At 42.2% G+C, this 55,736-nt stretch overlaps 6 protein-coding genes across 8 annotated transcripts; 4 read left to right on the plus strand and 2 right to left on the minus strand.

Annotated features, from left to right (window-relative positions):
* The first annotated feature begins 995 nt into the window (after positions 1-995).
* cldc1 (C-type lectin domain containing 1) lies at positions 996-6,645 on the plus strand. The gene is given in 5 exon segments (XM_069656366.1): positions 996-1,014; positions 2,434-2,548; positions 4,673-4,743; positions 4,746-4,771; positions 6,502-6,645. Coding segments are annotated over 5 exon segments (375 nt in total).
* A 434-nt stretch (positions 6,646-7,079) lies between these two features.
* On the plus strand, positions 7,080-19,672 carry cops7a (COP9 constitutive photomorphogenic homolog subunit 7A). 2 transcript variants are annotated; one of them, XM_069656155.1, is made up of 8 exons: positions 7,080-7,146; positions 10,906-11,035; positions 13,651-13,726; positions 14,456-14,544; positions 16,434-16,636; positions 16,750-16,855; positions 17,605-17,774; positions 19,053-19,672. In XM_069656155.1, exons 2-8 carry the CDS (start codon positions 10,913-10,915, stop codon positions 19,090-19,092), a joined length of 807 nt encoding a protein of 268 aa, XP_069512256.1. In that variant the 5' UTR covers positions 7,080-7,146; positions 10,906-10,912; the 3' UTR covers positions 19,093-19,672. The 2 variants fall into 2 exon arrangements, with proteins under 2 accessions (XP_069512256.1, XP_069512257.1); XM_069656156.1 differs by having other exon boundaries at positions 7,090-7,146; positions 10,882-11,035.
* Positions 19,673-21,075: 1,403 nt separating this feature from the next.
* Positions 21,076-27,743, minus strand: pianp (PILR alpha associated neural protein). The gene is made up of 5 exons (XM_069656598.1): positions 27,690-27,743; positions 27,105-27,514; positions 26,648-26,726; positions 23,162-23,308; positions 21,076-22,537 (listed from the first exon to the last, which is right to left on the minus strand). The coding sequence occupies exons 1-5, from the start codon at positions 27,698-27,700 to the stop codon at positions 22,516-22,518; spliced, it is 669 nt and encodes a 222-aa protein (XP_069512699.1). The 5' UTR covers positions 27,701-27,743; the 3' UTR covers positions 21,076-22,515.
* A 1,065-nt stretch (positions 27,744-28,808) lies between these two features.
* LOC138584308 (uncharacterized) lies at positions 28,809-35,946 on the minus strand. The gene is made up of 13 exons (XM_069656504.1): positions 35,706-35,946; positions 33,759-33,877; positions 33,088-33,332; positions 32,649-32,772; positions 32,255-32,376; positions 31,632-31,718; positions 31,356-31,445; positions 30,980-31,068; positions 30,142-30,364; positions 29,885-30,007; positions 29,577-29,742; positions 29,266-29,354; positions 28,809-29,113 (listed from the first exon to the last, which is right to left on the minus strand). Exons 1-13 carry the CDS (start codon positions 35,793-35,795, stop codon positions 29,016-29,018), a joined length of 1,665 nt encoding a protein of 554 aa, XP_069512605.1. The 5' UTR covers positions 35,796-35,946; the 3' UTR covers positions 28,809-29,015.
* A 1,504-nt stretch (positions 35,947-37,450) lies between these two features.
* znf384b (zinc finger protein 384 b) lies at positions 37,451-46,069 on the plus strand. 2 transcript variants are annotated; one of them, XM_069656973.1, is made up of 11 exons: positions 37,451-37,636; positions 38,824-38,891; positions 39,038-39,260; positions 39,750-39,863; positions 41,706-41,860; positions 41,939-42,030; positions 42,742-42,966; positions 44,020-44,187; positions 44,315-44,393; positions 44,505-44,663; positions 44,801-46,069. In XM_069656973.1, exons 2-11 carry the CDS (start codon positions 38,826-38,828, stop codon positions 45,152-45,154), a joined length of 1,635 nt encoding a protein of 544 aa, XP_069513074.1. In that variant the 5' UTR covers positions 37,451-37,636; positions 38,824-38,825; the 3' UTR covers positions 45,155-46,069. The 2 variants fall into 2 exon arrangements, with proteins under 2 accessions (XP_069513074.1, XP_069513075.1); XM_069656974.1 differs by lacking the exon at positions 42,742-42,966.
* A 762-nt stretch (positions 46,070-46,831) lies between these two features.
* Positions 46,832-54,371, plus strand: gnl1 (guanine nucleotide binding protein-like 1). The gene is made up of 12 exons (XM_069657033.1): positions 46,832-47,024; positions 48,172-48,316; positions 48,867-49,003; positions 49,124-49,275; positions 50,644-50,715; positions 51,229-51,421; positions 51,608-51,706; positions 51,845-52,027; positions 52,275-52,453; positions 52,784-52,970; positions 53,740-53,880; positions 53,982-54,371. The coding sequence occupies exons 1-12, from the start codon at positions 46,952-46,954 to the stop codon at positions 54,242-54,244; spliced, it is 1,824 nt and encodes a 607-aa protein (XP_069513134.1). The 5' UTR covers positions 46,832-46,951; the 3' UTR covers positions 54,245-54,371.
* Positions 54,372-55,736: the final 1,365 nt, after the last annotated feature.

Genomic DNA, 55,736 nt, shown 5'->3' on the forward strand with positions numbered 1-55,736 from the left:
ATGTTTTTACTACACCTCTGTAGCACTGAAGAAATAAAGGCTTTGTAATAATTTAGACCTTTTCAATAACGTCAAGATGTTGCTTTGTGCTTTCGTTATAATGAAACACAACAAATAATGGTACTAAATAGCAGTAATGAGATTCCAACAAGGGTAATCTTGCTGCCAACTGAGTGCTTTTACTTTTGTCAATTATTGCAGAAACCTATTGTGAGGCTGTTTTTACCAATGCCTCTGTATGACCTACAAAATCAAAGAGACCATAGAGGATTGGCTATATCTCTATAGTTATTTATCACGGCAGTCACTGTGGCCACAGGGTCGCCCTCAGACAAATTGATTTCAGCGTCCAGACAGAAGGAACCTTGTTTTACATTTTCCCACAATTCCCCAGTGGCTGTGTCCGAAATTATTCACTCGTCCACTCCTCCCTACACACTATCCAGGGTGTTTTATATAAATGACAATACTGTGAGATGATTAGTGATGTTGCCTTACACCTAAAAGGTTCTTAGTTAAAATCCCAGTTTGGGCCTTTCTGTGCAGAGTATGCATGTTCTCCCTGTACATGCGTGGGTTCCCTCCTGGTACTCCAGCTTCCTCCCACAGTCGAAATGCATGCTCGTTAGGTGAATTGGTGACTCTAAATTGCCCGTAGGTGTGAATGTGAGAGTGACAGGTTGTCTGTCTATGTGTCAGCCCTGTGATTGACTGGCAATCAGTCCAGGGTGTACCCCGCCTCTCCCCACTGACAGCTGGGATAGGCTGAACAGGAGAAGTGGTATGGATAATGGATAGATGGACAATACTGTGAGCTCATCTGCAAAATGAAAAAAATACTTTCAGACACTAGTTGTTTTATTTTCTCTGTGCTGTTAATTACGTAATTACGTCTTTTTATCACAATGCATGATGGTAAATAGTCCAAGATGGATACCTGAGTACACTATATAAGGCATAATGATTCTCACTTAACATTCAGACAGCAATACAAAATGGCAAACTCTCAGTATGGTACTCTATAGTAGCATGATTTCAGACAGAGACAGTAAAGCCCCTTTCCCACTGGTCAAAAAACCCGCTAACACCCGGCTTTGTTGCTAAGTGGAAAAGGGTACAATCGGGATTCAGACCCGGGTCAAATGTCTGCAGTAGACCCGGGTAATTATCGCCTCTGCTCCGGCAATGATGGAAACGCATAACCCGGGTGGACACGCTAATCTCCGCCCCCTTCCCGGCGCGATGCTATGATGTGCATTGAAGCGCTCAAACATAACACCTAATCACTGTAACATCTTCACTGGCCTCCATGCTGCTTACCAAAGAGTATAATATAAGTTCTATGTGTGTACTATCGTTTACCAACCCTGTCTCCGGCACCTTTGTGACGTCAGACGATGACGCAGCAGAAAAGAGACCGAAAGGAGTATACTTCCCTGGCAGTGGGAAAAAAGATAATCTGCATTTATTAAGAGGGTCTTCCCAGGTCTGAAAAACCTGTGTCAACATGCAAATTTTGGTGGGAAAGGGGTATGAGTATAATGTTAGCCAGTTTAAAGGAGGCAGGAGATGTTACTTTAGAGAATACTGCACATGCACTTACCACTCTGTCCACAGAGGGCGCTACAATCGACACAAAATGAAAGTTTTTCAATGAAGATTTTGATTCTGAATGATACACGACTTTAACTTTTAATGGAGTATTTTTTACAGTGTGATGTCGCTACTTTTACCGAACTAAAGGATGCAAATACTTTGCCTACACGGTAAAAACAATTAGTCATGGTAACTTATAATTCATTGTCAGTATAACGACAAGTTAATTTCAATGCTGTGATAACTCAATAGTGAAAAGTTTTCCAACTTATAAAAGCATAAGCAGTTAATAGTTTCGGTCTTTGACTGTCGCCTCACAGCTAGAAGCTCCCTGGTTCACATCCGGGTTCGGCCATGAATGAAATTGAAAGACTGTGTTGACGAAAAGGAGAATAATATGGAAACTGAATTGCAATTAAAAGTTAAATTAACTTAAGGGTTTAAGCACGACTCCATTAATGTCTGGTTAATTTGACTTGGAAAGTTTATTTGTTTTGAATTAATACAAATTTATCTCAACTTATCTTCTCTAGTTCAGTCAACTTTTTGTTCAAAGAACCAGTTTTTTTTACAGTGTTGACTGAATCTGCCTCTATATGAAAGTGTTTGTGGGCATAAATGTCTGCAAACAAGACAATTATACAGAGTATCCACTTGTCCTAACTTCCAGCAGACTTTCAGTATCATCTTTGGGGAATGGTAAATGTTATAAAGCTGGTCAATTGGTTTTGCTCTATTATCTCCTTTTACTTAAAGTCTGAACACTCGGCTACACCAGAGGATTAAAAATGGTGAATTGACAACCTCCATGCTGTGGACTGTTTTGTGCCTAATCAGGCTCCCGGGGACTGAGGCGGGCCGTCTAGTGTTTGAGGAGTCAGACCGCCCTCCTGATGGTTATTGGCTTTTTGGCCTCCATCTGCGGCGGCACCGTACTCACCGCGCTCCAAGTGTAAACACTGTCTCCTCCCGTCCTCCAGTATGTACAGTACATCTGCCTGTCTGTCTCTCCGTCTGTAAGTCTCCCTCCTCACTCCGGCTGATTATTCTCTCTTTATTTCAGCTCAGTGTGCTTTCTGGCATCTGTAATTGGCAATAAAGAAGATTAACTGCTCTCTCCAGTCCAGTGAGGGTCATGTAATAGAAAAAGCACAAAAGTCCATAATTGTGAAATATTTGTCCTGCAGGGCCAGCAGGCTCCGGCAGCTCAGCCTGATAATGTGCTTGTGAGGACACTCTCTCATTTAGAACAAACACCACAGGGGCTGTACGGGCTTCATCCATTACCATCACACACAGAGGGAGAGAAAAGGAGAGAGACACACACACACAGACAGAGAAACTATTGAGCACAATTTTAGTACCTGGAAATGATTCATCTCTTCCAGCAAGTGAAGGAAATAAAAGGAAACATCTAACACTTTCCCTGACGTCTGGATCTGTAACATATTGCTTCGATAAAAAATAGATTTAATTCCACTTTATGAATATTACATCACACATTATGTTCTTCATCAAGATGAATTAAAAATACCCTTTGCTGTAAGCTATTGCTATTTTGGGTCAGTTACGCAGGTAGTATTTTCACTTTACTTCACTAGACCGCTCTTTATTGCTCTGTAATGGAACATTAGCTGCACAGTAAAACACAGCCATGTGAAAAATGTAGTCTTGACATTGTATTTCACAAATATGTATTGGTGTAATTTCAACATGTTGGCTTATGGGAAAGCTTAGTATTAACCACATTTGACCTCACCGCAGCACCTGCGTTTTAACATCAGCATAACTGCCGGGAAACAGTGCTATGTCATTAGTTTTTTTTAAGAAGAAGTTATTTTTCACAATAAATGCTTACTCAGATCGAATTAAGTTTCAGTTCCTCTGAACCTAACCAGTATCAAAACAAATCTCAGTTTGACTGTATCTTTAATGAAAGCTACATAGATGTGCATCTGTTACATTTATTTATGCATTATATAACATCATTGGCTCTTCTTAGAAAGCATTATTTCATAAGACATAAAGAACTAATAGGCAAAGGGGAGGTAGAGACCTACACTGAGGAAACACAAATGTGGAAAAATATCTGGTGATAAAACCGGGAAAAGTTATATCGTAAATGATAGTTCTTTACAGCCACAAGGGAGCTCATATAAAGTCAATTATTCCGGCTACAGCAGCAATAAAATCTCCCAGAGATCCCCAGCCTGTTCAGGGGAACATCGTATGTTTGCAGAGGGAGAACTTAGGGGTTAGTGGTGGAAGAGGAAACACAACAATATTAATATTACATCAGAATCGCTTAACGTCTGCTGCATGTATTACAGTGATGTTTCATATTCATTGCGAGTTATTCCTGGTCCCCAGAGGATGGATCCCTCAGACTTTGGTGAGCCCCTGACTTTTTCGTTTGGCTTTAAAATGTGTAGTTTTGACTGAAATGTCTGCTCATTTCATAAATAAATGTCCATAAACTTTGGTGTCAGACTTTCATGCTGCCCCATAGGTTGAACTGTTGTTCCTTTAGTGATTTGTTAGCATAAGCATCCTTATCAGGTCAAAAATGTAATATGTATGACTCAAGTTTATAACAAACTAGCTGCAAAAGACTAAATTTAATTAGCACTTAAAAATGTAGAGCTAATTAGCAAATGTTTGCATGCTAACACGCTAAGCTAAGATGGTAAACAACGCAAAACATTACACCTGAAAGTGCCTCAGAACGGTCTTGGTTAGCAAGTTAGCATGTTAGCTACTACACCAGGGTTATATATATGCTAACATTTGCAGCAATTGGTAAGGGCTATCTTTGAAGTTGAAATTACCAAAGAAAAAAAGGGAGCGTGATGTTTGACACGTTTGAAGACTACACCTCCCTGAGACAGATGCGTTCAAAGACAGGTGGCAGGATGTAGGTCAAACATGTGGCTGCTCTTCACTTCCTGCTATCTTTGGTTTTTACTGTTAACCTCATCATTTCATGTTGCCTTTTCTCTTATTACCAGTTCAGTGGTGCAGATTGTGTCCTGCAGGATGGGGCGAAGGTTTTAGAAGGCAACGATCAGTGTTAATGTTACTATTTCAGCAGTGACACGCTGTACCAGCTAAAGAGCAGAGACAGCTGTGCAGAGATAGGCAGCCATCTTTTATACTGCACACTATGAAACAGCGTGTGTGTGTGTGTTTGAGAGAGAGAGAGAGAGAGAGAGAGAGAGAGAGAGAGAGAGAGAGAGAGAGGAGTGTGTATGGGGCTGAACCGCACACAAATTATCCACCATCTTCATGGACAGGAAAGAACTCTCTTTCTGTGGAGCCCTGCTGACCGGCACAGGTGTTCCTCATTCCCCTTAATTGGGCCGGTTACTGTGAGCTGTCTGCAAGAAAAAAAAAACACATAAGGGTGTCTGCGTGTGTGTGAGTTTGTGTGTGTGTAAAGAGAGAAAACATAAAGACATCTAAGACAGGGAAGGTCACCCTTGCTAGGCTATATTTTTGCAAAGGCGAATTTTAAGCTATGAAGTTAAAGCCACAACAGGTCTTTTTTTTTTCACAGCAGACAATTTGACTCGTCATGGTCGGAGATGCAGAAGTTTTACTAATAACCTACTCCTCCTACTGTGATACAATAAATCACTTATACGAGTCTGGTTTTCTTTATATTTGTTTAACATCTCCTCACTGGCGTGTACCGTGCTGCGACGTACAAAATAATCTGTTAGTGGACGTGATTGTTAGCGAGGACGCTCGCTTACAATCTTTTCCACAACTAGCAAAGTTGTATTTGCAGAATATTGTGATATTTTTTTAGCTGTGAACAATTAAGTAAGGCTATATAAATGATTTAAGAAATTAATTAATACGTCTATATATTCTAATAGCAGTAGTAGCGCTTACTGTTACAAAAGTTGTCTAGCGGCACTTCTGCTTCTCTTGGTTGTGACAGTTAAATGGCTCTTTATGCTTAAAGATATAATCTCAAATTTTCATGTAAATAAATGTCTGTTAAGTCACTATCTATCGGCAAATGAGGTAACAAACTGGTGATTGAGCCTATGGCCCACTGATGAATTGCTGAAAGCCTTTGCATTTGCAGTATATAGTATTATTATGGATCGGGTGTTTTTGGCAACATTCACGGAAAAAATCACAAACGGCGCCCAGTTAGTGACGCGTTTTCCCCCAGCAGTGGTTGGTCTGCCAGAGAGGGTAGGTGGAGCTAAGCGGGTAATCTACTATGGCTGAACAAACAAAGAAAGGATCGATGACTACTGATCCAACTTCAAAAATAAGTGAAAATCCACAGAAAAAGAAACAAATTTAACGGGCAAACAGTCTAAAAAGGAAAGCGACCGTCAGCGAGGAAAATCAGGAGTTACAACAACGGACAAGGGAGCCAACTGGAGACGCCTGGTTATCTGGGATGTATGCACCCGCAATTGTCTTTTACTGCCATAAGGTGCCGCCAAAAAAAAATAAAACTGAGAACTTCAAGACTATCACTTTAATATTTGCTTTTAATCAAGGACATTTTCCTAAGAAAACGTAAAAACAATGCAAGAGTGTTATTTATTAATGTTTAATATTACAGTTGACCTTATAGTAACCTTATATTTTGGATGTATTCAATGATTTTCCAGTAAGAACCTAAACTTTGCAAAGCAAAATAAGCAGCCTGTTTTCAAAGGCCAATAGATGTGTGAATGGAAAATGTATAGTAAAGTAACATGCGCAACATCAAAAGAGATGTTACATTCATTTTCAGAAGAAAACACAACAATATCCATCCCTGTATCAAAACCTCAGATGAATCAGGGTTCAGAAGTTTCATCAATAAATCAAAGGCTTGGGTGAGTTGAGCCTGTTTTCCACATTTGTCAGAAAGTCCACAGATGTTATTTATAGCTCAGACTATCTATCCGCCTTTCCCGTCTCTCGCTCTGTCACAGATATTGGGATCAGTGGAGCTCAGAGCCAGATAACCACCAGTCAGGAGGGGGACATGAAGAGGACTGTGACACTATAGACGTGGTTAGATGTTCCTTGTGACAAGGAATTGTGACTGGGGGAGCTATAAGGGGCTGGATTTTTAATGGCAGGGGCTACATTTTTAGTTTATGTTCCTGAGTAATCATTTTGTCCTCTTTGATTGTTTAATCTGAGGTATTAAAGAGAATTTCACTTGAAAAGAAAATTGTTAGACAAGAGATAGAAGACAAAGTTCAGCTTTTATCATTTTGTGAAGCTCTGAGATTTATCTTAGGCTTTCTGACCAACCGGTTTACGCCTGCTGATGAACATATCGATCCTGAGCACAGACTGTATAAATAATCCTGATCCTGACTGTTCTCCGTGGTACAAATCACATCACCGCTAGATGACGCCCTTTTCTCTGAACCGCTGATAGAGACGCTGATCGACAGCTATACTTGTCCCGCCCACTTCCCTTCACCATCCAGTCATAGATTACGTTGCTTTGTTGTCGTACGTGAGCTGACAGCGGAACTGAACAATCTAGAGAGGCTATCTGCTAGAGATCAACACAACAAGGTAAATTTCAATGCACACTAATTAAGTTTCGTAATAACTTACACCTCCACGCGTTTATCTTATGTTCCGGTTAATTTTGCAGTATTTCGGTATAATTTAAACCAAAAGAAAGGCATAAAATGAACTGAGGCCTAACGTCAACGGCTAAGCGAAGCCTTGCGGTTGGTTAGCCGTTAGCAACTGAGCTAGCATGACACATTGGGCTTGAATTCTTGTGAAAACACATTTTAATTTGAACTGTTGGTCTACAAACGAACTGAAACGATATATATGCTTTGTACGTTAGGTATTTAAACTGTCATTCACATCAAAGTCTATTGACACTCGCCGTCATTAGCTTTAATGTTAGCCGGGTGACATTAACTAACCAGTGAAGTATCTTAAAAGCAACACCTTAGAATCTGGTTTAATTCACCTGTATACATCTAGCTGAACTCGTGAAACAGTAAAGATTGCCTGTCTGACACCAGGATGTAAGTATACTGTTTGAGGCTTAAAAGCAGCTAATATCCCAGTCACACTGCATGATGGAAATGGAGAACTCTTAAATACATGTGGCTATATGGCACTGAAGATGTGTGTATATTGTTTTTGTTTACTTTCTACTTGGCTCAGGTATAATCTTTGTATTTACAGTGTACTTCAACACACTTGCAGTAAAAAAAACAAAACTATTACACTCTTTATACTCCATTACCAGCTTATATATTTGGCATTTTCCCCTTTTTTTGTCCATAAACAGTATGCACTCAGTGATTAATCAAAAAAAAGTGAAAACAAATAAAAAGCCTATATAAAGTTGACAGTAAAATCAAGAATACATTGAATAGTTTCCTCATTCTTTAATATCTATACATTCCTAACACCTAAATCAGTGGTTCTCAACTGGTCCAGCCTTAGGACCCACCACTATCTTCTTAATGACGAATCGCAACACACATTTTTTAAACAGTCAAATTTAAATTAATATCTGTGCAGTTTGGACCTGAGATAGAATGAAACATCACAGTATGTCAACACCACATAACACAATCGTATAATACTCAGCCAAAATGACAAGCAGGGGGCAGTGCATATGAAGAACACATTCCCTCTACAATTCATTCAGTTAGCAGCCTTTTTTCCAACAAAAATAAACTAAAAAAGTGCAACTCCTGTAGGGCTCATCAAGTTTCAAGAATGTAAATGTAACTGTAGCTGGGATAACCCAATTAGTGAATACATGGAGTGTGAATAAACTACACTATTACTGCATGCACGTCAAAGGATACCCATGTTATTCAAAATAAAAGCGCAGTAAAGACTTTTGGCCACAACTTTTTGTTTTCTGTGACCCACTTTTGGGTCCAGACCCACCAGTTGAGAACCAGGGACCTAAATGATATAATTTGAACTCTGCTCAGCCCTCCATATCTCCTTTCTAAAAAAGAGAGAAATAAGGAGTTCTACCTAACTTTTTTTATATTGAAAATAACTGTGCATCACATGACTGAGACATTGCATTTTTCTTATCGACACTCCCCACATTCAGTTAATCCCTTTTACATAAAGTTTTACCATTTTGATTTCCCTTAAGAAGCTATAAGTAGATTATCTGAGAACGTTTGAGAGAAAATACTGTATTCTGTATCAGTTGTTTCAACTCATAATTTATGCTATGTGATGCTTACAGTGATTGATGTTACACTCTCTGATGTATGAAGAGAATTTGATCTTAAATTCTTCAGAGGATCATCTAAGGTTGACTTGCTCATCACCAAAACAGCACATATAGTTTGTGTCCAAATATCTATTGAAACATGGCTATATTCAAATTACTATATTTCACCAAGTTGCACTTTATTTCAGTAAAACATCAAGTCTCAGAAGTGGTTTGCAGTGATGTTAGTCCATTTTAGTTGAGGAGGGTTATAGGAAAGATAGATGAGCTCATTAGAGTTGAGAGTCTATTGAAGTGAGTGCTGCTTTAGTAAGTTAGGGGAATGACATACAACAGACTGTGGAAGCTTACAGCTGCCAATTCCAGTTTTAAGTTGCTTATTTTTTCTTGCAGAATCTTTTTACCTCTTTATTATTTCATGAAATGTTTGTTTCTCTTAGATTATCGAGGAGTCTCGATGGTTAATACGCATTATTTTGTTGCCATTGTGTGGGCATGATCCACAACATACGACAATAATAGGCTAAATGCATTAATAATGTAGCTAGTCATTATCCAAGGTCATAACAGCATGAAGAAATACTTTATCATACTGATCAACTATGTGTCCCTTTGCATTCTGGGATCCTTTGGAGTTCTAGTTTCAGCATTGTTTTCGAAATTGTAGTATATAGATTTATATCTCAGTGTTCATCTGGATACTATGTAACTGAACAGCTGCATCCTATGTATTTTGCCCCTCCACATATTCCTCTTGCAATTGCTCACAGATTTGCAGGCAGTTCTGTCCTCGTTATAAATTCAATAGAGGCACACAGATGGATCCAATCTAGCCCCACATTTACAGCTTGATTTGACTTTTAAAGATTTCTGAAATTATTACAGTCCCTGTTTCTGAAACAGCATAGGTTTATTTGTTTGGCTGCAACACAGGCCTGTTCATCTGTTTAGCTTACCAGAGAAGATGCTCCTTAGGCCTCCTTTATGGTGGTCCGGTGGGACAACATATGGAAGAAGATGTGCATGAGCGAATCTTAATGTATCAGTTTAAGGATTATACAATACATCAGCGCCATATGCTCTTACAGAACAAGTCAGGCTGGTCTTAGTTCAGCAGCGGGTATCAAGACTCTCTGTTGCATTAATTTTAAGAGAATGGCCTCAGGTAATTTAACCGATCTGATGCAACTGCAATAACTAAATCATGTATCTGTTAGACTAAACTTCCCTTGTTTCCTGAAATGTGTCTTCTGTCTTAAAATATCTCATCAAAGTCGAGAGGACATCTCCTCGTACTGTATACATTTTAGGCTCTTTTGAATTTGAAGGAACACAAAACAGAATCAGACTGACATCCTCTCTGTGCTATTTTTAAATGTGGGTACTTTTTACTGTGAAGCTTGTGGATTACAAAGCCACAGTCAGGCCAAAGTACAGACACACTGACATGAGGTTTTGCATAAGGAAGCGTTCATCATTTTGTTCTTTGTGATTCACTTTCTGCAGACTAAATATCAGCACAAGGCACAGGCAGATTTCTGTCACTATTTAGGTAATTATTCTGTCATTGCCATCAGCCCACAGTGCATTTGCATTGTGTTCCATGCAGGGAATGGCTTTTGATGAATAAACATGCCCTGCTTCGCATTCATTACACTTGTTGCCCGTGTTGCTGCTGCAGAGTGCAGCTGCTCTTTCACCATCTGAGTGGCTCTCCAGGTAATTTGAGGGTTAAGTGCTCTGGTCAAGAGTACTTGGCTGTTGGAAGTAAAATGAAAAGGACAGATTGTTCCTTAAATTCTATGTGCTTTCATCAGACTGCAAGTGCCTGGACTATGTTTTGAGGGGCATGACAAAGAGACCCATATGCTGTGAAGTCATAGTGTTCACTGATAGAGCTGTAGAGTATTTATGGAAGACTGTGACACGATGTCTCTAAACAGTGTTTTCGACACAGAGCCAAGACGGTAACAAAGATGTATCACTTCCTTGATTTTTATCATACCTGAACCTGCGACATAAATCTGCTGCTCTCATGTGTCTCTCTGTAGTACTATAGTCTAACCTGCTAACAGTGTTTCTGTCACCTGCGTCCCTAGGTATCAGATGGAGGTGGAGCAGCTCCTGTCTCTGTCAGGCTCGGCGCTGGCCCAGGCTGTCAGCTCTCTGCTGGAGACCCCAGGACTCTACGTCTTCTCTGACATCCTGGAGCTGCCAAATGTCAGAGAGGTAAACACACGCTCTCACACTTTGTCTTCCTCACCCTTTGTGTCTGTCGGGACCTTTTCAGAGCTGGAATGAGAAAAAAACTACCTTAACCACAACTTTGACAGTTAATCTCATAGGTGTTAATGTATCAGATGGAGAATCCGAACAACCAAACCACAGTTAGAGCTGTCGGTGAGGCATGTGACTACAGTTTTAGTGAATCATCAACCCAGAATATCTATAAACCACATTAAAGATACATTAATCATGTGTGCAAGTGGGAATGTGTATACATTAGTGCGCCAAAGAAGTCATCATAGATACGACTCACCTTCCAATTAACACATCTATATATAGAACTCCATGGTGTGATGCTGCTATCAATTTGTAAATGTACATCACCAGCATATAAAATTCGTTGTAAGTTAAACTTTCATGAGATTGAGCAGTCAACACCCTATTTTGAAAGGAAAATGCTGCTGTAAGAGTAGAGAAGGATTAAGTAAAAGCCCGACCACAGGGGATTTATTTTTTATTTTTTTTAAGGATTTGTGTCGCTTTAATGCACAATACAGTCAAATGTCTTTATATACTAAAAAAAACAACACAAAGGTTTTGTGAAGGTAAAATAGAAGACGCTTGGCACTGCTGATGAATGAGTAAAGGGGTTATTGTCTCTAAAATGTAACCTCTGGGGAAAAGCAGCTGTAAGATCGCAGCACTGTTTGATTAGATAAACACGGAGGGAGAAACAAACAGAGACACAGTGACAGAAATGTCCTAATGGTTCAGACAATGATAGTATTTCAGTCACCGCAGTGAAGAGTGTTAGAGCAAATTAAAGATTTACATGATAAAGTAACCTTAGAAAAATGTGCGACAGTGCAACAGCAACTGTTTTTATAAGACAAATCTTTAAATGGAAAGGTTTCCCTCCGTTGTTTTCTGCTTTAATAGCTATTTGTTTAATGGCTCAAAGCAGGTTCAGTGCAGGATTTGAATGAAGCTGCCAGTAACACTTTCTAAGTAGGTTTCTTATATTATATTTATCTCTTTACAGCAATTATGTAGTCAGAGGACTTTTAAAGTTTTATCAAAAGTCTCTCACAACACTGAGCTATTTATAATATTTCCTCGCATACAGCCTTCCTCCCAGGGGATGAATAAACGCTTGCTTTTCCAAGTGTTTTCTTGTCAAACAATATTTGTGGCTCAACAGCAGAGTAACACTTTCCTTGCTCTTCAATGCTTTCAAGACTCGTGCGCCTTCTCGTCAGGTCTGAGCAGCATTTTTAGAAATAAAATGAACTGTTGTTGGGCTCATTTGCATCTTAATGGGAGTGCTGTGTTGACGCAATATTTTACACCTGCATGTGGTAAGTTTTGCTAAACTAAGTAGTTATCTACACAGGTAATAGATGAAGCAGTTTGGACGAAAAATCCATATGGTAGAACAGTATAAAATCTTAAGAAATTTCATGAGCTGATGGCAACGATAAGGAAACTCTGTGGAAGTGACTCACTCTGTCATTTAAATATTCAGCAGGGAAGGCTGATCAAAGAGGAAACTAGACACAGATTTGGATGCCAGATGTGAATAAAACCTTTCTCAGATTAAACCTAGCACGTCTGAGTAGTCAGGTCTGCAACTAAAGATTATTTTAATTAAAGATTAATCTGTCAAATACTTTCACAATCATTTCAGTCTATAAAATATGAACATTTGTGCAAAATGCTCATCACAACTTCCCAGAGCCTTAAAGTGACATCCTCAAACTGCTTCTTTTGTGCAACCAACAGTCCAAAACCAAAATCACTATTCTAAACTATACTGTTAAAGGTAGCAAATTCTCACCTTTCAAAAGATGAACCCAGGAAATGTGTACAGTTTAACTTGAAATATCTATTAATAATTAAGCAATATCACATAAGAGGGAGTGATGTTGTACTGAATATCATCACGGCTGTGATTTGGTCGGCTGCAGATAATCAGATAACTTTATACAACAGTTATACAAGCGGCAAATAGTAGTAAAGTTAAAATCAACACCAGATTCCTCTTTGCTCCTCCAACTCAACTAGTTCCACAACTTAAGTGAAACTGGACTTTTGTTGCCAAGCAACCCAAACATTCTCCTGCACTCTGTGTCTCCAGGTTACCGCAGATCAGCTGCTTTTCATCATTTACTTTTATCTGAAGGTTTTAATTTATCATCCACCAGTGAAATAAGAGTCTGCTGTGTGATTCAGAGGAACCAGCTTGATCAATATAGACATACATGGTCTGCTGTAATGTTAATTAACAGTATTCAGAACACGTGGCTGAGGCGGAGTGATACACAGAGTGAAAAGTCCCAGTGTAATGTACTGTCCAATCAGATTACTTGGTCGGAACTAACTGTTGTATAAGCTCTAATTGATTAGCAAAATAGTTGGCAATGAATTTTCTTTTCAATAATGATTCAACTAATTGTTGTTGCTCTCTTCAGGTCTTAATGTCTTCTTTTTTAACCTAACCAAGCTTCTCTCAGACATGTTGTCAGAGTGGCACAATGTTTATAGATAAAATATAGTTGTACAGTTTTTATGTAGGAGTCTCATTACTTGTCTTCTCTCCGCCCCCTCTGCCCTCACAGATGGAGAACGGCCCTCATGCACCAATGTACCAGCTCCTCAACCTCTTTGCCTATGGAACCTACTGCGACTACAAAGGTATTGCAGTGGCAGCACAGTGTAAATAAGTAATAGGGGAGCCCTGCAACTCTTTTTTTATGAGCTGTATTTCTTTGCTGCGAGGCGGCCACCTTGACACACAGGCTTGAACACTCACCTGAGAAACTCCTGGCAGGTTGTTCACAGATAAAATGCACTGATTATAGCCTTCTGGGACTTATCAAGCCATCTGATTTGCAGACTGTTGTCAGTGTTGCAGCAGTGCCGGCACAAACAGACAGACAGAAAAACTATGCTTTTATGACTTCATTTGCTGTCTGTGTAATGCGGAATGTTAATTATCTCTAATTTTATGCTGAATATCAACCAATAGCCTGGAAAAAGAATCTAGCCTACTTTATTGTTGCCTTCCCTTTGGAGTCACGCCAACAGGGAGCACATTTCCTTTCAGAGTGCTGTGTAGTGGAGCCCTTAGAGGAGCTGTCAGAGCTGCTGTCTCAGAGGGTGTCAGTCCTGTCACCAGGGGAGCATGGCAGCAGGAGACACAGTCACTGGAGAGCGACCTCCTCCCGACTCTGTTCTCTGACTGCTTAAACAGCTCCACACTCACCTACATGTCTCTTTGTAGCATTTCACTTCGAAGTAATAAGTAGTGCTTCGATAATGTGTGACTGTTTGACCTCCCCCAAAGTGACACGTACACACTGCTCTGGTGTATATTTCTCATTGTGTGACTTTTTCATTTTCTGTTCTCGTCTGCTGATGTAGAGAGAGCCGCATCTCTTCCAGAGTTAACCCCCGCACAGAGAAACAAACTCCGCCACCTGTCCATCATCAGCCTGGCGTCCAACCTCAAGGTACTGCTCACTCTTTTGTTGTTGCACAGGAAAGTGCTGCTGAACTATTATGTTAAATTTGTCTTAAAAATAAGAAACAAATCTTATTCTTGAAGCTGTCATTTAGAGCTAGACAGATATATTGTTGGCCAACATGAGCCTATCACATATATAATGTTGTATATACTGTCGGATATGTTCGATAAAAACATGTAATGTAGAAAACAATGTGTCCAACAGAGCATGATCCAACTCTATAGGTTACAATACACTTCAGCACTGTCTGCAGATCATGTAGCAGAACATCACAGCTAAGCAGACACTGGTCTGAACTGAAATTATTTTATAATATACACTGTATAGGTCCGAATATAAGACAGGTTTTTTTCCGTCGAAATACATCTGAACAAGTGGGATGGTCTTATAGCCGGGGTCCAGACTTTTAAATACAAACATATGTTCACAACAGTAGCCGGCGCTGCGTATTTGTAAAAGCGAGTATAACCCTCATGACTGAGGCCAGCTGTCACTCATAACTACAGTGATCATCTGGAACAAAGTGGCTCAAAAGTTGGCCACGTCAAGTAAACAACTGAGGCAGAGTTATGATGCCAATTTTAAGATAATGGTTATCAATGCAGCAGAGTCATTAAACAGCTGTCAAGCAGCCAACAAATATGGCGTCGCTGAATTAAAAGTCCGAAGACGGCGAGCCCAAAAAGATCGTCTTAAATATGTTAAAAGTTTTACCTGACAGATGGTAACAGAGAAAATCAGAGCAGTCGCTTCCAAGAGATTGACTGTCTTCCAGCTGTTTCAAGACTGCAAATAGACCTCACTTCACTTTGATGGTTAATAATTTATTAACATTTTTAAAGGCATTTTATTTATTTTAATGTGATCATTTAATCTTAAATTGTTCTAAAACAATTTTGGTCTTCAAAAACGAGTCTGGAAAAGGGGAGGTCCTTCTTATAATCAGTGTCGTCTTATATTCGGATCAACATGGTAATAGTTTGAAATGTTCTTCGATTAAGTTATTGGTTAAAGACAGCAGCCTGGTGAGCATCCTGTTTATTCACAGCGGCAAAATTTATGAGGAAAAGGTCCTTTTTATTCCAGCTATAAAATCACGATACCAGTGCCTATATTGCTATTTTTTCTCTTTAAAATCTGATATAAATGTCAAAAATCCTATATCGGTCGGCTGTAGTTATATTGACTTCATAAAGCAATATATTGATAAAGTATCAACATGTTTGTTTTCTATTCAGCTCAGATACAAACCTTCAAATAGTTCATGTGAGGTTGGCTGTGATTTTTAGCTCGTGGCTGTTTTTTAATATCAGTTAAATAGAATCACTGTCACAGACGAGCCTTTCAATCTCAAGTTCCTCTAGTTGTCTCCAGCACTACTACAACTCTTCATTAGAGACGTCTACCCCTCCCTCCTGCATGATGAAGTATTAAATGTTCCTTTAAAAGACATCTCTCATTTGCACCTTCCAACCACACTGCTTATGCCCTTTTCTTTCTCTGCTCCTGATAAATAATTGATTCATTATTCTCACCAGCCCTGTTCCTTTTTTTTTTTAATACTTAATTTCACTTTCCACTACCATTGCTCCTTTCTCTCCTGCTCCCTGTTTTTCTCTTTAATATGTCACTGCTTTCCCCGCATGTAGGCTTGAACTCTCTAATTGCCCAGTAGAGGATTGTTAAATTGTCCAAACTCTCCTTTCATCTTCGTCTGGCAGTGACATTTAGACAAATGGCCAATTTCACCATAACATTTTTTGTCAATTTCCATCAAACCGTTAAAGTGAACTCGCATTATCTGCCTGTATACCTGGGTTAAAAAAGACAGAGAGAATATGAAGATTGAAGTCTCATTGTCTTTTGCCTCTCAGTGCCTGCCGTACTCACTGCTCCTGCAGCAGCTCGAGCTGAAGAACGTGCGGGAGCTGGAGGACCTGCTGATTGATGCCGTTTACTGCGACATAATCCAGGGAAAACTGGATCAGAGGAACCAGCAGGTGGAAGTGGACTGCAGCGTGGGCCGTGATCTCGGCCCCAACGAGCTCCCAAACATAGTCAACACGCTTCAGGAGTGGTCGGTACCACCTCTGTGTGTCTGTGCTCACACTTTAGATTTATGTCTCAATTATCTGTAACTCACAATCCGCTTTCTGCTGCCTCCCTCCATGCCTGTTTTTTCTGTCTCAGGTGTACAGGGTGTGAGGCGGTGCTGTGTGGAATTGAAGAGCAGGTCTCGAGGGCAAACCAATACAGAGAGAGCCAGTTGAAAGTCAAAGTCCAAGTGGAAACAGAGGTCAGTCCATCAAATCTTCTGCCTGCAGTTCTCTCACTCCTTCTCCCCCAGAAAATACAATAAATGTCTTTCCTCCCCCACATCTCTGGCTTTTAATGCTTTAAGCTACTTGTGGTATTTTGTTTTCCCCCTGACTGCATATTTCCATAAATGCTTCAAGTCATGCATTATTGTTTTCATTCATACATCAGACTTTAAAGGAACGGTTCAGTTGCCCATAAATGCATTGAAACAAGTTTTTCTTGCTGTGTTCATTCTTTCTGTCCGCGCTGGCTGCTGATGGGGGGAAATATTCACAGTAGTTTTTGTGTTCAAAGATATTTGCAAGGGTTCACTCGTCTTTGGGATACCTTTCAGTCTTTGTGTAACCGTTCCTCCACTGCAGCTCAGCACGGAAACACAGTCTGTGAGACACAAAGAGGGAAAATTATACTAAATGGACCATCACCCACTGTGTGACTAAATCAAACTGCTGACGCCTCATATTAGCTTCATATAAACGTTTCAGTACGTTCTAACAAAGAACAGGGACTGTGGGTTTTTTACTCCATCACTTAAATTAGAAGCGAACAAGAGAGTGTATCTCTTAAGTGCCAGCAGGACCAATTACAGCACAAAGTCAGTTTAAATGTTCATATGGGGACGCTGACTGTTGTTCGAGGACACATTTAGAAGACTGTGAAGCTATCGGTTAACACGTCCCACCTTGTTAATCTTTAATTTCTAATCTCCCTCCTCTTTTCCCTCAGGTGTCAAACCTACAGAAAACGTTAAAGGCCAGCGCCGCCTCTCCGTCGTCAGGCCCCGCCCCTGCTGGCGCCGCCTCCAATCAGGACGCAGACCAGCCCGCGGAGCCGCGAGACCCCGCCTCCTCTCAGGAACCTCGACAACCAGGCAAGAAAAGTTCAAAGGTGAAAGGGTGAGTACTGACATCACCTTTTGTGTTTGTTGTGATTGCGCAGAGGACGCGGCTCCTCACAGGGAGGCAGTAAAGTTATGTCTGCATGAATGACACTCCCTGAGCATCTCTTTATATTCAGCTTTTCATACAGACGAACCAGCAGGAGTTTGCATAGAAATTGCACTCATTTTTCTAAAGCTCGGCCAAACATTTCAGAAATTGAGCACATAAAATATATTTGGCCGCGTAGAATAATTTACAGAAAATAGTTTTTATTTTTATTCAGACTTGTTGCTGCACTTTTCAAGGAAGTTCCTGTTGCGGTTTTTTTAACAAAGAAATGCTATTTATTTCTACAAGTCACCAAATTGGACCAAAAAGCTGCATGTGGAGGTTTTTTCCATTAATTTTCTCTTATTGCTGCGTTTTCTTTTTGTTCTACGTGGCACTTTGTGGTCTTTGAAAGGTGCTTTATGAATCTGAATTTACCTAGTTATAACAACATCGCTAAAAGACTCTACTTCAAACACTAAATGACATCCATTAGTCCAATGTTCTTGTAGAGAGCACAGTTAATTCAACAGCGAAATGCTACGTTTCCATCTTTTTCAATAAACATGAAAAGGCAGCTGTCGGTGTAAGTGGTGTGTGCATGTGTGAGTGTTTGCATGTGTCTGCATGAAGTGGCTTTATTAACAGATGCACGTCCGTGTTTAGCAGCGATGTTCAAACCCTGCCATCAGGGCCTGTTCTCCGTCCATACCGCCCAATTACCAATGGCTAATTTCGCATCTGTCCTGGATTGTTAAATGTCACCGGTTATATACAAATGCCTGAGTGATCTCCTCCTTCTGAAAGAAATGTTTCCCCCCCTCCAGCGATCAGACGTGATGCTCTGCTCGTCTGCTGTTTATGTTGTTGTCGCTGAACAGAAAGCAGTCATTATTTCTGGCTGCCTGTCACATTTTGAAGAACATAGAGGCCTATAATTTTCATCACTCAGCTCGGCACTTCATTCAAATGTAGATCCACTTAATGTTTTGAAATCCAAATTAATGATAGCTTAACCTCAATCCTCGAATTAAAAGAGTTTTGACACCATTTCTTCATAAAGCTATTTAAAGGATGAGACTGATAGTGCGGCGGTTATTATTAGGCGTGGGTTCTTTGCTAAATCCAAACTGATCAATTTCAATGCGGAAATATAAAACCAGATTGTAGATATTGTGTTGCGGCAGGAATAAGCTGTTGTCGTGAAACTAATGCGGTGTTTCTCATTGTTTGCGTCCCGCTCAGGCTGCGTGGCAGTGGGAAGATCTGGTCCAAGTCCAACTGAAGAAAAGAGACTGAGACGTGGAGACACGCTGCACTGAAGGGCACTCTGACAGATTAACGGACACATGGACACATTGACGGACAAGCGGATACATTAAACAATGTGACCAATGTCCAAGGACACTATTTTCAAACACACACACACACACACACACACACACACACACACTCTCTCTTCACAATAAAACCAGGAAGCTTCATGGGAACTTTTCTTGTCACCAAATCTCACCTCGACGGATTCTGAAAACACACACAGGCTGATGGATACGACAGGTGTGACATCCACTCTTGCAGTTGTTAATAGCCTAACAGGCAGACTGTCAGTGTAAATATAAACACACACACACCTAAACAGCACTTGTGTCACATTAAGAGCAGCGGCAGGAGTCAGTTTCCTTCAACCACAAACAGGATCAGTGTATTTGATGCATCGGTGTGAATCTCTATTGGTTTAAAAATGTTCTTTTGGTTTAGATTAATGTTTCTTTGTATTTTTTCTCTCTGCTGAGTTGGAACGTGTACAAAATCAGAATATGAATCGTCGGGAAATAAAGCGAAGTCCTGTACTTCTCCTGACTGGCTCATTAATGTCACTGTCACTTCTTTTATTAAATGCACTTCAAAGTGCATCTCTGGAGGGTGCACAGCTAAATGTTAACTCGCAGAAGGGGGCTACCCGTTAGGAGGTCAAGCCATTAATTAGGGCATGTCCCCAAAGAGACTAATGTATTATAGAGCTGAGGCTTCCCCTGTGCGCAACCAGCATGGATACACACACACACAGATACACACGCCATGTGCATTCATATTTTATAAGAGTTTTTCGCCCAGAGCTTCTCATTCAATGTCAAAATTGCCTGTTGAAATGGCCGGCCAGCCTTTCTCGTAGCTCTATCACGCTGTCAAAAATTGCCTTCATCATGTCCGCCCTGTCCATCTCTCTCCCTCTCTTGATTCTGTTTTCACTTAATTCCCGGCTCTTCATCCCGCGTGACATTAATGGCGGCAATTAGCTGACCAGCAGCCACAGCGAGAGTGGAAGAGAAAGGGAAATTATGATCCTGTTTCATTTTTTTTAACCCTGCCACTGTCTCCACCCCCTCCTCCCTCCTGACATCACCTCCCACCTCTATTAATAGGGGTGTTAATTTCACTCAGTGTGATTGAGCTTTATTGGATCAGTTTTTACCAGAGTGGAGCTGTGACTTCTAACAGCTGTACACCTCTCAGAGTGTCTGTAGACGAAGGAGGGTTAGAGAGAAAGTGGCAGGTGAGTCGTGTGTGTTCATTAAAGGTGTGAGCGTGTGAGCGATGACTCCGCACGCCTGACTTCGCGCCTAACTTCTGCGATAGTGTTTAGAAACCCTGCTTACAGATTGCCGCAGCGTCTGCTGGTATGTGTCTCATAACTACAGGATCATTAAAACTTCAGAGTGGAATGAAGCCAATCAATTACTTTGATTGATCAGTAAAATGCCCAGAGGAGATGGAAACTGTGGCTGTGCAGCAGACTGATGGAGAATCTCAATACACTCGGGTGGCATTTCTCTACTCGCGCCCGCCTTGATTTTATTGACATTTGTTTGAAAAAGTGTACACAGAGGAAATTCTTGCTTAGCATCCTGTTAATCTTTCTGAAGCGAGGGGAATCCATATGAGGTGAGGAGATAAGGGAAAAGCTTCACACACAAGCAGCCGCCTTATTCTTCCTTTTCAGCTGCAGCTAGATGCTAAAATCATGATTGGCACATGCAGGACTTTATAATGCCAAGCCCACGGTTCAAAATCAATGCAAGGCGAAGGACTAAATGTTCACTTCAGGGAGAGAGAAAAAAAGATTAGGATACAGGGGTAGCTATTAAAATGCACAGTGTAGGCTTTGTCAATCCCATAAAGCATTGCAGAACGCAGCGCTCCCAGGGGAATTCATTCAGCATGCACGGAAATAAACAGATAGACACAAAGCTAAAACGCCAGTCTTTATTGAACTTCCATGGTACAGAAAGACCACATTTCTACAGGAATGCTACCAAAAATCACAAGACTTTTATATCTGTAAGTTTGCATGAGCCACGCATGATGCCACCAGCACTATGTGTGTAGTGGAAATGTGTGTAACTGGGGGGTTCGCGTCTCAGAGACGCTTAGAAAAGTTGCAAAACGCAACTTGACATTTGGCTTTAGAAGATTCTTTTAGATTTCACTCACTGATAGATAAAATAGACATTTATAAATAATACATTTGAAGCAACTCTCACAAGGTTTCTCACTGTATACATGCAGATTCATTGAGAGGAAGAAACAATGCTCCATCGTGTTCGTCCGTCCTTTGGATATTAAGTTTCCTGATTTGGATATGAAGCAAAATTCTGTTGGTTTTTGTTTTCCAGATTGAGATACTTGGCTGTCATGTTGGAAAGAATCCTCGTCGTGGTAATGTCAGTCCTTTGATCACGCGTACAGTTCACAGATGCTCATTTCCATGACGCCATAAATCTGTCTTTGTTGTGCAACACACTAAAACCTTTGGGAAACATTGATTTTCAACAGGAATGCCTCTTCTCTCCACCCCTGTTCTGGATGTATTTTATCTCCGCCACAGGAGATTCTCTATGCGTAACACACCTCTACACAGTCCAGCAGGAACAAAGGGTGCTCGACAAAGGGGTGAACGTCAGCCAGATAATTAAGAAAACAAATCATGAGGAAAAAAAACGAAACCAAACAGACTCCTCCACACACTGCGGAGGGGAAAAAGCCACACTATTTGCATTTCAGGCGCCCAAAGCGAGGGATAAACAGCAGTTTTTGGAGCGTGACATGTTAAACACATTGCCTGTTGGCTAGAGCCGTGCCAATGAGCTTTGTGAAATACCCCGTTCAGTGTTTGGAGATGCTGAGAATGGCTCTTTAACCGTTTGCACACCAGATACGAGGCTGCTGCACTGAACTGAAATGAAGTGAAAGAACGGTCGGCTACATCAGAACTAATACTGAATTATTGGAGACAGTTGTGGAAGCTCAGGTAGGGCACTTCACGGGTAATGGGATTTTGCATGGCTGTTAAACTGCTTGTTTGTGAATTAGTCGAGGCAGGTCGAAACACAGAGCGGCTGGGAAGCTCGGCAGGGCTCGGGGCCATACAGGGGATGGAAAACAAGGAGCAGGTTACAGTGACGCAGACCCACATGAAAGAAATTAACACAGAGGAAGGAAGGAGGGAGGGAGGGAGGGAGCAGCAGGGAGATGAGTTTTAGACCTCAGGGGAGCTGAGGAGTTTTGCAATGGCTGGATACCTGGGATCCCTGAATTCATTTCACAGTTTCAGAGAAAATAAAATGGCGCTGCAGGCGCACCCTCTGGTCGTGTTGGTGTTCCTCCTCAGGCCGCGTAGAAATGTTTACCATATGGAAAAACAGTCACCTCAGAGGTTCACAACTGGGATCCTGACACAGCAAGAGACACAAGAAGAAGAAGAAGAAGGAGAGTGAGAGTGAGAAGGAAAAAAAAAAGAGGGGAAAAAGACAGAGTGTTGTGAGAAGCTTGGGGAGCCCTGAAGATGGGAGGAAAGACAGAAGAAGAAGAAGTGGAGCAGAGAGGCCCGAAGCTGAGAATGTGGTGTACACGCAAACGGAAAGCTGCATCACAGGGGACCGAGAGGGCGGCATGGGGGAAGAGACGGAAGAGAAGGAGGAAGAGGGAGGAAAAGCTGATGGGGGGGAGGAAGTGAGAGGGAGCACTATTATTATCCTGATTGAGATTAACTTTGAATACCCTCAAATAAAAGCATCATTTCATGGACGGCGGCTGGGCCCACGATGACTCATCTGGAGAGGGAGTTTAAAACACGGATACATCTTACAGCAACACTCCAGCCCTGAGCACTCCATGGAGAATAGCACTACTGCCCAATTATTCTCCATGTTCATCCTTACCGTGCACACTAAAGAGGTAAAGCGGCTTCAAACGCACACACAAAGGGAAGCAAACTTTTATCCAGAGGTGCACACGCATGCACACAAGAGTCATGGACACCCAGACAGTGTTGGGCTGGTGAGGCGACTCATTACCTCTCCCTGTCGGTGAAGGAGGAGGAGGTGCTGTGCAGCGTCTGCCGGCTGTCCTCCGAAGCCAGGGAGCGAGGGAGCGCGAGGGAGAGGGGGGGAGCCACGCCACGGGAAAGCGGGGGCGGATGCTGGGAACAGCTGCGATCATAACTGGGAGAGAAGGATAGTGGCACAGATAGAAGAGGAGGAGGAGGAGAGCGGATGGGAAGAGGCAAAAATTGGGGTAAAGATGCAGGGAAAAAAAGATGAGATAAGGATGGAGAGAGAAGAAGCAGGAAAGGTGTTGGTGGAAGGAGAAATAAAAGGATGTAAAAAAAAAAGAGACCAAGAGGAAGTGGGACAGGAATAGAAACAGAGATTAAAGGACACAAAGAAAGTTGGAGTTTGAGAGAGACGGATAAGTAAAAGAAGGTTAGAGAGGAAGATACAAAGAGCAGGAAGTGATTGAGGAGGAGATTGAAATTAAGAGGAGCAGATAAGGAGAAAACAGAAGAAAAAAAGACAGATGAGGAGGAGGAGAGGGGGGGAGAGAGAGAGGGAGAAACAAAGTCAGAGAGCATCAAGAAGAGGCGAGCCATTTAGCATCAGCGAACACATTACACTGCCACTGTGAGAGAGAATTAGTGCACTCATCGGACTCATTAAAACGCTGTCAGGGGGGGAGAGGGAGGCAGAGCGAGGAATGGGGGAAGGAGACAGGCGGAGAGGGGAGGGAGTCTGATGGGGTGAGGTGGGCAGGATGCAACAAGGCGAGGAAGTAGTAGTAAGGAGAGCGAGTTAAGGTGAAGACACAGTCGGGAGTCACAGGTTCAGGCTCTTGAGGAGAATGAGACGTCCAGCAGAGGTGTTCCCGCTGCCATAAAAGCCTCCCTGCACCCTCATTTTCCCTCAGCAGCACCTGTCTGACTCCTCTCTCCCTCCACACACACACACACACGCTTGATAACATTAGCTACACTGACGGTTTCAGGGCTGGGAGAATCACTCAGCACATATGCCGCTCTTCTATAATCATAATGAACTGGACGGTGGCCAATTTTCACTATAGGCTATCATTTCAGTCCATCTGTAGCCTCCTCCCGCACTTTCTCCATCTAACACATGGTGTTATTTACACATTTATGACACTGAAGCACGAGCCAGTCTATAGAGAGGGAGCTGCTGCCATGTCTCCAGTATGAATCCGGGCGATTCTCACTTCCGCGAGGCCACTTTGGATCCACAGGCAGCGTGGGGTTTTTCCTCCATGAAGTAAGTTATCGAAACAACAGCGAAGGCCAGAGAGAAAGGAGGGTTTATCGTGTATCAGCTCACAGCAAGCTGCAGGATTATCTGTGGATCTGCAGCCGGACTGGCAGTGCTGGGAGAGATAGGGAGACTGGCGGGGGAGATAAGAGGAGTACCAGCTGTACAAAGACAGGCAGTGTTAGAGCGAGGCAATGATGATAACTGGAAGTAAGCGAAATAACCCGAAGGAAGAAGGGGGGGAACACAGGTATTCAGAGAAAGAGAAAGAAATCCCTGAGAGGCAAAGGGGAAGGAGGCCCGAGCGGGAGGGGGGAGGGAGGGGAGATAATGTAGGAGTGTGGGAGCAAATCTGAGATTAAGTGAGAGTGTGAAAAAAGGATATGAAGGAGAACAAATTATACAGATTCAGGCAATGAAATGTAAAATTATGATATAATAGAAATGTGGGTAAGATGAGCGGATAGGAGAATTACAGTAAAAAGGGGCAGTGCGAGTGGAGATTAAGAGAGAGAAGGAGGAAAAAGCAGAGTGTGAGGAGCACGAGGAGAAGGGAGAGGAGTCCCAGCGGTCAAATAAACGAGGTGTTATTGGTTTGATCAGCAAAGCGTGGCAGTGCTCCACTACATCACATAGATGACTCCCCATTTCCAGCTAATGGCCATGTGTGCAGCGAGGACTCACTACGAGGCCCGAGAACGAGGCGAACACAGAACCCCCCCACCCACCCACCCTGTGTTTACACGCTGTGAGAGCTTTAATGGCTGTTAAAGAACACCGGTGAAGCCATTTTATCGCCAAGACAACAGGTCTGCTCCTGCTTCCCGTCACATCCTTATGGGTACAGGAAGTGTTTAATCATTGCAGCTCTGATGGCACCACAGGACACATCATTGTCATTGTGAGATAAGTCATTAGTGACATGACTCAGCTCTCACTAGAAGAGGCAAAGACACATTATATACTGATGAACATGCAGGTGAAAACACATCTGCAGCAGTCAAGGTCTCACCTTCAATGACGCCCAAACATCTGGCCTCGTCATTAATCCCTGCACATCTGGCCTAATCCATAAATTAACTAATTTATAAAACAAAGCGTGAAAATTATCCAAAGTATGTTCATGGAACATAAACAGAGCAATAAAAAGCTGATTAGTCCTGTTTTTTTCATTTACAATAATTAATTATCTTAATAAATGTCGAATGTTAAGTCTCTATCTATCGCCGAATGAGGTAACACAATGGTGAGCCTGTGGCCCACTGATTAAAGCCTTTGCATTCGCAGTATTACAGACCGGCTGTCTGTGGCGACTTTCGCAGAAAAAGCAGCGCCCAGTTAGTGACGCGTTTTCCATCAGCCAGCAGTGGTTGGTCTGCTAGAGAGGGTAGGCGGAGCTAAGCAGCTGCTTTTCCGGCCTCTGCACGTGTTGCGAGTAAACAGTAATCTACTATGGCTGAACAAACAAAGAAAAGATCGATGACTACAGATACAACTTCAACAATAAGTGAAAATCCAAAGAAAAAGAAACAAATTGAACGCTCAGATGAAGGCAAACCGTCAGCGAGGAAAATCAAGAGTTACAACCGGAGCAAACCGCACACATGCAACACTGTCTGGATATCTGGGAAGTGTGCTCCCGCAATTACCGCTTATCGCCACAGGTGCCGCCAAAGAGAAGGAAACTGAGATCTTCGAGATTACAACTTCAAAAGCAAAGATTACAAGGAATTCTCTAAAAATAAAAACAAACAAAAACATTTTTTTTTGCAAAACTATGCTCCCTTCTGCTTTGCTATCTTCCTTATCATCTGTTGATCCCTTAGATGTATCTGGTGACGCCAAAAGACGGGTCTTGATCCCCAGGTTGGGAACCTCATTTAAAAATGAATCCACATTTAACTTTAACACGTCCCTGCTTTAACTGAAATATATGTTATTCTCAAATGTAATCAAGGAGATCATTAAAATGTTTTCAGATTAAACCCTCTCAGTCTTAAGGTGTCCAATTAGACATCAAAAGATGACGGCATGTCTGCACCTGTTTTCAACTCTTACCACAAATAAATCATAAGTCAGGAGGCCTAGTATCGCCTCCCTGCTGTTGGCCAGGTGTCCTTTTCATACTGGGAAAGTTTGCTGATCATTCACTTTCATTCTGTAATGTCCACTTTATACTAATGTGACACACACACACACACGCACACACAAAGGTATTATAAAGGAGAGAGATAAGGTTCCTACCAGAGTTTGGCTGTAATGATGACTGCCGTCAGGATGAGCAGGGAGGAGATGGTCACGGTGACGTAGAACTGAGGGTCCACTGTAACACACACACATACACACTCATTTATTTCTCACACCATGACCATGTATAATTGTATCCAGAACAAAAGCAGAAATCAGAGCAGCCAGCTGAAACATTAAATTGGACGTGCTGGTCTCCGGCTATAACCCTATTCTGATGACGTCTTCTCCGTATCTCGCAATTTGACAGCGGCCAATTCCTGGCCGTGAGTGATGAGAACTTTATTAGGCATTCCCCGCCGCAGACACAGCCGGCTGCACACCGCTCGCTGTCAGCCTTCACCCTGCTGACAGCTCATTCCCTGGAGGACTTCTGGCGCGCGTGTGTGCGAGTGTGTGTGTGTTCACATGGACTTTATTTAGAAATCCTTCATGTGCGTCTCCTGATGCCCACCTTCCTCAGGCTCCACCTCCATCTCTCCATCCTCCGCTCCCTCCCGGTTCCTCGACTCCAGCGGCGCCTCCTCTCGGGGCTGCACGCTCGCACTGGGAAAAGGCCACCCTGATGTGGCCGTGCTGTCCTCCTGCCGGCTCCCGTACGGGTGCAGGGGGTCGGTTTCCTGGCTGGAGAGGAAGTGGTAGGTCTCATCCTCCAGAGGTTGAGTGGGACCCCAAACCACCGCCCACAGAGGTGTGGGTGTGACCTGGGCAGTGACGGACAGCTGGACCGACAAGGCGTCCACCTGCTCCTCCTCACCCTCCCTGTCGTCACGGTTACAGGTGGAGGGCTGTGTCACCAAAGCAACCAGGAGGAGGGAGACGAGGCAGCGGAGGGCAGTCAGTCGTGCGACAGGAGAGATGGAGCTGGAAGAGAAGTGAGGAGAGAGAATGAGAGTGACAGAGAAGTTATCTTTTTGTCTTCAGGCGCCCTGCGCGACCTCATCAGCTCACAGAATGATGCCAGCCTTCACTCAGAATGACATTTTATGCATCTGCTCCCCAAACATCCCTCCATCAGCTCAGATACTGTCCATCTTACCATCTCTCCATCGCTTCGCTCTGTTCACTGAGACTCCGCTCCTCCGATCATCTCTCTCTGTAAGAAAGGACAGAGGGGCAAGAGAGAGAGAGGGAGAGAAAGGGGGAGGGTCCAGCTTTTTTTTCTCCTTCTTTTTATGTTGCCAGATAAAAAACATGTAAACACAGACGGCATCAAGATGTTCTGGCAGAAATCCAACTCTGTCAGTATTTCAAAAGACACACACACAGCTTCCCCCGGGCTTTTAAATGTAACGCTCAATTATGCGCCACATGTTCATACAGCATCCACATCTGCACCCCGAAGTACACACTCATTGTCTGCCCTACTCTCTCACACACAGTTACAGATCACACACCTGAGCCCGGCACATTCATCATCATTAGAGGCATCACACACACAGAGCCAAAAGTCTACATGGCACTTTGAGCGAGAGAGGTAACTTCCTGTCTACAACTGCCGCCTAAATGCCACAGAAATGTCACACACACACGACAGAGACACACACGCGCTCCGACACATATCAGTTATCATGCCTACCTCTGGCAGTGAAGAGAGGGAATGAGCGAGGGAGTCAGAGAGAAAGGGGGGAGATACAGAGAGCAAGTGAGGGAGGAAAAAAAAGCATCAGTTGCCGTAGCGACGGAGACATGTAGAGTCTGGTGGAGTAAGAGCGGAGAGAGGAGAGAGAGAGCGGCGTAGTGAAGGCAAGAGACTGTAGGAAAGAGATTTAAATGCTAATTATGTTTCTTTTTTTTAAACGGTTCAATTAAATGGACGCAGAGGAAAAGAAATGAATTTGACGAGGCAAACAGAAACGATACTGACGACGACATTAATAAGCTCATTTTAGAGGCGGGAGGTTTTCAACCAAAAAAAAAAAGAACTCTTCAATTATGTTTACAAAAACAGCAAGGACACCCCGGAGAGAGAGAGAGACAGAAACACAGACAAGAAGAGGAGGAGGAGGAGGAGGAGGAGGGGGGAGAAAGGAGGGGAATAAAGATGGAATAAAATTAAATTTACATTCATTTACACAAAGCGGGGCGGTGAGCTGGTGTCTGAAGAAAAGGCAGGGTCAGGTGGATTTAAAAAAAAAAGACACAGAGAGAAGCAGACTTGGAGGCGAGTCACACTGTGACAGCTTTATTGTAACTGGAAAAAATATTTACACGGGAAAACAATCTGCTCGCGCTCACACACGCTCACTTTCTCCATCCATATGCTCCCTCTCCGACACTGTCACACTTCACTCCCCTGCACCCTCCTTCGCCGCCGCCCCTCCCTCTAATTTCCTCCTGGCTGGAGGCCGTGAGAAACCGTCTCTCACTGAAGAACGCAGCGCAGCCAAGAGCCGGACCCTCCGTCGCCAGCTGCATCGTCACACCGGCTGTCTCTTCCTTCATCGCCGTCTTCTTCATAATCTAAATTTGACAAGCGGGTCAGAAGGATTCGTCACGACACGCATCATCTATAATTAACATGATAGTGTATCTGCGATTCCACGGCTACTCATCAAGCGTGTGTCAGAAAATGAAGACGTGAAAAGGTGTGAAATTGTAGCGTGTATGTGTACCATCAGTCTCCTCGTCATCCTCTGTGTCCCCTTCTGACTCCAGCGAGCAGGACTCCAATCGCAGGTCTCTCCTGGCTGTGACGTCGCCCCTGTAACATTCACACCCGCACTTCGTTTAACACCTCACATCAGCAGCAGTGTTTGTCAAGACCTGTTAAGTCCATTAGCATATTGTGAATCCCAGTATAGCTTTAGAATTAGCAATGCTCGTGACCTTGGACGAGAAGATGAATATGCAAATAAGAAAAATAATCAAGCTGCTTCAGCTCAAATCTTTTCAAATGAGTAGTGTTGACACGTATCGCGCCCACCTCTGCTTCCCAGAACTGGGGAGCTGCTCCCATACGATGAGGTCGCGACCTCCGGTGACCCATCGGTGGTCGCCGCTCCCCGTGGTCCACGACGCATAGCAGAGGATTCTGGGAGCGTGGGGCCAGGTCAGAGAGGCCAGGTACCGACACTGAGGCAGAGAGAAGACTAGAGGGGGGCGAGGGAGACGCAGGCAGAGGAGGTCAGCGGAGGAAAACAAAGTGGTTTCGATTTTTATCTTAAAATGCTTTCACCCGCTCCGAGCGGAGTGAGAAACTTCTGGTTGCACATGGTTTACTCTGCGACTCACCGTTCAGCGAGCTCTCTCCGTTCGCCACATCGTAGCAGGAGCCAATTAGGAGGCCTCCTGTCTGGTGAACACAATCTGTTACCCCCGCGATGCTGCTGTGATTGGTCAGTCTGGACATGGTTCCTATGGTAATTGGACAGATGTTCAGTGGAAGGATTATGCAAATTTCCCTACATCTGCCTTCCTTTTTCAATCTTTCTCTCTCTATCTGACACACACACACTCACACACTCTGCCCGCCTAATTCCAAAGCTCACCGCTCCTCCAGTCCAGGATCTTGAGCCAGGCTCGTCCGTGAGCCAGGAACACTCGGTCGCCTCGCGGGCTGAGGGTCACGCGCCCGCCCGGCCCCCCTCCGCAGCCCGTCACCTGGCCGCTCCATTGCTGCAGCTGCCTCAGGGGGTCTCGGTCCGAACACCGGTTCTCCCACACAGACACCCCTCCCTCAGCCGAGCCGCTGAACACCAGCGGACCCTGAGTCTGTGGAGGGCACGGGAGACACGGTTGTCATGGCGATAGGAGTCTTTGCCCAGTGTGTGTGTATGTTTGTGTAAATGAAAAAAAAGTGTGTAAACTGTTTCAAAATGTACTTTTCTGCGCCGCCGTTATAAATGGATTGCGCGCTTTGCATGATAAACACAAAGAGGATGACAATGATGTGCCACGCTTTAATGCTTTCGGCGTGTTTTGATGATTGCAAATTGAAAACAAAATATTGCATATGCAGCTTTGGATTTCAATATTCATAAAAAGGCTTTTTGCTCCAAATATGTACAGTATGCGCTCTATAATTGGCCGAGCTTTGGAGCTTACATCTCAACAAATATGTTTGATTTCCATTTGGAGGCAATAAACAAGGAGACGTTGTGTACGGAGTGTAGAAATAGTGGCTTGATTTCCTGGGGAGAGGCTTTTTCACAAATCAAATCAAGAGTTTTGACACGACTTGAGCGAGCTTTTACTCAGAGAAAAACATCGTAACTCTTCTGTCAGCCGTTGAATTCTTTAAACTAAGCTGAACATGAAAAAACCTCTTGAGCATCCTGAGTGTGAACAGCGTTTCACGGCCGGTATGTCAGTGAGCGACCGACCCACCTGGATGGAGGTGACCGCTTCCTGGTGAGCGTTGATTGACTGGCAGTTCTCGAACGTGTGCCAGCTCCAGGCTTGAACTTTCCCCCCATCTGAGGGGGAGACAGAGCGTGAGGTTAATGTGTGCTGACAGGTGGCTGGCAGTCATTATTGTTGGTCACGGTCGACACACCTGAGCCTGACTGCCCTAAACTCTGAGCCTCAATCTCTCTGATTGAGCCCGAAAGCCCTTCGACACACACACGAACTCACTGGCAGAGGATGGCAGGGTGAGGTTCTGCTTTTAAATTAGAAAAGACATAGACACACATGTACGAAAACACACACATGCAGTCTGGGGATTTAGCTCTCTTCATGCATCTCCACGCAAAACACCCACCTGACCCAGTGATGATGTAGCCGTCTCCCTCCGGCACAAAGCAGAGCGCAGTCACAGCGTTGAACGTGTAGATAGACTTTATACACTGCCCTGGAGGCAATGACAAAATACTCATTTAATTATCCAGACACTGACCACCACTCACACAGGCATATATTGATTACAATGCAAGCACACACGTGTTTCAAAGACAGTGCCCTGAGGCTGTGTCTACTCTAATATGCACACATATGTCTGCGTGTGTGTGTGTGTGTGTGTTCGTTCGGTTCAGCGTACCAATGCTCAGGGCCCAGATCTTCACATAGCAGTCTGCAGAGCCGCTCAAAATAAATCTCTCCTTGTCGGACAAAGACAGGGACCAGGCTGGCGATAGGGCAAACACAGACAAAAGAGCAGGAGGGGACAGAGGAGGAGGAGGAGGAGGAGGAAGGAACGGGGATCAGAGACAAGAGAGAGAGAGGAGAGAGGACAAAAAAGATTAGGCCGAGAGGGAAGCTGTAAATAAGTGATGATGTACAAAATGAAGAAAGAGACAGATTGCAGGGAAGAGGCAAAGACAGAAGAGACAGGATTTAAAAAAAAAAAAGAAACAAATAATTAGTCGAAGTACACTGTGTGACTGCAGCTGCATCATTTATGCGCTGGAATCTCGACTTTGTGTTTAAAGTTGGGGAGGAGGCGGGGGGAGGGAGAGTGGGAGGGGAGGCGTTGGAGTTCAAGTGATGGAAGTCTGCCGGCTTCAGACAGACAGCGAGCTCTCTAAAGTGTCTGCTGAGGTTATCTCTCACTGGGGTTGATCTGATGAACTGCTCCTATAATTACCAGACCGCAGGACACAGGCATTACTCAGCTGTAGCACATGTAAGGATGTGTGTGTGTTTTTGTGTGTGTGTCCTCACCCAGCCTCCTGCAGTACTCGGGGGGAGGTGCAGACAGACAGGTGACCCCACCAGTGTGACCCCCGAGGTTCTTATGCTCCGTTGCTGTGGGAACGTGCCACACCTTCACCGTCGTATCTCGGCTGAGAGGAGGAAGAGGTAAGGAGCGAGGAGGAGAAAATACGGGGAGATAAAAAAAGGGAGTTATAGTGAGTCAGAGGAGGCGGCGAAAGCGAGCAAAGTTAAAAGGCGTTCAGCAGAAAATCACAAGAGATTTGCGCCGAGCGGTCGGGGCGGGGGAAGAAAAACAAATACATGTCAGACAGCGAGGGAGAAAGCGGGAGCATATTAAGTGATAAATTAGGTGAAGTGTTCACTTTGCACATCCATTATGCAAATCAGAGCCCTGCTTTACCTTCCAGAAACAACCAGGTTGTCAACAGCAACCACACAGGTGACGATGTCATTGTGGCCCTCCAGCAGCCTCAAGCGGAACTTTGTCTTCTCCCAAGACGATCGTAAGGATGTAAATTCAGCTTCTGAAATAGAAAAATGATTCGTGCAATTAGCAGTGTTGCTTCATCAGCGAGCCGGCTTGTTAATCTACACACTTCTTCAATATGGATTAGTTTGCCAAGGCGAAGCGAGGCGCTAATTTAGCTCCAAGGATGCAAAACGCGGGTTCTCGTCTTCAGGGAAACTAGTGCAGTCTGTTGGTTTTAACACGGGCAGCCACATGAGCTTGTTAGGACTCCTCGGGGCAAACGTGTTTAATCTGATTTTAGATGTTAATCGCAAATTAGGGCGCTGCATTGTGCTTCCTTCTCTGCAGCCACTTTTCCTTATTATCCCACCTTCCTGTTGCAGGAGCCGCTCGTTGTCAGAGTCTGGACCGCCTCCTGACACGTCTCGGCCGTGATCTGACACCTCAGCCGTCGGCTCCGTCCTCTCCCGCTGTCTGCCTGTCTCTGCTCCCCCTCCTGTCTCCCTCCTCCTGGCAGCCCGTGCTGCCATTTCTCGAGCTTTGGACTCCTCTTCTCCCTTAAGGATCTTGGAGGCTGGAGGCGTTTGTGATGGAAGGGCCTCGGGGGCATCCTCCCTGTGCCAGTGCAGAAAGCAAGAGCTGAATGAATAATCAAAATGCAAAGTGCACACAGCATCCTACCTGTGGAGGAAGTCGCACGCAAACCAAAACATTACTTCTTAATGAGCTCCTCCACTGGGTATTGGAAAGAATGCTTGTGTTACATTCAGTTTGACATTATTAATATCCACACATGGTGATCTGCACAAGCCCCGAGGAGCTTTAACAGGGAGGATGACTTCCCTGACTGATGTTTACATGGCACAATATGAGCAGTGTAAAGTTCCCTTTTTCTTACAGCGTGACAGCATTTGACCTCCAGTGTGTTTGGTTTGACATACAAAAGATCAAAGGCTTCAAAGTGAATGTTGTTGCTTTTGAAGAATTACACTCCTCTCCATCTGGCCCCCCCTCGTCGCCACCTCTCCCTCACTTCCTTACACTTGTCTTTTCATCTTCTCCTTTTTTCCGTCTCCCACAATCCCCAGAGTTTGCTGCGGGCCAGAAAGCTGCAGCTGAAGCTCAGCCAATCTGGAACGCAGCTCCGCCTTCCTGGAGATCTGAGAGGGGAGAAGGCACGAGATTGGTTGTAAAGCAAGCTGCTAAATCCACAAGTTGTTTATATGCACAACCAACATGCCCGGCCTGTCTTGATTTATTAGGCTGAAACTGGCAGCGTACGCCGCAGTCCTGTCTTAATCTTAGTTATAAAACTTGCAGATATGATTGAATTAGACACGTCTACTTGATATTAAGCGGATGTTTACTTTTTCTTAACTTTAATCTTAATGGGGAAAAAACTGTCTTCTGTGACTGGTTGGATCGTTGTTAAGCCTGAGAAAACACTAGCGTTGATGTAATAGCGATGAAATCAATATTTATAGGCTTACATTTGGACACTTTCTGAACATTTGTAAAGAAACGGATCATGGTGTTTGAAATATTTAGACAATTAGTGAGTAGGAAGGTTCTAAGAAAGGCAGGGCTTAGTTGCATTGTGGGTAATGTAGGACCCAGTGTTTCTGAGGCTTGAGTCTTACTACCATTTGATGGTTAGTTTTCATAACAGGAGTTTTTGTGACTATGTCCTGTAGTGCTGCTCTGTAGTTAATCTGTCCTGGTAAAAGTATTTGAAGCTGCAAGACTAAACGATGCATCACGAAAATAATTGAAAAATGTATCAATAGTGAAAATAAACGTTGCAGCCCTAGACGTTTCTTTGTAAAACTTGAATATAATATCAACAATGCTGTTGGATAAATCTGGACGGCAGTGAAGTGTTGCAGGAAAGATGACTGAGTTCAGTTGTGTTAAATTGCCTCCTCTGTGGTGTTATTTAAGTTTACCTTTGAGCCACCAAGAATGTACTTCAGTCACCAAATTTAAGAGCTTAATGGCCCGTGGGACCAGTGATTAAAAATATAAGTGCCTATCACTGTTGGCAGTACTTATCAGTAAAAGACCTAAGTTTTGCTCCACCATAGTTTTTGAGTCCTCTAGCTTTATTTTAAAGTACTTTTCAATATGTTAAAATCCATCACTTTGACCAAAATGTAAAATGTGTCTCTTAGTTGCTTGAGTTATTTGTGTGGGGGTTTGTTTAACAATCATTTTCTAGTTATTTATAGGCTATTTCATTATAACAAATTCAAGAAGTTAGTTCACTAATTCACAGAAAGTAATCATTTGACTACACCAGTAAGCATCACCATCACTTGTACAAAATTTAAAGCTACAAATGTGTGGGAAGCTACTGTATGCATTCCTGTTTCCAAGCAGCGGGCGTAAGGGCAACACATTTAGGGCACGGCCATAACTTAAAGAATTCAGACTCTGGCCTTTAACATATTCAAACTCTCCTGAGGTTCCCGATCATTATTTTGCGTGATGCACTCTGCTCAAAGTCTAAGCTTCTGATCTCCCACACTCCTCAGGCAAAAACTGTCAAATTATTCATTCCACCTTTATATTTAATTCATGTTAATCACATATTTTTCTTCTTTAAGATAGCAAAACTGTTACTTCTAGTTTAAGAAGCCTAACTTCAAAACTCCATAACGCCATTAAAATGTCATCTTTATTTAACCAAGCGAGCTTTGCTACTTAGTGCCAAGACTGATACACTGTAATAAGCCCACTTCAACGACCTGTTTGAATATTAAACTCTACCTTTTCACCTGTTTTTAACCTGTGTCAGTTGCTGAAGGTGGATATTAGTTATGTTTTTCATTTTGACTAAAGCTCTGCCTGTGCTGTAGTAAAGTCTTAACTGCAGCCATAACCTGTTTTCACACCAGAGGGAAATCTTTTCAGGATTTGCTTAAATCACACGGGTTACTCAAAGATCACATTAATGGGAGGGGAGAGGCATATGAAGTGTTTCTGTACCTTGAATCTCTCCTCTGGGGTAAGACTGAGTTTTATTTCCAGATTTTCAATCTGCCTCAACTTCTTCTGCAGCTTCCTCACCTCCCCCATCTGAAGCGTCTGGCTTGACAAAAAAAAACACGTTAAACTAACTGACTAACTCTCAGAGCCTCAAAGAAACAACATTGCCTTTTAATGAAAAGTCTGAAAGGGATTAAATAAATAAAAATGCATCAGAAGGCTCGGCGATGTGTTCGGGAGACGTGTCGCCGGATGTTGACAATACAGTGGACGTGTATTACTGTCCTTACAGCGACACCATGTGGATCGATAAGGAACTGCCTTCAACGACGGAGAATAAATATAACTCATTTAACGTTTCCGTGGAAATTTATTTTCCGCGGAGAGACGTTATCGGGTAAATTTTTACTTGTATAATGCTGTTGTGTTATATAACAAAAAAGTCGGGCCTACTAAAAGTCACTTTGTCAAGCGGAAGACAGATACACTCTGCTGCTTTCAAGTGCTATTCATTAAGCTCGTATTTTCAAGCTTTCAAATCGTAAATGATCATTCAAAAGACAAAATATGAAATAATGGCTGCATTGTTTTAGATATAAAGCACTAATAAGTTTCTGTGCCTCAGCAGAAGGGTTAAAAGAAGAAAAGAGCGAAACGAAAGCTATAAATACATCAATATTTTATTACAGAAAAAAAATTCCAGTATGTACATATCCTTGGCTAGCTCACACCACCAAATGTTAGAAGGTATACATACACAGTACATAGTTTATATTGCATAGTGTCATAACTAAACCAACATTGAACTTAATGTGCTGCAACCTCAGAATGTCTTTTACACTCCAAAAATATCCAATTTTCCTCAAATGTAGGAGATCGTAAATCAAATAGTTGTCACATTTGAGAATCTAGAACCATTAAATGTTCATGAAATCAATGATTAATAAACTAACCTTTCTCTAGTAAGGCATTGCTTTGCTTGACTTTTAAAAAATCACAAGAACCTTTTGGTAAAAAAAGGTTGAAAACAATTTTCTTACTGGCTCTCTCTAGGGGCCCTCTGATCGCTTTCACTGAAGGCTGGATTACCAATGGGTCAACTGCCCCAGGGCTGCAGCCCTCAGTAGTGTAGAGCTCAAATTGGATTGCGAGAGCTGGGGGTTCCCTGGCAGGTAAATCTATGCCTGCTTGGACCCCTGGGGCTTTTGTAGGCTCCTCAGGTAATCCATCTATGTTGTAAAGGTGACATGGATTTATAGGAATACTAAAATTCATTTGAGTGAAGAAATAAAATAGTTTAAGGCATGCATTAGTCATTTGGCACACATCTTTAATGCCAAGGGGAAAACATTTATTTGAATACATGGATTAAAAAAATAATGGGAATGTTTGGCGAAAATTTAGCAATATAAGGGAATATTGATAATAAGAGAGAAAAATGTGGCAGTTAAATCTCTTTTTTCATGACCCTGACAACTATCAGACTCTGTTACTTCTGACAGCGCATGAATGCAGCATTATGACTTGAAGCTCAAACGTAACAGTTAACCCGAACAGTCATTTTCAGATGAAGTTCAAGTCTATAAAATTTCACAGTTTTACTGCTATTACACCGATACAAATTGACTGACCGAGAAAAATGTTAGATTAATATATTTTACAAAATAAACAACATTTTACAGTCCATCAGTAACAGGAAGTGACATCACAACACACACTTCTTTGTCTGACGACCTTATCCGGAGGAAGTGAAGCTTTAGCCGAGGCAGCTGCTTCACCGAAGAAAAAAAAAAACTAAAAAAAAAAAAAAAAACCAAAGAGGGGGAAAAAAACTTCACTGGTTTGCAGGAATTTGTACCGATAGGAAAACTATTTCCAAGTTGTCCCGGCCCACGGGAGTTCCGGGGAGAGAGACAGAGTCGTCGTTACCGGTAAACACCACTATCCTTCATGCACTCGGGAGTAATTTTGGGTAGATTTGCATGACTCCGCTGCCGTCTCTCCGCCCGTCTCCACAGCCGGAAGTCTGTGAGGATGGTCTATTGGTTTTTTTCTCTTCGCTTCAGTTTTTTTATCCTTTGGTTTTTTTTGCTTTGCTTGTTATTTTTTTCCCAAGCAGGAGGGCACTACAGACACACTGTGCTGTCTGCTCGCTGACTGTGTTAATCAGCACGTCGGGCCTGATGAAGTCAAGATGCAAGGAGCCGAAATGGAGTCCTTGTGTTTAGCCACGACTTATTGTACACACTATATATATAATTTGGAACATTTCATAAAGTTAGCGATATTTGGTGTTCTGTAATACATTTACCGCAATGTGAGTCTGTTGAGTTAACTTTAATATGAGCTAAAAAGTTGAACCTGACTGTATACACCGAAAAATTGAGGTCAATAAAGTATGTTGGCGCTCAAAACCATTAAAGTCATACTGTACATTTGCGTTGCAGTTAAGAAATCTAAACATTACATAATGTAACCGTTGTCATGAACAAGTTGGGAGCATAATCTTAAATTTATATGTAGAAAGCCTTAATCGTAGACCACATTTTTGTTTTATTTTAAATAACATATTAATAGCCAAAGTTGCATAACATAATAACAGTCATACAATTCCTCTATTCAGCTTGTCATTTCCATTTATCTCCTTTTTTAATTGAACAAGTCCCAAGGCTGCATTACCAACCTGAGCTTCTCTGTGTTGCAATTAGTTTGCCTTTTATGTGTCCCAACAAGCTGTCATAATTTTAGCTGTCACTAATTTGATTGCAATTTGGTCATTTGCAATGTTGTGTTATGTAATGTTATTGTAAAATATGCATCACTAAAGCCCAGTATCATACATGCAAAGGGACCTACAATATTTCATCTAATACTTCCCTTTGATGCCTGTTATTTTTAGAATAAATTGTTTCCAATTCAATTATTTTAAGCAGGAGAATCGAGTCAAGGCAGAAACCTTTAAAAATCAATTTCTCTTTTAAATCTTTATATTTTTAAGAGATGTGATGCTCTGTCTTTGTATTATTGGTTTACTATTTTAATGAAGGCAAATTAACCATGAGGAGATCTGAGGAGGTAATTACAGTGATTCATTGTTGCTGTTTTTATGTCATTGCAGAAATGATGGAAGACTCTCATTTTAATTCCTCATATTTCTGGTCTGCAATCCCCACTGTATCAGGACAGGTACGTCTGGATAACAAATCAAGAATATGTAGTTTCTTAATAATTGATGCGTTCAAGAAGTACCTTTTATGAGGAGTGTTTTGTGAATACAAGAAAAGGGCCAACCAGTATACTCATTCAAATTAAAATCTTCTCTCTTCTGGCAGATTGAGAATGCTATGTTCCTGAACAAGGTGAAAGAGCAACAGGAAAAAAATGCCTCCTTCTCTCCTTCTCCTGCATCCCACTACCAAACAGCTCTCCTCACCATCCCCACTCTTGGGACAAAGACAGATGGAGGAGGGCAGGCTGGTAGTCTTGCACACCTCCACCCTCCTCACAGCACACAGAACATGCTGCCTGTCCCCTCAACGGGCATCATGACAGCAGGTGAGTTTGTGTCTGCGTGATGAAGCCTCTGGTTCTCTCTCAGCGGGAGACTGTTCGTGTTTATTCCATGATACATTTTACATCATGTCAAACAAAAGTAAAGTTTCAAATCAGAAGAACATCAAAGGTTAAAGCTGGATTAAAAACTCATACATTAAGATCTGAATACCAGTGATGTATGATACGGTTAAGGGTATGGAAAAAATGAAATCCGAGTCACATGGACCTCAAAGCTGCACAGAGCAAGAGCCAGTAGAACAACTGTTTCTCAATTCATGCTACCTCAGGGCTTCTACAAATAATGGAAAAGTAGTGCTGTTCTATCATACTCTGGTGTAGCACTTTCTTAACACTACAAGGTTAAAGCATGGCATAGACTGAAACAGTACATTATCCAAACTAAATACCAACTATTGTCTGTAGCTGCCTTTGTAATCTGTTGAGTCTGACCAGTGCCCTGTCTTCTTCTTTGTGTCACTTTCTATGAAGCCGGTCTGGTCATCACTACTCCTCAGGGAACGTTGGTGTCGCCCACCTCGTCTCAGTCGTTCGTCTCTGGTCATCCAGCAACAACCATGATTGTTTCAGCACTCCATTCGACAGGTAAAACACACATGATTACATGCATAATACATGAAATTCTCAGTTATGTTTCTGTAATGTAAGACCATGATGGAATTTATATAAAGGGTTGCTGTGGCTCAGAAAGTGGAGTTTTAACGTCCACTAATAGATCAGTGCGCCTGTCAAACAACTTGGGCAAGATACTGTGTACTCAAATTGCTCCTGAAGGTATAACAGTGATCGAAATACTGGGCAGAGCAATATAAGTGCACTCCATTCATTTTTTTCTTGAGCACATCTGCAGCCACTCTTACTGTAATTATTGAGGCTGGCTAAAACCAGCATTTTTACCTTTTGCTTATGTTGGACCAATGTTTTGAGGCTACAAGGATGAGCAGACCCAAAAACAAATTTGAAGTATTTTGACTCAAGACTTTAGAGACCCAAAAAAATCAATTTATTCTGCAACACAAAATGTTGTTTCAGAGATTTGGAACATGATCGAACCAGTTGTCTTTTCCAAGAGTCATTTTCACTCTGCACAGGCTGCGAGAGGAGAGAAAATAAAACCAGATTTGATTCAGATCGCTTTGATGCAATGTCTGAGTTAGGAATCCAGTCGAACACTTTTCTTCAAAGCACAGACGGTGATAAGAAATAACAAAGCAACAAAACCAAAAAAATATCAGCAGCTCATGATTGAATTTCTTATCCAGACTGTGCCAGCAACTTATTGTACTGCACCTTTTAAATGAATCAGTTCTCATGTGTAGCGTAAATCGGTCGATTAATTATTTAATAATTAATTAGACTAGTCATAGAATGCCTGCACTCTATATTGACGGGAAGTTAACTTTAACTTTAATTAAAAGACTTAACCTATCATAGGTATTTAACAGGGCACCAAGGAAGATTGCTAAGCAATTCAAAAGTAGGAAGCTGAATCATCTTCATCTTCACCCCCCTTTTTCTGGCTGGGGTGAAGTCTGTGGCAGTTTTGCCAGACGTCGTTTCGGGAGTGTCTTTTGTGCAAAGTCTTAAAGGTTGCTGGATTCGGCTTCTTCAACACGTTCAGTGCCGCACGGGATAAGCACGGTGATACTGGCGGCGTTCTGTGGCCCAGTACACAATAAGGCCGTTCTTGACGGCTCAGGACTTCAGGAGAGGTTCAGGCTGCGTGAGCTGACAGCAGAACCTGGGACAGGCCATGTGGCCAGGGGGGGAAGAGAACTCAGAGGAGTCAGGAACAAGAGCGACAGGAGAAGAAAAGGAGACGAAGAAGAAGAAATAAACGAGAGGAAGTTGCTTAGAGCTTTATAATCTTGGGACCAGAGGGGTCTGGTCTCTGTGGTCCCTCTCTAGCCACACCCATCAGGAGAAGGCTCTGAGATTGAGATTATTTATTTTAAAGAATTAAAATCAATAATGCCTACTTCACATATTTAATTCTTCCATATTTAAAAGTTGGGCTCCGTCAACTACAGAACGATACCAAACACTTGATTTTAATTGTTGAATAAAACCTGTTGAAAAGGGATTAAATGAACTAAACACTTAAACAACAAGGTTGATGGCAACATCCATTATGACGACAAATAGTATATACCTGTACACGTCTGCATATGCACAGGTAAACCTTTCTGCACATCACATGAATGGATCAAATGATCTCACGTGTCCACATGTGGTCTTCCTTTGTGAGCAGACAGACATGAGGAGGAGGTGTGATCAGGATGAGGCTTGCTTATAAAATATTGGTATCTTCGTGCTTTCTTACTTATTCAAAACACAAGACTTTAGCTGCATTCTTGCAAACCCCTGCTGCTGCTCTCTTCAGGATTATTATTTCCTTTCAACCTGCTGCTGTTGACCCTGTTGTAGACAAAAAAGAAGGCGATGGGACGCCCCATGTGGTCGTGATGCCAGCGCCCTCCAAGCGAGGCAGAAAGAAGAAGACAGCCCTGTCCAGGGTGGGTGCTATGGGTGGAACAGGAAATGAAACGCTCATACTGGCTCATCTGACAGCCGGCGGACAGGTAAGAAAATTCAGATTCAGAATGGGAAATCAGATACAACACATAAAGCTGATGATATAACTTTGAATATTGTTTCAGGTGGCGTCTTTGCAGCATCATACTGTAGACCCATACGACCTGTCAAATGAAGAGGAAGAACACGGCCAAAAGGATAGCACTAAAACATACAGGTACAGTGTCAAACCTGCATCTGTTATTTCTCCTCGCTCTAGCTGTGGAATGCAAGCACCCCTGTTGCTTTGTGTCCTGTGAAAATCAGCATAGAGATGTCCAGCTTGTGTAGATAAACTAGACCGGCTGGATTTAAGCATCTGATGCACACACAGACACGCTCCTCTAAAGTCTCTTCACTGCATGATGTGGCAGAACATGCCTGCTTCTGTAGAGGACAGTTGATTCCTTCTCTTTATGTATTTGAGATACAAATGCATCAGCGCTTCATAAACGCTCTCTCTGCCTCTGCCTCTACATATGAATGCTATCTGGCCTCTACTTTCCTCTTCGTCTTTGTTTAGCATGCTGTTGGAGATGTAAACTCAAGCACTCTGGTGCCCTACTCTTTCATTTTTTGTGGTATCTACGAACCTTTCCCCGTCAGTTTTCACTGATTTCTCCCTTTTCCTCGTCTCCTACATTTGATTAACCCCCCCTCCTTCCTTTCTTCCTCCTGTCTGCATTGATTTATCTTACATGATCCATTTTTCCTTTTATTGTAAGTTTCATTTTCTGTCATATCTTATTTCTTTCTGTGTGTCGGTGCTTTATTCCCGTCTCCTTTCCTTCCTTCTCTTCTGTTCCCTTTTCTGTACATGTGTCCCTCTCCTCTTCCTTCTTGTTCTATCCATCCCGTCCCCCCCATTTCTGTGTCTCTCCGCCTGTAGGTGCCGGATGTGTGCGGCGACCTTCCTCAGTAAGTCTGACATGCAGATCCACTCCAAGTCGCACACAGAGGCCAAACCTCACAAGTGTCCTCACTGCGCCAAGTCATTCGCCAACTCCAGCTACCTGGCCCAGCACATCCGCATCCACAGCGGGGCCAAGCCTTACACCTGCTCCTACTGCCAGAAATCTTTCAGGCAGCTCAGTCACTTACAGCAGCACACACGGTACTGCAGACCCCCATTCCCTGTTACAGACCCCGTACCTCCTGTCCTTTTAACTTATCCTGCAGTGACTTTTTGAAGCCCAGACTCCTGTCTTCTTCTTTTGTCTTCCTCTGGGGAAGAGGTTGGAGTGGTGTGCAGATGCATTTTTCACTGCCATGTAGATGTTGGCATGCTACCAGTTCCATCCAGAAGTGACCTTTTCAGAAAAGTGGAATTCAAATTACATCTTTTTAAATTCAGGCTTTGTCCGTAATACGTTTTTCCATAATTTATACCATAATCAGAATGGCCATTTGAAATGCATGGAGCTCTGTTCTATTAATTGATACAATGAGGATAATTCATCCGTTCTTTCTGTTTTCATTAGTGTGTGTGCTTCTCTCTGTGCAGCTTTTTTCAGCTTTCTTTTGTCTGCATGTCCTGTCATTTCTTCTGCCAGCGCTTCTTCAACACACGCAACACACACAGATTTAGAAATACATGTTGTGATGCAGACTTTGTTCCATTGTGCTTTCCCATTCAGCCTATTGTGTTATTGTTTGGTATACTTCCTCGTCAATGTCCTTTCTTACTTTCTCATTTGAATGGCGATGTGCTATAGAAATCCCTTGTCGCCATGCTCTGCTTTCCTGCTCTCTGCACTCATTTTGCAGTTATTCTGTTGCTGTTTTTTTTTTTGGCTGTTATCAAATCATTTACAGTCATTTCTGGAGGCATGTCGATCTAAATGGATGCATCTATAAAACCTAAATTTGAATTTGTCTTAATTATACATCCAAACCTTCCAGAGTGGAAGGATTGGCCTACAAAGGACAAAATCAATATTTACCAATTTGCTTTGTTACTTTGTGATTGTGTTAAACTGTTGTAGGTTTATAAATTATACAAAATATTTGTTGTCTTAAGTATTTTAGTGCTCTAATCTGCCCAGGACTTTCTTTCTGATCAATTGAGCAATCACTTTGAACTATGTGTAAACCCCAGTATCATTTTTTTCCCCAGTATACCATTACAACCTGTTCCCTCTCTCACTCTCCTCTCTCCCCTCATCAGGAACCACACAGAGTCGAAGCCTCACAAGTGTCCCCATTGTACCAAGTCATTTGCCAACTCCAGCTACCTGGCCCAGCATGTCCGCATCCACACCGGAGTGAAACCCTACTCCTGCTCCTACTGCCAAAAGAGCTTCAGACAGCTCAGTCACCTTCAGCAGCACAACAGGTAAGTGAATCACAGGTCTTGGGTTTCTCATTTGCCTCAGTGGCTCTCTGGGAAGGTTAGATCACCGTGAAAGTGCAAGGAGCCTCTGTATGTACATGGATGTGTGTGTTTGTGTTTCTTTATTCAGGATTCACACAGGAGATCGGCCGTACAAGTGCTCCCATCCGGGCTGTGAGAAGTCATTCACGCAACTGTCAAATTTACAGGTGTGAACAAATGTAGTATAATTCTCATATATGTGTATGTATTATTAGCTGTATCATAGAGGACTTTTCTGGGCTTTAAAACTTTTTTTCTCAATTACCATTCTCTCTTAGTCCCATCGGCGTCAACACAACAAGGACAAGCCCTTCAAGTGCACCAACTGCAATAAAGGATACGGAGATTCAGCGAGTCTGGAGGTGCACATGTCCACACATACGGTCAAACATGCTAAGATCTACTCGTGTGGACTCTGCAACCGCACTTATACCTCAGTAAGACAAACTTCTATTTCTAATGAGCATTTCTGTTTGAACCACTATGAACCGCCTCTCTGTCGTCATATGACAGGCAGCTGCTTTACACCTTGTAGTCATGTGTTTCCCCTCTACCTGTCCTCCTTTCATCTCAGGAGACGTATTTGGTGAAACACATGGAGAAACACAACCCAGACCAGTTGACTGCACCATCAGCGCAGCAGCAACAACAGAACCAAAACCAGGCCCAGGGCCAGGTAGAGAGCTCAGACGGAGGCTCAAGCCGAGCTGGGAGCGGAGGAGCAGGAGGGGGCCAGCAGGGGCAGAGCCAGAGCAACTACCCCCAGACGGAAACCATTTCCTGTCCATTCGACCTGCACCAGTACAAGACGGTGTCTGCCAGTGACATCCAGTACAAACCCATCAGTGTAGCTGACATTACATCCCACAAGGACCTCTGTCTTACTGTGTCAGCGTCCACCATTCAAGTGGAGCACCTCAACTCTTAAAGGTGCTGAAAGGAGGGAGTTTGGGGGATGGAGCGGTTAAAAATTAATTCAAGAAATGGAGGATGGAGAGTCCAAGGATTAAAGCAATAATACAATGATGAAAGAACTTTGAAACACACAAATGACTGTGCCTGAACAATGGTTTGAGAACAGACAGGACAAACAATATGGTGACCCAGTATACTGAAGACTATAATTTTGTTTATTTTTTAGTATGTTTATGTTTCTCTGCCTTTGTTTTCTGTTTCTTAGCTGTCCTGTCTGTATAGAAAATGCATGTAAAGGCTGCAATAAAGTATCTTTCAGTCCATCACAGTGATGGTTTTATGGTGAGGAAGAGACTCAAACAGAGACAGCTCTTTTCTATTGTTTTATCTCTTCCTGCTCTTCCAAATACTGTGGCCACATCAGTTTATGGCCTCTCTGGTGAAGACAATTGGCAGTTGACTGTGAAGGTAAATTTTTCTACTTTCGTACAGAGACCTTCCTTTTTTTTTACGTAAGTATGAAAACCTCTGCAATGTTGTAAAATACTTGCCTGCAATGACTTCTTTTAAACCATAAAAGGGATATAGAGGTTATTTCCCATTTCAGGAAAGAAAAAAAAAATCAATTGAGTGTATAAAGGTGTGTACCTGTTTATAAAGTATGATTGCTCCTTTATGATGATGAGGTAATCCATATAACCTATTTAGACCCATTCACAAGGAATCAGGTTGACATTTGGGGAGATGAGTCTGTTCACTTTTCATGTAATCCTATTGTACTGCTTTGTGTGTATGTCCTAAAAGTAATGTTATCAGAATGTGATCTTGCTATCATATTTCCATAATGACAATGTTTGTAACTTCTTTATGCACATGCTGACACGTCTGAAAATTTTCTTTTGTTTTTTTCAGCTTAAAATACAATACACCCTCAGAAATGTTCCTCAATTGGGATTTTTAAATTTCAGTCTATTTTTAAATGTTTTTTTCCCAATGCACCATGTTGACTTTATGTTGGAAAATTGACCAAGAGCTATTACTAAAATGTGTTTATCTGCTGATTATTTCCTCAATTTAATTTTAGCGTAATAATTTGGTTTATGAAGTCTAATGAAAATGCAGTAAAAAAAGCCCATGAATATTTAAAATCAAAACATATAGAGAATTACCAATTAAGCTATTTCTTGATTGTGAAAATAATTCGTTATTTACCACAATAGTTAAAGCTTCAAATTTATTACATGTTACCTGTAATAAATTTGAAGCTTTAACCTCGTTTTTTGTCAAGAGAAAATATCAGTTGCATATTGAAGATATAAAACACCTTGAAAACAGAAGTATTAGCTTCTGTTATGTTACGTACAATGGTCTTAATGTTGCTACTGTGTACGCAGGTTTATTTATTGTTTTATGCATGTCTGCTCTGCTGGAATGTGCAAATTTGTGAGGTGTTTACAAAAGTGGACTGTACCATTACAGCGGAGGGGTTTAATGTCAGTGTAGCCAACATTTTCTTAGTACCCGTTTATTAAAATAATACTAGAAGTGAAGCCGTTTACTCGACGTCAAGCTCTTTCTTAGTAAGACCAATCTAAATATAGCCAAAATTATCTAAAACCTTAAACAGTTTGTGAACGCTGAATAGTGGTGTCGTCCACCATTCTCTGCAGTCTGCAGTGGATATGGCGTCACTAAAAAGTGTAGGAGTCGAGAAACTTCACCCATGTAAATAACGTCAATAAGACAGCTTTGTGGCAGAGTGTATATAGCATTACAGAGCTAAAATATATTTACCAGCTTATTTTGAAGTATGCCCAGGAAAAAGCCATTTAGCAACAAACAGAAGAAGAAACAGCTACAAGTCAAACGGGAGAGAAAGAGAGGTAACTACCAGAGCTGTTAGCGTTATCATGCTAGTGTTTAGCAGTTAGCTAACGGTTTGTGCTCCACAGCTAAATGTGGCGTTAGTGAAGCAGCTAACTGTTTCGGTTCACGTTTAAGTGTTAGATTACGTAAGATTTTCAAGTAGTGCATCAGCCCACTTATTTAGCCTGTAAAAGAAACCTCCATGTTGTTTTTTTAGCTAGCTGCAATAACAAGCAGTGTAATATAACTTGACGAGTGAGAATAGTGTAACAGAATATCTCAGTCATACGCATTTTTCAAGTTACCAAAGCGTTAAAATGGCATGAGCATCATTTTTAACCCTTGAAAAGATAAGATAGGCTGCTTACCTAGCAGGAAAATGGGGATGTTGTACTGTTACCTACAAATCAATTTCAAATAACTCTTATTGGTGATGACATCTTTGTTCAAAGATTGTTGTCTCAGAAAGTATATTCATGAATGAGCCGGCACAGGGCACTGTCATCAAAGATCATTGAATTCCTAAATACTTTCAGGTTGTTTGTGCGACTGAGAGTTGTTTAATTCCCTTACATTTCAGCGAAATTCTGAGATACTCTTGAACAAGTAAACCGGTTTGACCTTTATATTGATTTTTATTAGTTAGAAACATTAAGTCAGATCAAATCATAAGCTGGTTTATACCTTCATCAGTTCAGGGGGGCATTGAAGAGTAAGTGTACTCATGCCATAAAGTTCAAGAAAGTTGTCCAAATCAAGCATTTATATATATATATATCCATCCCTCCATTGAAAAAGTGTGTATTGGTTTTGGATTTAAGGACACATTAAGGAATGCGACCTTGTCTTGGTTGTCTCTCAGTCGGAAGGTTGGTGGTTCGATCCCTGACTGCTACAGCCACATGTTGAAGTGTCCTTGGGCAAGACACTGAACCCCAAATTGCATAGCTATCGGGTATGAATGTGCAAATATCTGATTGGAGATTTGCACTTAGGCCTTTGCCATCAGTGTGTTAATGTGTATGAAGGGGTGAATGTGACGTAGTGTAAAAGCAGCTTTGAGTGATCCGAAGACTAGAAAAGCGCGAAGTAAGTACAGTCCATTTAATGTTTAAGTGTATGGCTGTTTGACTGTGACCCCTAAACTTTGCCACTGACCTTCAGGTGACACAGGTTCTGGACCGAGCAGCCGCAATGCCAGTGTGGAGCGAGGAGATCGACAGTCGGACACCTCAGACAGTGAGACCACCGATATTAGGAGAATAAATCAGCAGCCCTTCAGCAGAGAAGGTAGATATGACCCTAACAGGTGAGTTTTCAGTATGAATAGTAATACACACTGTGAAGTACTTTAATTAACAGTATTGGTATTTGTTAGTGGCGAGATCCATTTACAAACTCAGTGGTGACCACCACTTTGCAGTCATGCCCCTTATGCTATGGAACAATGTCGCACTCTCCCTTTTTCAGCCCCTTCCCTACACTCATTTAAAACACAACTCTAAACATACTTTTATTTTTTGGAAGTGTCTATTTGAAGTTTGACCTCTTGCCTCTTTCACATAATTTTCTGTCATTGTTTCGGTTGTGTTTGTGATGTTTTGATATGTTTATGTAATTTTCTTCTATATTTTTTGTTTTTATCACTAAACAGCATTTTGGTGAATTTCTGTTGTTAAATGAACTTGTTCCAGTGATTACTTGTTATCATGCATTGCCCTGAGCTCAAGCATGATGGTTGAATTATCAAGAAGGAGGCTACTGAATGATAAGTGATTAGAGCAAAACCTCAGAGCGTGCAGGTGAAAAGAAAAAGTCAATTTTTTTGACACTTCACTTAATGGCTTTAACTGCTCCAGGTTCCGACTGCACTTTGAGAAAGAGAGTAAAGAAGAGGTGGAAAAGAGGAAGAAGTTGGCCAGGGAGAAGGTGCTGCAGCTCGTCTCAGACAAAGAACTCGAGACCAACATCAACGACATCTACCCCTCAGAGAAAGGTCTGGCCGTTTTTAATGCTTTCCACATGACAGTCTCAGAATAAGCCAAACAGATGAGCAGAGTAGGTTAATGGAGTGGGTCACTGCTTGACACACTGAAACTTGATTATCCACTGCCAGGTCTTGGTTTCCCACGACGGCCGTCCTGGAATTATGAGATGACACGAGAGAACCTGCTGAGGAAAGAGGAGAAGTCATACAGAGACTACTTGGATGACCTGCACTCAAGAAACCCACCTGGCTCACTCAGCCACTTTGAGCACAATCTGGAGGTACATTTTAAAGGAAGGGCGTTTTGACCATCAAAGTGCCTGTGCATTATGTTTTATTGAGTCATCTGTCCATCTGTCTGTCTATCCCTCTATCATGAATGTAAAAACCCACAAATGTCTTGAGGGTATTTCTTCAAATATGTCAAAAATGTCCACTTGTATTTAAGGATGAAGTGATTAGGCCTTGATGGTGAAAGGTCTCTGTGACCTTGTGTTCTTCACTTTGTCTTGAACGCATTATTTTCATCGGTTCTCTGTACCCCTCTGTTAAAAATGTGTCTTCGCAAAGGCAGCATGTTTCTCAATGGAATCTTTAACTTCAGCTGTGCTTTATAACTTTATATTGAAATCCCTAAACATCCCTCAGTAAATACATTATCTGAGTCTTGACTGCCATGATGAATAGCCCAGCTTAATTTGAGTCCAGCAAGTGAAAATTCAATCCATTGTTCTAATAAACCCCCCCAGCAAGTAATGCAACACAAGTCAGACCTCATTGATTTACTTAACCTGCATTAGTCCACACATTCCCTCTCTGGTGTCCATACTTGCTTTGGACCCTTTGCTGCTCTCAGTATTAATGATTACAGAAGGATTAGTATGCAGACATTGACTCATCTTTGTCACATGAACCAGCTCAGACTGCAGCACCCTTTTCTATACAAAATAAGTATTTATGAATCCTGTTGAGCTTTAAACAGCAGACACGACGTGAAGTAATGTTGCTTGTTAATGAGATTCTCGTAAACTGATGATTATCCAGCAGAACTTTTTCTGCCACTAGCCAGACATAACATTTGTGGCTGTCCTCGGGTGTGTAACTCCAAACTTAACATGACGTGAATATTGCTTTGTGGTAGAGTTAGATCCTCTTTATGGTCTTTTTTTATACCTGTTTAATGTCGGGTGTTCTCCTCAGGGGACAAAGTACCATCATATCTTACATGCAGTGATATTGCCTAGTTTTGCTCATGCTGTGAAAGTGATAACACTATTTTTTAGAATTGAAAAACCTGCAGATCATTAAATTTCAAAGCCTGGGCTGAGCTCAGGAGGCACATCACTGCAGAAGTAGTGCTTTAGCAGCTGGTGGTGTGATAAGTGACTCTTAGTAATCTAGAGATGATGGCTTTTTAAGTGCAGGCGAGGCTCAAAATGATGGAAGAAAAACGTATTTGAATAATCGACTTCTTTAAACAGGTTGCTTTGCCTGTTGGATGGAAGTTAGTTTTAAAAGTGTTAAGATAAAACATCCTGATAACCTTTCATGCTGTGTAAGGAATTGAATTGTGCATTCACAGGCATTACTTTTTTATGTTCACAGAATGAAACCTCACCACAGTACATCTCCATTTTACTCTCTTTTAGACATGGAGGCAGCTATGGAGAGTGTTAGAAATGTCAGATGTCATCCTGCTTATCGTGGACATAAGGCACCCGGTAGGTGATCAGAAGCCTGCAGAAGGAATCAGACCACTAGATGGAGACAACAAGTCAACTTCCATCTGGATATCTGCCATGGCCTTTATTATTTATCAGCTTATTAACCTGTTTCATTTTCAGATTTTACATGTTTTTGCAATTTGGAAACTAAACTAAAATAATTGTTGGTTTTAGTTTCAGAAAAAGTATGACTTCCTGATGCATTCATGTACTGCTGTTTTTAAGATGTGCCATTGTGATTTTATTCCACGTTACAATCCAACTCTGTTCTAAAATAAGGCATCAGCTCCTGACATACTTATTCTAACGACCAAGAAGTCAGATATACTTTATGTAAACTCTATAAGTTTTCTTCATTTAGATTTTCAGTATTAACATAGAGTTTAACACAACACTACTTGCCTTGTTCATATTAATTATTATTAATTATTAATTAAAGGGTTTGATCTATTGGTGCATATCTTGAAAATGAATATTTTAACAAGGGGTGTCATCGTGTAACCCACCCAGGTGCTGCAGTTCCCTCCTGCCATGTACAACTACATCACAGGAGAGCTCCAGAAGCAGGTGATCATGGTGTTGAACAAAGCCGACCTGTGTCCTCCCCCACTGGTGATCGCCTGGAAACACTACATGACCTCCCAGTTCCCCCACCTGCAAATAGTCTGCTTCACCTCCCACCCTGGGCAGCCCTACAGCACAGGTGAGTAGAGGGAGGGTAAGAGGTGGGGGGAATAGGAAGAAGTATCACAAATGGAAATGACATCCGCCACAGATTGGAATTGAAGTTAGCCTTCTGTACACTGGATTTAAGAGCGATAACACCAGAGTAACCTGACTGGTTCTCGGTGAGTAAAGATTAAGTGTCTGCCTGTCTTCTGCTCTGCAGTGCTCCAGAAGAAGAGGATGAGGAGAAAGGCTGCCTGGAATCACGCTGGAGGTCTTATAGATATCCTGAAGGCCTGTCAGGAGATCACAGCAGGGAGAGGTGGGATTCTGTCCACTATTTATCTTTCACACTCACAATAATAATATGTGCATCTGTCAGTTTTACACTCTCTGAACTTGACTCCTTGCACATGCACAGTTGTGTTCATTCTCTAACTGTAACTTCTTGTTTTCAAAGTTGACCTGGCCAGCTGGGAGCAGAAGATTCATAGAGATGCTGTTGCTGAGCGGCTGGATGGGGAGCGGCCAGATGAAGGAGCCGAATCGGTGCTGGTGGAGCATCAAAGTGACAGTGCTATGGACATGAGCAGCCCATCCCAGGAGCGCTACAAAGACGGGGTTCTCACACTGGGCTGCATAGGTAGAGTTTTCTAAAAGAAAGTAGACCCTGTAGTCATTGGAAAGAAGTGCCAAAAGTTTCTGAAAGTTTTTTTATTTCCTTTATAAAGTGATTGCATCAAAATAGTTTATCTGGGAACTATATTATCATTTAGTTACATGTGATTTGAACAGAGAAAACAAAGTCTAATGTCAAACTTAAACTGTATTAGACCATCATTTTTACGTATTAAAGTCTCATCTTAAACCTTTTCTCTTCCCATTAACAGGCTTTCCAAATGTGGGTAAGTCATCTGTTATAAACAGCCTGGTGGGGAGGAAGGTGGTCAGCGTGTCTCGAACCCCAGGCCACACCAAATACTTCCAGACCTACTACCTCACCCAGACAGTGAAACTGTGCGACTGCCCAGGACTGGTTTTCCCCTCGCGCGTCGATAAACAGTTACAGGTACAAGCTCACTTTAGCGTGCTCGAGAGCAGATGTGACTCTGGGTTTTCTTGCCTGTTCAGGCTCACTAGAAATTTAATTGTGTTGAACAGCACGCTCGCACAGTTCTGGGAAAGAGAATTATTGATTTAGTACAATCCCGCTTGTTGCTGCTTGCAAAGACTGTTGAGGAATTCCAGAGTAGTTTTGTGTGATAGCTGAACTCTACAAACTTTGGATACTAACATTCAATTTTTAAAACTGAATTTTGGCCTTTGTTTGATTTGAAATATTGATCTTTTTCCTTCATACTCTTCTCTTTTATCTTTGCCTTTGTTCTATTTTCTTTAGATTCTGGCAGGCATTTACCCGGTGTCTCAGCTGCAGGAGCCCTACAGCTCTGTTGGTTATCTGTGTGAAAGAACCCCTTTCCTTTCTGTGCTGAAGCTCAAACATCCCAGTCTGCTGGAGAACAAACCCCACCAAGGAAACGAAGGGTCTGAGGATCTCAGCTGGACTGCTTGGGATGTGTGTGAGGGTAAGCCAATTCTCAGTGATATTTACCATCTAATGTGTTTGAGAAACACTTCCCTTCATAGGCATCCAAGACGTGGCTCATTATCGAATTATAAAATATTTAATTTGTTATGATTTATGAGTATATAACCCAATATAACCCAGTCACGCAAAGAGGAAAAAGAAATTTGCGGCCAATCAAAAGTCAGTGGCGCATTGAGTGTATACAATATATCAATATAGTGGACGAGTAACTGTACATATACTGTGTAAACATGTAAAAAGTCCTGTTAAAAAGGTTAGAAGCATTACTGTTTTTGTCACGTCCGTCATTTTGCAAGGAATGTCGCCTCAATAGTGCACAGCCTGACCTCACGAGCCGAAAACGCCTTTTACCCCGTCTACACGTCTTCTAAAAGACTTCACCCTGGCCTGAGTTTTACAAAAGATCAATTTTCTGTGACTTAAAACAACGTTTGTTTTGTGGACAAAACGCTAAAACGCAGCGAAAAAGCTACATTTTGAAAAATACCTATGTATGTGCAGACATGGCCTAAGACTCGGCAACCAAGCCCAATGAGCTATGTTAGCCTAATTAGCTAATTGTAATCAGCAGTGTACCATGTATCGATGTGTTTTGGCCCATGGCACAGAGGAATTAGCTGTACTATTCTTGTAATTTGTTGGCTATCAGTAAGTACATCACCAGACCTTTACTTTAATTATGACAAATAACATGATATACCAATGTGTCATTAACATTAAAATACACCATATTTTTTGTCCTTTAGCTTGGGCAGAGAGGAGAGGCTATAAGACAGCAAAAGCAGCTCGTAATGATGTGTACCGTGCAGCTAACAGTCTCCTGCGGTTGGCGATTGATGGCAGATTGTGTCTCTGCCTGCGGCCACCTGGCTACAGCTGCCTGAGAGGTAAAAGATGACTAATCATTTTAGCTTTAGGTACATCTGTAAAATTTAAACAGCGGGTGGGTATAAATAATTGAATCATGGGATTGTTTATCGCCCCACAGAGCATTGGGAGAATCACCCAGACTTGCCGGAGATAATGACTCTCCAAGGACGGGCAACCGAGGAGGAAGGAGCCGGAGAGAGGGACGATGACGATGACGGAGAGTCCAGCACGGAGCCTGAGGAGGAGAGAGACCGGGACGCAGATGATGATGAGGATGGAGATGATGAAGATGAGGGGTTTGGACGAAGAGGGAAGGACGATAAGCCTTCTGGCTTCACTGTCAACATGTACAACGTCCTTCGGGAAAATGAGTGCGAGTGATAACAGAGGGATAGACGAGCTGGAAGACATAAGTTGTCCCTCTTCCCTGAGTTTTTCCCCGTTTACCCCAGTGCAATTTTCATTCCTTTTCCCCAAATCTGCATTCCTTCTCATTCTTTCCTGCATCTCCGCTCCTCATGTCATTAATTCAACCTGCTCCCTTCTCCCTATTATATACAGAGCATATTCATCTATCCATGCTGTGCCTCTGCTCTGCTTCTTCATTCATGAAGCTTATTCTTTAGTGTTGCTTCTAAGAATGGGTTTGGTTTGGTTTTATTTAATCTTTTTTCGCATGTTATTCTCAGAAACTTATGAACAAAGTAACTTCCCTCAACCTGGATTAATCATCCGACTGGTTTTCAATCTCTTAATCAATAAGTGACTTCACAGCTGAGATGCCAAAGTTCAGGGAGCGACGACAAAACAAATCAGAAGCACTGTCATTATGATGTCATTTAATGGAGCCGCCTGTGGGCTCTCAGAGCAGCTGGAGGTTTAAGAACACGACTCTCAATCTTCTTTATAGACCCGAGTTTGTCACAACTTTGGTCAAAGGGTGTGGGGGTGGGATCTGGGACATATTAGACCATAAAAGTGGAATGCATAAAACCAACATTTTACACTCACAGTTCTGCTGTTTGCAGTATTCCAGCGCTGTTAGAGGTTCATTTATCTGAACTTGGTTATATTTTGATGAAAATGTATCTCAGAGTGATATTTAGTTTAGGTGTGATTTACAAAAAATATTTGGGACTGGGGGAGGGTTTTGGCGGGTGGGGTAGTTGAATCTTGTATTGCTGGACGAGGCTGTTTCAGGAACTTCACCTGTAGTGTTTTAACTACTACAAAAATAAACCATCAATCCTAATGGAAATCTACGGTATTAAATGCAGGATGTTTGCTACACTAATTCAGTACAGTGAGTTTTATTTAACAGGAAGTGCTTAAAAATCCGTTACAGGAATAGTTCAACATTTTGGGAAATATGTTGATTAGTTGATTACTTATCGGGAGTTTGATGAGCAGAAGTATGCTACTTTTGTATCTATTTGGGTAATATGAAGCGGGGGCAGGAGAAGGTTAGCTAAGCTTAGCATAAAGACTGGAAACAGGAGGACACAGCTATCCTGGCTCTGTGAAGAAGCAACATAATTACCTGCCAGGACCTCCAAAGATCACTAATTACCATCTATTTGTCTTCTTTTTATAATTTTGTGTATCCAAAGACAAAAATTGGATGTGTAGTTTAATTTTTTTTCTGTTTCATATTGTTTTGAAGCAACTACCTAAACTTTCCGCTGGCTGCCTGGCAACCTGAAGTACACGCCCAGGCCTGGACTAGTTTAGTACGACATACTTTGTGAAACCAAATATACATTTAACATACATTTTTTTCTTCTATTTAGTAAATAAACAAGACTTGTAAAGATGTTGGCAGATTTTCTTGCATTCAGACGGAGCAAGATGAAGTGTTCTCCTCTGTTTCCAG

The sequence above is a fragment of the Semicossyphus pulcher genome, unplaced genomic scaffold (genome assembly GCF_022749685.1).
Source record: "Semicossyphus pulcher isolate SPU_LCO1_2020_fin unplaced genomic scaffold, fSemPul1.0.p SCAF_9, whole genome shotgun sequence".
Taxonomy (NCBI): Eukaryota; Metazoa; Chordata; class Actinopteri; order Labriformes; family Labridae; genus Semicossyphus; species Semicossyphus pulcher.

Bases quoted from the DNA above. Each gene is read 5' to 3' on its own strand.
- cops7a (XM_069656155.1), top strand. From the start codon at position 10,913: ATGGAGGTGGAGCAGCTCCTGTCTCTGTCAGGCTCGGCGCTGGCCCAG. The intron at 13,727-14,455 runs GTATTGCAGTGG...CTGCTGATGTAG, and splicing joins AACCTACTGCGACTACAAAG to AGAGAGCCGCATCTCTTCCA. The intron at 14,545-16,433 runs GTACTGCTCACT...TTTGCCTCTCAG, and splicing joins GCCTGGCGTCCAACCTCAAG to TGCCTGCCGTACTCACTGCT.
- LOC138584308 (XM_069656504.1), bottom strand. From the start codon at position 35,795: ATGGGGGAGGTGAGGAAGCTGCAGAAGAAGTTGAGGCAGATTGAAAAT. The intron at 32,773-33,087 runs GTGGGATAATAA...TTTCTATTTCAG, and splicing joins GCGGCTCCTGCAACAGGAAG to AAGCTGAATTTACATCCTTA. The intron at 30,008-30,141 runs GTGAGCTTTGGA...CAATTACCATAG, and splicing joins GATCCTGGACTGGAGGAGCG to GAACCATGTCCAGACTGACC.
- znf384b (XM_069656973.1), top strand. From the start codon at position 38,826: ATGATGGAAGACTCTCATTTTAATTCCTCATATTTCTGGTCTGCAATC. The intron at 41,861-41,938 runs GTAAGAAAATTC...ATATTGTTTCAG, and splicing joins ATCTGACAGCCGGCGGACAG to GTGGCGTCTTTGCAGCATCA. The intron at 44,394-44,504 runs GTGTGAACAAAT...ATTCTCTCTTAG, and splicing joins CGCAACTGTCAAATTTACAG to TCCCATCGGCGTCAACACAA.
- pianp (XM_069656598.1), bottom strand. The intron at 26,727-27,104 runs GTGGGCATCAGG...TGTGTGTTACAG, and splicing joins GGAGGTGGAGCCTGAGGAAG to TGGACCCTCAGTTCTACGTC. The intron at 22,538-23,161 runs GTAATGAGTCGC...TTGCTGTGTCAG, and splicing joins TCCTTCACCGACAGGGAGAG to GATCCCAGTTGTGAACCTCT.
- gnl1 (XM_069657033.1), top strand. From the start codon at position 46,952: ATGCCCAGGAAAAAGCCATTTAGCAACAAACAGAAGAAGAAACAGCTA. The intron at 52,454-52,783 runs GTACAAGCTCAC...TATTTTCTTTAG, and splicing joins GCGTCGATAAACAGTTACAG to ATTCTGGCAGGCATTTACCC. The intron at 52,971-53,739 runs GTAAGCCAATTC...TTTGTCCTTTAG, and splicing joins TGCTTGGGATGTGTGTGAGG to CTTGGGCAGAGAGGAGAGGC.